This window comes from Rhinatrema bivittatum, chromosome 4, assembly GCF_901001135.1.
Source record: "Rhinatrema bivittatum chromosome 4, aRhiBiv1.1, whole genome shotgun sequence".
Lineage (NCBI taxonomy): Eukaryota > Metazoa > Chordata > Amphibia > Gymnophiona > Rhinatrematidae > Rhinatrema > Rhinatrema bivittatum.
Window position 1 is genome coordinate 329,373,381 of NC_042618.1, and position 72,089 is coordinate 329,445,469.

The following is a 72,089-nucleotide window of genomic DNA, read 5'->3' on the forward strand; positions in this document are numbered from 1 at the left end:
TGCTGGAGAAGTCTTCCTGCAGAGCAGGAGCACTGAACACAGTGTTCCTCCTGCTTGCATGGCTGCTGCCGCGATCTCCCCAGCCACAACATGCCGCTTCCCTAGGCGCGCGTGTGGCCAATCCTGCCCTTCTTAAATGGCTGGTGGTGGGAAACTGCGGCCCGGCGCCCATTGATGACATCACCACCCTAGGATTACTTTAGTCTGGTGCCAGCTTCCAGCCCTTGCCTTGGCAATGGGTCGACTCCTTTAGGAGTAGCAGATTGCCTGCATTCCTGGTTCCTAAACCCTGATCCTCACATCCTGGCTCTTTCTGCTGTACGTGTTCCTGAGTTCCTGTTCCAGGTTCCCCAGCAGTTCTGTTGGTTTCCTGCGTTCTTGTCTTTCTGGTCATTCTCTCCGTCGTCTGACTCCAGCGTCCTATCTTACGTCTGTGGTCTTCATCCTCCTCGTCTTCCCTTTGGATTGATATTCTGACTTTGACTCTGGATTGGACTCTGACCTTATGCTTTGCCACCTGCCTCTGACCATGGCCTGTATACCTACATTGCTTAATCATCTCTTGACCCCTGGCTGTTCCTCCGCTGATCCTTCAGCATGATGGCCGCAGCATTCCCGACTGCCTGGACTTCCACCACCGCAGAGTCTCCCCACCTAAGACCAGCCGGCCCTGGCGCCTGAGGACTCAACCTAAGGGGAATGTGGGCTGGTATTGGTGAAGCTCCAGTTGGGCCTCTGCTTCACCAGCTCTGCCTGCTGATGGTGGGGACCTGTGGGGCTCCTCCCCACAGGTAGTGCAACTCCCCCTCGGCCCAGGGGCCCAGCATCACAACAGATAGGTACAGGGGACCTCTGAGGGAATGATGTAAATTGTATAGATGAATAAGTTGAGTAGGCTAGATAGACCATACAGTCTTTTTCTACTGTCTTGTTTCTTATGAAGGTCATTGTGTGACTGGGTTCTGCAAACAGAATGTTAGGAATTATTAGGAAAGGAATGGTGAATAAAACAGAGAATGTCATAATGCCTCTGTATTTCTCCATGGTGAGACCGCACCTTAAGAACTGTGTGCAATTCTTGTTGCTGCATCTCAAAAAAAGATATAGTTGCACTGGAGAAAGTACAGAGAAGGGCAACCAAAATGATGAAGGGGCTGGAAAAGCTTCACCATGAGGAAAGGCTAAGGTGGTTAGGGCTGTTCAACTTGGAAAAAAATGGCTGAGGAGGATATGATGGAGGTCTACAGAATCATGACAAGTCTAGAATGGGTAAATGTGAATCAGTTATTTACTCTTTCAGATAATAGAAGGACTAGGGGCCACTCCATGAAGTTAGCAAGTAGAACATTTAAAACAATCAGAGAATATTTTTTTTCACACAACACACAATTAAGCTCTGGAATTCATTGCCAGAGGATGTGGTTAAGGTAGTTAGCTTAGGAAAAGTTTGAATAAATTTGTGGAGGAAAAGTCCATAAACTGCTATTAGTCAAGTTGACTTAGTGAATAGCCATTACCATGCAATGCAAAATATTTTAGCTTATAGATACTAAAGAATTGTCCTGAGAGGGTGTGCAAGTTAACACACAAAAAATAAATATCATGCTTCCTATCTCAGAAAATCCTTTGTGCTAATTGGCTCAAAGTGAAAGAACTGGTTGGCATGGGGGACTTGTTTTATCCCTAATCTCTCTGTAATGACAATTGGTTTCCAAGGGAGAGGGACCATCCAAGTCCCTCTCCTCTTCTGTTCGTTAGCACCGTTACTTCCCCTGAAAGCTATCTAGGAGGGGGACAGTGTTGGCTAATAGACACCCTCCTGATGGCCATTGGACATACATTCCTGCAACACCCCAAGGAAAATTTCCCCAAATTTCCCTCCAAATCTCCACAACATGAAGCAACTCTAGTATGAAGCTCTGACTCAACAACCTCCCTACTCCCACCCCTCCGGCATGGTAAGCTTTCCTTCTGGAGGGGTAAGTGAGAAGTTGAAGATGTTGGAGTTTTATGTGGGGGAGGGGTGCTTCGTGATGAAGGGCTAGAGGAGGATAAAGGGGGCTCAGGGTAACAGATCTTTCTCGAGGAACTGAGATGGATATCTATTGGCTTTTGGTGGAGGGGAGTGATGGTGCTGGGGGTACGGCAGATTTTCAATGAGGGGCTTTAGGGGAAGAGAAAATCCCCCATGCTAGCACGCCCTTTCACTTTCGGCCAGTAAGTACAAGATATTTCCAGAGGCTGCTAGACATTTTGAGATCTTAGCATGCATGGTAAAGATTTAAGACTCGCTCCGAGGCAGGTATTACATTTTCAGCATTAAGTGAGCACACAGCAAATAGCATGTACAGGATAGCATTCTATCTATGCTATTTCCTGCACATACATAAAGGCCTCCTTTTTTTTAATGCCTTTTACAATACAAAGGAAAATGTAGAGAAACAAATGTTATCATGAACTCATAGAAATATAGTATTAATGCACATCGACTAACATTTATCTGTAAATTAAGAAGAAATTCTCAAGAAGAGAAGAACAACATAAGCAGTTAAAGGCAATCTGAGGAGAAACTCCCCTTAAACAACTGAAAACAAAGATTGCACCTAGATTATTTTTACTTTGCATAAAGGCCTCTTTTGCATGTGATGTCTCTGCATTTACAAACACATATTGGCTAATGTCTTCTGACCACAGTTTAGCATGCATGTAAAATTATTGCACAGCATGTTATTTTTGGCGCATGTTAAACATCCATAGCCCCCATGACAAACTTTATTGCACAGGCCTCTTTATGTATAATGTTTTGCATAGCGACAATGGATGCTACATCCTGTTGTTTTTCTAAAATAATCTTCCTGGGTCCTGATTTAACACTCTAACATGGTTTAGCATGTCTGAAAATGAGACACACCACAAGCATAAATGAAATCTCTGCCCTCTGCCCGTCATGCTCACCATTAGCTGCGGCCTTTTATTCTGCCTTCTCCTATTAAGCACTGTCATCTGGATGCAGGGTAGAGCAGCATTTTAAATGGAGAAGGATGGAGATATGAATGGCACTGGCTCTCCTGAGAGAGGGGGAGCTCGGGGAAGCTGTCAGACAAGACTTTACAGAAATTAGGTTTGAGCAATGCTTCATTTTCATCTCTATTTAAGGTTTTATATTCTGTCACTTCCCTCCATGACAAAGTGTGATATTTCTGTTTGTGTCCGGGTTATTCGATTTCATATGTTTGGCTTTACCCGATGTAATAAGATATTTTCTTATGGCAGATCATTCTTAAAAAGGAGAAGCTATTTATCTAAAAGGGGTCAGGGGCTGGAGAGTATTTTAAACATTTCTCTCAAAATATCAGGTTGTCCTTCCGTTGGAAAATAAACTATTAAAGACAGTAGGAGAACATAAGGGTGATATTTGTGTGTACTGGTGACAAATTACATGATATAGCTGAGACAAATAAGTCTTAGACCCTGTTCGACCCTCAAATAGATCTGGCTTTCAATATAGCCATAATATGCAAATTAACCTGACCCTCAAATCAAATGGATACAAATATTTCTCATGAATATTCAAGGCGACTATCCTGAAACAAGAATTGTGTAAAGGTCTTGGGAGCCAAGTTTGGGCAACATGGTCTTTAAATAATTTACAAAGGGGCAGATTTTCAAACACTACGCGTGTGGGTACTTTTGTTCGCGCCACCGGCGCGAACAAAAGTACACCAGATTTTATAAGATACGCGCGTATCTTCTAAAATCCGGGGTCGGCGCGCGCAAGGGGGTGCACATTTGTGCAACCTGCGCGCGCTGAGCCCAGCGCGGCCTGACTGTTCCCTCCGAGGCCGCTCCGATTTCGGAGCGGCCTCGGAGGGAACTTTTCTTCACCCTCCCCCCACCCCCCCCAGCCCTATTTAACCCCCCCTTACCTTTGTCGGCAAAGTTACGCTTGCTTTCAGCAGGCGTAACTTTGCGCGCGTCGCTGGCAGCCCCGCTCCGTCCTCTGGTCCCGGGGGCATGGTCCGGAGGCCTCGACCACACCCCCGGGCCGGCGCCACGCCCACGGGCCCGCCCCCGAAACGCCGCGGCATGCCCCCTCCCTCCACGTTTCAAAAGCCCCGGGACTTACGCACGTCCCGGGGCTTTACGCGCGCCGGTGGCCTATGCAAAATAGGTGCGCCGGCGCGCGCAGGGGTTTTAAAATCCGCCCCTTAGGGGTAGATTTTCAAAAAACGCAAATAGGCGTACTTTTGCTGGCGCATCAGGCGCAAGCAAAAGTATACTGGATTTTAGTAGATACGCGCGGAGCCGCGCGTATCCACTAAAATCCTGGATCGGCGCGCGCAAGGCTATGAATTCTGTATAGCCGGTGCGCGCCGAGCCGCGCAGCCTACCCCCGTTCCCTCCAAGGCCGCTCTGAAATCGGAGCGGCCTTGGAGGGAATCCTCTAAAGCCCTCCCCTCACCTTCCCCTCCCTTCCTCTACCTAACCCACCCGCCCGGCCCTGTCTACACCCCCCCCTTACCTTTCTCCGGGGATTTACGCCTCCCGGAGGGAGAAGTAAATCCCCGCGCGCCAGCGGGCCGCTAGCGCGCCGGGATGCGTTCTGGGGGGGGGTCCGGAGGGCGCGGCCACGCCCCGGGCCGCCCCGGGCCGTAGCCACGCCCCCGGGCCCGCCCCTGAACGCTCCCGACACGCCCCGAAAACGCCGCGCGGTTCGGGCCCGCCCCCGACACGCCACCCGACACGCCCCCTCCGAAAACGCCGGGACTTACGCGAGTCCCGGGGCTCTGCGCGCGCCGGTAGGCCTATGTAAAATAGGCTTACCGGCGCGCAGGGCCCTGCTCGCCTAAATCCTCCCGGTTTTGGGCGGATTTAGGCGAGCAGGGCTCTTAAAATCCGCCCCTTAATGTTTACTTGTTCAAGTCCTTGTAGATTTCTATCATATCCCCCCTCAGTCATTTCTTCTCCAAACTGAACAGCCCTAACTTTAGCCTTTCCTCATAGGGCAGCCGTTCCATGCCCCTTATCATTTTGGTAGCCCTTCTTTGCACTTTTTCCAGTGCAGCTATATCCTTTTTGAGATGCGGTGACCAGAATTGCTCAGAGTATTCAATGTGCAGTCTCACCATGGAGCGATATAGAGGCATTATGACATCCTCCATTTTATTTTGCATTCCCTTCCTAATAATTCCTAACATTCTGTTTGCTTTTTTGATCGTCACAGCACACTGGGCAGTGCTTTCTGGAGCATAACCTAACAACAGTAAAACATTGCTTATCTATCCTGGCATCTACAATTGTGCTGACTCAGGGTCTGAGTGTATGAATGTGGTCTGAAGTGCTTTTTCTGGCAGATCCTATCAGGAAGAAAGCCTGCAGGATATTTATTTATTTATTTGAACAATTTGTAGCCCATTGATCCACAAATCTCAGCAGGTGATAGAGGATGCATACATAATTATAATCAATACAGACACACAAGACTAATACATATAGGGGTAGATTTTTAAAAAATGCGCGTTCGCGTACTTTTGTTGGCGCACCAGTCGCAAACAAAAGTACGCTGGATTTTAGTAGATACGCGCGTAGCCGCACGTATCTGCTAAAATCCAGGATCGGCGCGCGCAAGGCTGCCGATTTTGGGCAGCCGGCGCGCGCCGAGCCGCGCAGCCTGCCTCCGTTCCCTCCGAGGCCGCTCCGAAATCGGAGCCGGGCCGAAACCACGCCCCCGGGCCCGCCCCCGAAACGCCGCATCCTGCCCCCAAAACGCCGCATCGATCGGCCCCACCCCGATACGCCCCTGACACGCCCCCGACAAAAAACCCCGGGACTTACGCGAGTCCCGGGGCTCTGCGCGTGTCGGCAGGCCTATGGAAAATAGGCGCGCTGGCGCGCAAGACCCTGCTCACGTAAATCCGAGCGGATTTACACGAGCAGGGCTTTTAAAATCCGCCCCTAAGTGTAACAGTGGTATATAAATAATTTTAAATAAATAAATGTAAATTGGTTATTTACTCTCTCAGATAACAGAAGGACCAGGGGGCTCTCCATGAAGCTAGCAAGTAGCTCATTTAAAACAAATCGAAGAATATTCTTTTTCACTCAGCGCATAGTTAAGCTCTGGAATTCATTGCCAGAGGATGTAGTTACAGCAGTTAGTGTAACTGGGTTTAAAAAAGATTTGGATAAGTTCCTAGAGGATAAATCCATAAACTGCTATTATGGTAATTAATAAACAATAGCTTGTGATCTATCTAATGTTTGGGTACTTGCCAGGTACTTGTGACTTGGTTGGCCACTGTTGGAAACAGGATACTGGCCTTGATGGACCCTTGGTCTGACCAAGTATGGCATTTCTTATTTCTTATGTTATATTCTTATATTCTTAATATTTGTAATAATGTAGTACAAATACTTTTCTTACTATTATTAGAAAGGTGACTGAAGGTTCGGAATTCTTTCTGCGCGTGTAAATCCGGCCGGATTTATGCACGCAGGGCACTCGCGCGCCGGCACCGGGCCCGCCCCCGACACGCCCCCCTCGCCAAACCCCGGGACTTACGCGAGTCCCGGGGTCTGCGCGCGCCGGTAGGCCTATTGAACATAGGCGCACCGGTGAGCAGGGCTCTTAAAATCCGCCCCTTAATTTTTTAGTCAGATTTTTTTGAAATAATATTATGTATGTACCGTATTTTTCGCTCCATAAGACGCACTTTTTTTCCCCCAAAAGTGGGGGGAAAATGTATGTGCGTCTTATGGAGCAAATATAAAAAAAAAACCAAACAAAAATCTAACACCCCCCCCCCCCGACTCCCCCAAGACCTGCCGACTTAATTTCCTACAACCCCCCACCCTCCTGATCCCCCCACCCCCCCAGACCTGCCAAACGTCCCTGGTGGTCCAGCGGGGGTCCAGGAGCGGTCCGGGAACGATCTCCTGGGCGTGAGCTGTCGGCTGCCAGTAAACAAAATGGCGCCGACGGCCCTTTGCCCTCACTATGTCACTGGGACCGACCGCTGCTATTGGTCGGTCTCAGTGACATAGTGAGGGCAAAGGGCCGTCGGCGCCATTTTGATTACTGGCAGCCGACGGCCCAAGCCCAGGACACCGCTCCTGGACCCCCGCTGGACCACCAGGGACGTTTGGCAGGTCTTGGGGGGGTCAGGAGGGTGGGGGGTTGTAGGAAATTAAGTCGGCAGGTCTTGGGGGGGGGGGTCAGGAGGGTGGGGGGTTGTAGGAAATTAAGTCGGCAGGTCAGGAGGGTGGGGGGTTGTAGGAAATTAAGTCGGCAGGTCTTGGGGGAGTCAGGAGGGTGGGGGGTTGTAGGAAATTAAGTCGGCAGGTCTTGGGGGGGTCAGGAGGGTGGGGGGTTGTAGGAAATTAAGTCGGCAGGTCTTGGGGGGGTCAGGAGGGTGGGGGGTTGTAGGAAATTAAGTTGGCAGGTCTTGGGGGGTCAGGAGGGTGGGGGTTGTTAATTTAAAGGGTTGGGATGGGGGTTTTTTTGGGGGGGAGGGGTTCCCAGAGAAAGAAAATTTTTCTGATCTGGGGAGTGGACCGAAATGGCCCTCCCCAGACCCGAAAACAAAATGGGGAGAAAAAAAAAAGCTATGCACTCCCCTAATTTGCTCCATAAGACGCCCAGACGCAGAGCCGGTTTAGCACAATTTTTTTTTTTAATTTTCCCCATCTGAATCCTAGGTGCGTCTTATGGTCAGGTGCGTCTTATGGAGCGAAAAATACGGTATTTATTTTATTTCTTGGTTTTATTGTTTGTTTTTTTAGGAATGTTGATGGTTCTGTTTTTTTCATTGTTGCACTGCATAGAGTGTCTGACAGTTTCAGTTCAGATTTGCTACACATTTGTATTTCTACTTTATGGTGCCATTGGTCGGCCCCTGTGACATACTAAGGGCAAAGGCTATCGGCGCCATTTTGAATACTGGCAGCCGAAGGCCCGAGTGAAGGAGATCGCTTGCCAAAAGTCCCTGATGGTCCAGTGGGGGTCCTGGAGCGATCTCCTTCACTTGGGCCGTCGGCTGCCAGTATTCAAAATGGCACCGATAGCTTTTGCCCTTAGTATGTCACAGGGGCCGACCAATGGCACCATAAAGTAGAAAGAAATACAAATGTGCAGACAAAAACTGAACTGAAACTGCCAGACACTCTATGCAGTGCAACAATGAAAAAACAGAACCATCAACATTCCTAAAAAACAAACAAACAATAAAACCAAGAAATAAAATAAATACATATTATTTCAAAAAAATCTGACTAAAAAATTAAATAATTAAAAATTAATATACAAGTGTTTTTAACTGTCCCAAACACCATAAAAATATTTCAAAACAGCAGACACAGCAAATAACATCTGAAAAATAAAACTAAAAAGGATTTTAAAAATTCATGCTCTCCATACCTGGGAACCTTTGATTTCTAGTCAACCTGGGATTGTTGTGGAGTAGTGGGAGTGGGATGCACAAACCTTTCCTCTCTTACATACACCAACACACACACACACACACACACACACACACACACACACACACACACACACACACACACACACACACACACACACACACACACACACACACACACACACACACAGATATGCTCCCTCTCAGACAAACTTGCAGGCATCTCCAGCTCTTCTTTGGTTGGGATTTACCAGCAGCCCCAGGCCCTCATCTTTATTTCAGCTGCTGGCAGGTTGGAATCCACCTGCACTCTCCAATTTCTCTATCTCACACACATACCCATCCCAGGCAGCCTCCCATTCACACACACACATCCATCCCAGGCAGTCTCCCATTCACACACACACACACTACCCATCCCAGGCAGCCTCCCATTTACACACACACTCACACTCACACACACACACACACACACACACAAACACACACACACCCCCATCCCAGGCAGCCTCCCATTCACACACACACACACTACTCATCACAGGCAGCCTCCCATTTACACACACACACACACACACACACACACACACCTCTATCATAGGCAGCCTCCCATTCACACACACTCACCCATCACAGGCAGTCTTCCATTCACACACCCACCCATCTCAGACAGCCTCCCATTCACACACACACACACACCCATCTCAGGCAGTCTCCCATTCACACACACACACACACACACACACCTCTATCACAGGCAGCCTCCCATTCACACACACTCACCCATCACAGGCAGTCTTCCATTCACACACCCACCCATCTCAGACAGCCTCCCATTCACACACACACACACACAAACTCATTACCCATTCTCTCACACACACATACATACATTCATTCCTCCTTCGCTGCTGCTGCCTGCTTGTATCTTTTACTTTGTGGAGATCAGCCCTTCTGCAGTTCCTCTTTTTGTGTTGGCACCACGGTAATTCAAAACTTGAGGTGCTGGCACTTCCTGTATTCTCATCTCGCGAGAATACAGGAAGTTGTAGCACCGCGAATGTTCAATATTGCAGGGCCAGCACTAGAGGAGGAGCACTGGAGAAGGGCTTCCTCTCATGTAGCCTCCTCTTTTTCTGCTGCTGGTGGGATCAGGTCCACTGACGGCACCTCAGACCTCCTTCTGCCACCAGTGGGATTGGGTCCACCGGTGGCTCCACAGGCCTCCTCTTCTTCCTCTGCTGGTGGGGTTGGGTCCACTGGCGGCAGCATGGGCTTCTCCCTGCTCCTGACGCCGCCCCACCGGGTGTGCCACCCTATGCAATTGCACGGTTTGCACACCCAGTGGTGCCGGGCCTGTGGGGCAAGTGGACAGGAACACAGCTTAGCTCTCAGCTCTGTCTTTCCCTATAACCAGGAAGCTGTGGGAAAGAGGAGCTTCTTGCAAAAACTGGACTTTCAGTGTCCAGTCAGTACTTCTGACTGGACACTGTACAGTACAGCCAAAAACTTGGCTGTTTGGTCCAAAACCGGGCAGTTGACAACCCTAATCATCAGAGAGAAAGAGATAAGGAGATCTGAGCCCATCTTCTGACATCTGGAGGTTTGGGTCTTACCTAGTGTCTGCCACCCTAGGGACACTGACACCAGGTATTAGAAATAAGGAACTAAGGAAAGAGTTATCTTTGGATTGTTTGTTTTTGAGTGATCAGTTGGAGAATTTGGCTGTGAACATCTCACCAGAGTTTCTAGTATTAAGAGTCAGAGAAGCTCTAAAGCGAGGACATCCTAAATGTGAGTACTGTGGAGAAAGAAAACCTCAAGGAATTGAAACATTATTTGTTGGCACTCACCCTTGTGAGCCTAGGGCCCTGGAGGTTGAGTCCTCCTTCCCGCTGGATAGAACCCCGGCACCCCAAAGCCTGTAGTGGACTGAGTGGATTCAGAGTGGAGAAAGACAGAGTGTTGGGAGACAAGTGACCTTAGGGACAACAGTGTGCCCCCTGCATTCCAGGAGGTCCTTGAAGAAGGGGTTACACCTAAAGTAAGAGCCAGAAATGTAAACTTTGTTCTGGCTGCCACTAGAAGCCAATGCAACTGATGCAACATAGGACTGCACTAGCTCTTCTTGGGCTTCCTGTCACCAACCTTGCTGCTACATCTGCAAAATCTGGAGTTTATGGATGCATTTGGAAGGCAGAGGCAGGCCCACACACAATGTGTTACAATAATCGATGAAGCTAATTACTAAGAGTTGCATCACTGATCTCCAAGTCTGCTGGTCCAAATTTGATCTCAACTGCTTCATCAATCTGAGTTCAGAAAATGCCCTGCATATAATCATGTTACTATGTGCCTCCAATGTCAGGTTGGTATCTACATTTTTTTACTTCCGCTGCCACCATCCACCACTGGAAATGAACACCAAGCTTGTACATCCACATTTCCAAACATGATTTAAATTTGTGATTGTTGACTACCAATTTACTTTTCCAAAGCCATTCAGCTACAGCTACCAGACAGATATTCAGCTGCTCCATGGTCAAATTAGGATCTTGTCCCAGGGGAGTAATTATTTGGACATCATTGGTATACATATAGATGACAAGGCCAATCTTTATGAGCTATCTAAGGAGATATATAAAAATGTTAAAAAGTAAAGGAAAGAGAAAAGTGCCCTGCTGCACTCCACTGTCTGAACTTCTGGAGGGTAGAAGTAGCATCCTTTGTCCTTGTTGTATAAATATGGGCTGATAAAATAGCGTGAAAGCATTTAATAACCTCCTCGGCCAGGCTCAGCTTTCTATACCTATCAAGCAAAATCATGTGATTAACCAAGTCAAATGCACTCGACAGGTCCTATAACACAATCAGTGATGGAACTTTATGAAGCAGACAGGTTAGGATATCATCCATTACTGCAATCATTGTAGACTTGGACAAAATCCAACTTGATTAAAGTCAAAGCCATCAGTTTTATCCAAAAAGGATGCAAATTGTAACATAACTTTTTAAATCAATTTTTGCAAGATAGGGAATATTTGCAATTGCTTGCTAGTTGCAGCACAGAGTCAAATCCATATAGGACTTTTTATTTATCTATTTATTTATTTATTTATTTGTATGGTTATTTATTTATCTAAGAATATTAAAAATGAGTGTGATGATTGATTTCTTCAAATAGACAGGAAGAAAACCCTGGACCAATGAGGCATTTACTACAATTAGCAACCAACCCAATACAGTACATCATTTCACAATAAAGAAAGGACATGGATCCAAACACAAGCAGGTTGCACGCCACATTCCTGAAATGGCTTTCAAATCTAGAATGGACAGGGACTGACATTTATCCAAAATCTCCTCACAGTTAATCTGCATCCTTCCTTTTGATAAAGCACCCCCACTGTCCATCCTGCCTTCGTGGGGAGTAACTGTATCCAGACCAGGTCTCATGGCAGTCTACTGTTCAACCCGGTTATCCATACCTGTACAGCTTAGTTCCCGCTATAAGTTCTGAATCTTGTGCTCAAAGAAAGGAAGCAAACTGCTCTGCATTAAGAATGTCAGAAGGAATAGCCCCCACCTTGTTAGGTTTACCTTACTGTTTATTGATTATCTTGAACAGCTCTCTTGGCTCATTGTTGGTTTTAGCAATCAATTTTATTGCAATTATCTGGGCTCTGGAGATATAGTTATAAAGGAGTGCCACTTTTAGTCTTAGAAAAGTGTCCTTGGCCTTTACAAGCATGCAGAATGTGGCTTCAGCTGGTCATGAATGCACTCAATGTAGTTAGAGGTCTCATCAGACCCTGCCTATTGAGGAAGTCAGTGTGCTAAAGAGGGGCACCAATCCCCATTGGGAGTGGTAAAGTAGCAGTATAAAAAACTCTACTTCCACGGGAATAGGTTGAGTGAGGAGCTGAGTGTGGATTGTTGAGAGACATAAGGAGTAGGATTCTAAGCCCTAGAGTCCTAAGGGATGTTTAGAGCCATCTCTCACTGTTGGGCTCCATAGAACCTGTCTCTTAAAAGAGGTCCCAAGAAGACTGTGTGGATGAGAAAAAGTCCATGATGAAAGATCATGGGAGTTCCAGAAGAGATAGAGAGAGTGGTTCTGAAGAGTTTGGTGGACAAGTGTACTGGGAGGAGCCAGGAGAAAGGGGATCCTGGCTAGGAAGGATCACCAGAGTCAGTGCCTGATTCAGCTAAAATCAGTCTGAGACTCATAGCTGGAAACTCTCAGGATTTCACCCTGATAGTTAGGGAATTTGCATCAGTTGCAGGGTTTCAGAGGAAACAATAGGAATCTCAAGGCCTCTCTGTGTACAGTTCAGCTACTCTCCTTCCTCAGTAAACTTGCAAAGAACAGGAGAAGTGGGTCAAGCCTGGAGTAGACACTGCAAGCAGTATGTGGGGAGAAACTGGTGAGGGGGCTGCAATATACACAAGACTCAGTCTGCAGCTTGATTCCAGGACTTGGGACTCACTCAGCTAAAGGTAGAGTGAGGATGCCTAAGACATGGAGCTGTGACTCATAGGGGAAGGGAGCAAAGAGGCTGTTGGGGTCAGGGAGAAAGGAAGGGGAAGTATGCTGGGATCATCGCTGGAAAGGGGAAAAGTGATGGTGGTGGGCGGAAGGAAGAAAGAGAAACTGTGGAGATAGGGGAGGAAGAGAGAAAACTGGGGGGAGGGGAGTGAGTGGAAAAGAGAAAGCTGAGACATATTATTCCATTCCTAACCCCCCCTCACCATCTGCTAATCAATAGCAATATCAGGGAGACCACAACTCAGAAGTTCCCAGTTATACTCACAGGAGAATGAGAGGAAGAGAAAAGGACATTGGCAAAATATATTTCATTTACCAAACAGGTACTGGGAGAGGGCCAGGGTGGAGGGTTCCTTCTCAAAAGAGCTGACCTGTTTGAGGGAGAGGTAGAAAGAGAATATGATGTTTGTTTTTTTGTGCTGGGGAATTTTGTTACAGTATTGGTGCACTATCCCATGTTTGCTGATTTTTGGACTTGTGTTTTGTCACTAGGTTTTTTTGAGTAAAGGCTTTATTTTGAACAACAGCTTGGTAGTACAGAGTAGTTTTTGGTGTGACTGACTGGAGGTGTGCAGAAGAGCCCCCCCCCCCCCCCCCCGAGGCAAAACCCTAAGGGCCTTGAAAATCTGTTTTCCTTCCCCTGTGCGGGAACTCTGGGACGGTCATAAGGCCTTGCATGGTCCATGGCCCTCCCCGTGTGCCCTAGAGTAAAAGAACTGACTGGGACAGGAGCTGAAAGTCAAAATCTCTGGGTTTTGCACAAAGTTGCCCTTCCCATGGAAATTTTGTTAAGAAAAGCGTACAGCCCACTTCTGAAGCCAGCATCATCCCGTGGCCAGCTGAGGTTATAACTCCATCATTCCATTTTAGGTGCTAGAGAAGAAGGAGGCAGCCCAAGCCACCACTGCTTTCCTCCTCTTCCTGCTGGCTCTGATTAATGACAGCAGTGATGGGGTGCCTGAGTTCCCAAGGAGGGACTAGCTGAGGGGGGGGGAGGTATTTGAGAGGGGATGATTAGCTGGGGAAGGGATTTGAGGGGGGATCATTTGGAGGGAGTAGTTTGAGAAGGGGGTATCTGCTCTGTGAATGTGTAAAGGGGGAAGAATTTGAGAAGGCAATCAGCAGGGGGATGAGAGACTTGGGTGGGAAGAAATAAAAGTTTTTATTTCGTTTTTCCTGAGTTTTGTTTCGTCCAATGTTTATTGGGTGAAACAAGGCCGGGTCCTGATGCCGGAACCTTATCTCAGAACCAGGCCTGAGGCCTAGCTCAGCCTGGAGGCTGGGTCCTGAACCCAGTTCTCAGGCCTCGGAGGTCTTCTGTCTTCTTTCTTCATCTGTGAAATGACGCCGTCCGCTTGGGAGACACCAGCTTCCTCTCCAGCAGAGGGTGCCATTTTGATGTAAAGCAGCACAATTAGGCTGTTGGCGCTTAATTAATCCCATCTCTTAATTAACCCAGGTGCTTTCTCTCAAGCAAATTGTATCATATCACAGATAAAGAAAGAAGGCAGAAGACAGAAGACCTCTGAGGCCTGGGTCTGACCCTCTGGGCTGAGCCCCAGCCTCGGGCCTCCATTCCTGGTTGTGGTGTCAGGCCTGGGCCTGGGACCCAGTCTAGACCATAGCCCAGGTGTCCGGACTCAGCCTCCAGGTAAGTTTTTTCTGTTTTTGGGTTTTGGTCAAGGCCCTGGTGTTGGGCCTGGGCCTTGGCCGAGACCCTGGCGTTGCACTCAGGCCTAGGCCGTGGCCTAGGCCTGAGTGAGATCCCTGTATTGTGCTCGGACATAGGCCAAGGCCCTTACTTTGGGCCTCGGCCTATTCCCTAGGTGAGGCCCCGACTTTGGGCCTAGGCCTGATGGATTCATTTTGATTTCAAAATGAAACGTAAAAACCAAGGACCTTTCATTGTATTTTCAAATGTTTCGCTTAGATAATGAAATGAAAAAGGAAATTTTGTCTAATTTCCCATTTCATTTCCTCTGAATGCTCATCCCTATGAGAGAGAGCCCATAAAGCCCCCCCTTGCTAATCTACACTAATCTCAGGATGAGCAGAGCTCAAAAGATTACAAAGCATGAGGGAAGGGAAGAGGGGGCTGCTAGAAAGGATAAGTGGATAATCAAGTGAAAATAAATGAATAAGTACAATACTGCTATTGCTCTCTGGAGTGGAGGAGTAGTCTAGTGGTTAGAGCAGCAGGCTGTGAGCCAAAAAAATCAGCATTTAAATCCCACTGCAGCTCCTTGTGACTTTGGGTAAGTCACTTGACTCTTCATTGCTTCAGGTAAAAACTTAGATTATAAACCCTTTGTCGATGGAGAAATACCTACAGTACCTGAATATAATCTGCTTCAGAGGTGGATTGGCCTACTGAGGCTTCGGGCTTCCCCTAGTGGGCCGGTCACTCCAATCACATATATTTTTTTTAAGCTTCCCAGCCAAAGAAAAGGAGAGGGGCTGTAGAAGCAGTGTGGCTTCTTTCTACCTCACTTCGGGGAGTGAGGAGTTGCATTCTCATTCAAAATCCAGCAAAGAGAAGGCCCAGAAAATCCAGCAAAGAGAAGGCCCAGAAAAAATGTGTATGTGTGTATGCTTATGTGTGTGAAAGATAGACTGAATGTGTGAGAGAGAGTGCGCCTGGGTGTGTATGTCAGAGAGAGAGCGCCTGGTTGTGTATGTGAGAGAGAGCCTGTGTGTATGTATGAGACAGTCTGCTTGTGTGTGTGAGAGACTATGTAAATATGAAAGAGCAAGAGAGCCTGCATGTCTGTGAGAGTGAGAGCCTGTGTATGTGACAGCCTAAATGTGAGTGAGAGAGAGCCTCTATATGTGGCAGCATGTGTGTGAGCGGGAGGAGAAAGGTTAAAGATTGTGAGGCCCCCTTCCCCCAATCCATAACAATCTGTGGGTGACTGGAAATCAAAATCCCAGGTATGGAGAGCTGGAGATTTTAATCCTATTTTACATTTTGGGATGTTAGTTCATGTGTTTACTGTTTGAAATATTTGGTGTTTCTGAAATATTTGAAAAAATGTGAGTCATTCTAATTATTGCATGTTCATTGGCTGTTGCCTACTTGACATATTTATTCTTTTTATTAGTATGGTTTTAATATTATGAGTGATGTTTTATATCTCTTGACTTTATTACTTAATGTTTTGTGAGGAATTATGTTTTGGTTTTTCCCTTGCTGCACTGCATAATACATTCAGGGCCAGATCTTAAAAAATACGCGCGGGCGTAGATTTTTTCGCGCAACCTGGCGTGAACAAATCTACGATTATAAAATCCGGGGTTGGCGCGCGCAAGGGGGTACACACTTGCGCACCTTGCATGCGCCGAGCCCAAGGGGAGCCCTGATGGCTTTCCCCGTTCCCTCCAAGGCCGCTCCCTTGCCCTATCTAGCCCACCCCCCAGCCCTAACTAAATCCCCCCTACCTTTTGTTTCCAAAGTTACACCTGCCCAAGGCAGGCGTAATTTACGCGCACTGGCTCGCCATCCCTCGGCACAGGCCGCTGTGCCGGAGGATTTGGGACCGCCCCCAAACCGCTGCCACATCCCCGGCCCGCCCATTTTTGAAAGCCCCGGGACATACGCACATCCCGGGGCTTTTGCGCCCCACCGAGCCTATTCAAAATAGGCTCGGCGCGCGCAGGGGCAGATTTTCTCGGGTTATGCGCGTATCTTACATGCGTAGCCTTTGAAAATCTGCCCCTCAGGTTTGCTGTGCTTTCCAGAGCATATGTGTGAGTGAGAATGAGTGAGCCAGTGAGCATGTGTGTGAGCAAGAGGACTATTTAAATCAGTGAGCATGTATATGAGCAAGAGTGAGTCAGTGAACATGTATGTGAACCAGAGTTTGTAAGCCAGTCAGCATGTGTGCGAGAGAGAATATAAGGAAGTTTATGTAAGAAAGAACATGTATGTTAGGGTGTGTGTATAAAGTATATGAAAGTGAGGAGAAAGTTTGTGCATATCTCCTATCCCTGACTAATCCATGACAATCTCAGGGTGACTGGAGTCTAAAATTCCCAAGTATGAAGAGCAGGGGATTTTTTTAGCCTTAGTTTTAATTATTTGATGTTATTTGATGTGTCTGCTGTTTTGAAATATTTTATTGATGTTTGGAAAATTTTTAAAAAGTTATGTTTTTAATCATTGGATGCTCTATTCATCAGCTGTTTTGAAATATTTATTCTTTTTATGAGTATGGTTTTAGTGTTATGATTGATGGTTTATATATCTTGATTTTATTGTTCAATGTTTAATGAGGAATGGTGATGCTTTTGTATTTCCATTGTTGCACTGCATACGGAGTTTATCATGTTACAATTTCAAATTCAGCTTTTTTCTGCATGTTTCTAGTTATACTTTATTGTCTCTTTATTCTGTATTTGGTGAGGGTCTGTGTGTTCTGCATGTGTGACTCAGATAAAGTATTCTGTTAGCATGTAGTTTCTGTGTGAGGATCTATAATTTATTTATTTATTTATGTGTTTGTTTGTTTTTATATACCGACATTCATTACAAGATATCACATTGGTTTACAGAGAACAAGAGAAGATGTTTACATTGTAACAAGGTGGTATATAACTGGGAGTAGCATAGAGGTGGGGAAAATGTATTAATACAAGAATAACTTAGGGGTGGGCATGCTTGTTAATATGAGCTAAATTGCAGGAAGACCTTGTGAGATTGGAAAATTGGGCATCCAAATGGCAGATGAAATTTAATGTGGATAAGTGCAAGGTGATGCATATAGGGAAAAATAACCCATGCTATAATTACACAATGTTGGTTTCCATATTAGGTGCTACAACCCAAGAAAGAGATCTAGGTGTCATAGTGGATAATACATTGAAATCGTCGGTACAGTGTGCTGCGGCAGTCAAAAAGGAGAATGGAACAACTCCCCTATGAGGAAAGACTAAAGAGGTTAGGACTTTTCAGCTTGGAGAAGAGACGACTGAGGGGGGATATGAGAGGTGTTTAAAATCATGAGAGGTCTAGAACGGGTAGATGTGAATTGGTTATTTACTCTTTCGGATAGTAGAAAGACTAGGGGGCACTCCATGAAATTAGCATGGGGCACATTTAAAACTAATCGGAGAAAGTTCTTTTTTACTCAACGCACAATTAAACTCTGGAATTTGTTGCCAGAGGATATGGTTAGTGCAGTTAGTATAGCTGTGTTTAAAAAAGGATTGGATAAGTTCTTGGAGGAGAAGTCCATTACTTGCTATTAAGTTCACTTAGGGGCAGATTTTAAAAAGTTGCGCGAGCGCGTACTTTTGTTCGCGCAGCAGGCGCAAACAAAAGTACGCCTGATTTTATAAGATACGTGCATAGCCGCGCGTATCTTATAAAATCTGGGGTTGGCGCGCGCAAGGCTGCGCAAAATCGGCAGCCTGTGCACGCCGAGCCGCGCAGCCTGCCTCCGTTCCCTCCAAGGCCGCTCCGATTTCTGAATAATTGAAATAACTTAACAATTTGTGTTGAACAACAATTTCTGTATAATAAGACGTTTTTGTAAAAGATAAGTTGTTTAGGTTGTATAAAATAACTTAACAACAACTTTAGGTTTAGGTTGTATGAAATAATTTAACAATGACTTGAAAATAACTTAACAATTTGTGTTGAACAACAATTTCTGTGTAATAGGACATATTCGTATAAAATAAGTTGTTTAGGTTTTATAGAATAACATTTTTGTATAGAAAAACTTGACAATTGGTGTTAATTGCTGTTTCTGTAAAATGAGTCTTGAAGCGGGAATTGGAGACTTCGTGTTTGACTTGTGGGTTAGAGGGATTTTGGATCTGTATGTGGCTCATTGGAAGATCATTATTGGAGGAGGGTGGTAGGGAGTTGACATATGGTTGTGCTCAAGGAGTTGTGAAAGCTTTTTGAAAGAGCCATGTTTTTAATTTCTTTTTGAAGGTTTGTGTAGATGGTTCGATTCTTAGGTCTGTGGGGAGGTTGTTCCATAGGGGGGGTCCGGCCAGTGAGAATGTGCGCTCCCTGGTAGAACTGAGGTGAACTAGTTTGGGTGGGGGGATTGGGAGTCCAGTATTAGTGGATCGTAGGTTCCTTTGTGGTATCTGGAAGTGTAATGCAGCAGACATCCAGTTTATTTTGCTATTGTATAAAGATTTGTGGATGAGATAAGGTTTTATATTGTATTCTGTAGGGGATCAGCAGCCAGTGAAGGCCCTTGAAAATTGGAGTGATATGGTCTGTTTTTTGCTGCTGGTGAGTGCCCTTGCTGCTACATTCTGTAGGAGTTGTAACGGTCTTAGGGTGGATGTTGGTAGGCCTAGAAGGACTGTGTTGCAGTAATCTAGTTTTGGGAACAGGAGAGCTTGTAGTGCTGTTCTGAAGTCTTGAAGGTGTAGAAAAGGTTTGATTTTTTTTAGGATTTGTAGTTTGTAGAAACCTTCTTTTATTACGGTGTTGATGTATTTTTTGAAGTTTAGTTCAGTGTCTATTGTGATTCCTAGGTCTTTTGTGGTGATAACGATTTGGTGTTTGGTGAGGTATGTGAGATGGGGTCGGGTATAGGTGAGTTCTTATTGCATATGTAGAGTATTTCGGTTTTGTTGTGGTTGAGGGTGAGAGCTATTTGTGATAGAAGTTGCTGGATTGAAATCTGGTAGGTATACCAGTATTTTAGGGAGTTTTCGATGGTGTCTCTTATGGAAAGCAGGATTTGGACGTCATCGGCGTATATGTAGTAGGAGAGATCTAGGTTGGTTAGCAGTTTGCAGAGAGGTAAGAAGTAGATGTTGAAGAGTGTAGATGATAATGATGATCCTTGCAGGACTACATATGGAAGGGGTATTTCATAAGAATCAGTGTTGTTGAATCTTGCTTTGTAGGATCTGTTTGATAGATATGATGTGAACCATTTGATAGATATGATTTGAACCATTTGATAGTGGTGTCACATAGACCATTAAACCTGAATGTTTAGCTTAGCTTACTCTGTTTTGTTAATATCAGGTGCATTGGTGTTTTAGGGCCTGATGTAATATTTGCAGTGTTTCCTTTTCACAAGTAGGATTGTTATTGCTTGAGTGCTGGCAGTTAGTGCTGGGAAATTTACCATATTGTAATTCAGTTTACTGAAAGCTTTCTGAAGGCTGACATGCTTTATAATAATAATAATACCATATGGCTGCAGGTGTCTTTTTTGTAAAGTTTTCTGATTAGTGCCGTAGCAATGCATGTAAATAATATACATGTAAGTAATATTTTTATGTTAGACTACTGCATGCACTTTTTCATGTAAAATCTACTATGAATGCATATTTTTGTGGAAAGGTTGGGGCCAGGAGTGTGTGCAAAGCTGAAAAGTTCACCTATGACACCTAATACCCTTGCAGCAGCCCTGGCTCCACAAAGAAAAGCAGGATTCAGTCTGGAGCTGTGCTACTTTGGGTTAGTGGCTCTCCCCAGTCTTGGCCACTGGCCGGGGCTTAATTTTCTCTTTTTATAAGCTTAGGGAACAGTATGAGCCACTTCTGGTCCCCCTCTCCCCTGTAGGCAGAGCAAAGGTGTTGTACTTTGAACATTGAAGCGTGGGCCCTTGGTCGCTGAAAGAGATGACACCTCCCACAGGGCTCTGCCCTGTGGGGACTTGCAGTGATAGGCTAGCTCTAGGCAGAGATGGACACAGAGATATATCTTTATTGTACTGCAACGTAGATGGTAACCCGAGGATCAGGCGAGGATTCCAGCTAGGAGAGGAGAACCAGATGATAATGTTCCGTCTGTATGTAGCAGAGTGGAATGGCAGTTCCACAGTCTCACCAGGCCCACGGTGCAGGGTAGATCATAAGGCTATGGAGAGAGAGATGAGACAAAGCAAAGACAGAACTGGAGAGGCGGTACTCACTCGCACGTATCTCCCGGTACGCATGGAAGAGCTGGGCTGGTAAAATGGGACGGAGTGGGGAAAGGCCAGGGGCGGGTGCTGGCTAGGACAGCACATGCTGGCAGCCAGCCGGCATGTGGAACTTACTACTGCTCCATCGAGTAGGTAAGTTTGGAAACAAAAAACAAAATAGGGTAGATAGCTAGGTTTTAGGGGTAGGGGTGGAGAGGAGAAAAGCGAGGAAGGGTAGCTAGGGGGTTAGGAAAGTTCCCTCCCAGTCTGCTCCTTTATTCGAGCGGACTGGGAGGGAACTGGTGAAGGCCCAATCGCATCGCCTCGCGCTTTAAACAAAATTCCACCCCCTTGCACACGCGAATTAGCATTCACACGCATATGCGCGCACGGATATGAAACCGGGTTTTCATGTGCGCGCAGGTAGCTGATTTTATAACATGTGCCCATCAACGCCTACATTGGCACGCGCCTTTTAAAATTTACCCCATGTGAGTACATAAGCATCAGGACAACAACAGCATGTCAGAGAGCGTGTTTGTGTGTCTGTGTCAGGGAGACTGAGAAAGAGATCCACACCCATACACACTTTTTTGTGAGAGAGAGTGTATATGTGGGTAACAGGGTGGCCCTTATTTTTCAACTTTTGAAATTCTTTGCTCCCAACCCCTAATCTTGCTCCAATGTATGATAAAGTGCTCCTTGCCAAATTTCAGCTCAATTGAACTATTTTAAGGTGACCCCCAAAGGACTTAAAGTTTCAAATTTCACCGAAAATTAGTATTTCTTATTTAAAACGTTTGTATTTCATTTTCAAAACTGTTTGGGAAAATAATAGTCAAGCAAGAATTGAAAGACAATTTTATTTATAACTATTTTCTTCATACAGTTATTTACATGAAATAAAATTAGCCAAGATATTGAGCAAAAATTGAAACCAAATGAAAAATACATACTTTGTAAAATAACATTTAAAATGGAAATAATAACAATAAAAATATAATAAGTTACCAGATTTTAATGCTTCATTAGGCCAGCTTTGGTAGCATCTGGATACTTTTTTCTGGGTTTATTAACAATCTGCACAATGTGTTGCTTTTCTTTTTCGTTCTTGGTCAGAATGTTCTGATAATCTTGGATTAGCTTCACTCCTCTGTCAGCCACTTCGTTAACTACTACAATGCATTTCAATGTTTACAACCCACGTTGGAAATTGACATCATCTTTCCAAGTAGATAGGCAGTTTTTTTAGAAAATTTGGGGTAGATTTTAAAAGGTTGCGTGCAGGTGTACAAGCGTGCGCAAGTTATAAAATCCAGGGTCGGCGTGCGCAAGGGGGTACACAATTGTGCACCTTGTGCGTGCTGAGCCGCGCTGCCTTCCCACGTTCCCTCCCCCCTAGCCTGACCTTCCCACTCCTTCCCCTAACCGTCCCCCCCTAGCCCTACTCTAACCCCCCCGACCTTTATTTTACCTTTTGCGTCTGCCTCTGGGCAGGAGTAAGTTGCACGCACTGGCCAACTGTTGGCACGCGATCCTCAGCACCGTGGCAAATGGCCACGGTGCCAGGAGCCGCTGACCCCACCCCGCCCCTCCCCACCCCCTCCCAGCCCCTTTTTGCAAGCCCTGGGACTTACATGCGTTCTGGGGCTTTACACGCGTCGCCGGGCCTTTTTAAAATAGGCCTGGCACGCGTAAACTTTTTAAAATCCAGCCCTTTGTGTTTATTGAAAATTTTGAGAAGCACATCTTCGATTCTGCGGAAATAAAATCATAGAAGTGTTTTTCTTTTAAATGGTTGAGGTCTTCATTACTAAAAATGTATCATTTTATTTGATTTTCTGCATTGCTGTCTTTTGTAGTCATCATTATAGTAACCATTTTTTGCTTAATGTCTGGTGGAACTTCATCATCAAAGAATGTGAATGCTGCAGTTTCTGGTGATAGATACCATAAATGTTTGCACATTTTTTCACAGAAGCACTACTAATTTCTGGATCTATGTCCATATACTTGATTAATTTCAGTAAAAAATTGTAATCTAGATAAGGAGCTTTCAGAGCCAGTGGTGCCAGGAACCAGGCTCATAAATAAGAAAAATGCATGTTCTTCTGATTGACTCGTTCTCTTTTTTGGTCATTTTAAATTGATCTTGGAATAAAAATATTTTAAAGGCATAAATAGCCTTTGCCATCTACCAAGCGTGGCTCACATCTCCAGGAACGCAAAGCACAAACTCATTAATACGAGAACTTACTAAAATCTTAACAAATAGAACTGTAACTTGAAATCTGTGTCTGGACTTAGAAAACTGTCTTACTGGCTGAAAGCCTTGAATTGAACTGACTGAGAGTTGTTGAGTGATGCCACCTATATATTAGAGATGTGAAATGGAACCGGAATCAGTTCGGATTCCAGTTCCGATTCACATGTGGGTTTTTTTCCATTGGGCCCGATCGCGTTTTGTTTATCGGCTGCGCCCCAGCCGATAAACAAAAAACCCACCCCGACCCTTTAAAAGTAACCCCTTAGCTTCCCCCACCCTCCCGACCCCCCCAAAAACTTTTTACAGGTACCTGGTGGTCCAGTGGAGGTCCCGGGAACGATCTCCCACGATCTCCCGCTCTGGGCCGTCCTCCCGCTCCAGGGCCGTCGGCTGCCACTAATCAAAATGGCGCCGATGGCCCTTTGCCCTTACCATGTGACAGGGTATCCGTGCCATTGGCCGGCCCCTGTCACATGGTAGGAGCACTGGATGGCCGGCGCCATCTTGTGCTCCTACCATGTGACAGGGGCCGACCAATGGCACCGGTAGCCCCTGTGACATAGGGGCTACCAGTGCCATTGGTCAGCCCCTGTCACATGGTAGGAGCACAAGATGGCGCCAGCCATCCAGTGCTCCTACCATGTGACAGGATCCGGCCAATGGCACGGATACCCTGTCACATGGTAAGGGCAAAGGGCCATCGGCGCCATTTTGATTAGTGGCAGCCGACGGCTTGGGAGCCGGAGGATGGCCCAGAGTGGGAGATCGCTCCCGGGACCCCCACTGGACCACCAGGTACCTGTAAAAATGTTTTGGGGGGGGTCGGGAGGGTGGGGGAAGCTAAGGGGTTACTTTTAAAGGGTCGGGGTGGGTTTAGGGGTTTTTTTGTGTGCCGTTTTTCCCGCCCTCCCCCAAAATGATAAGGGAACCCCCACGATCAATATCGTGGGGTTTTCCTATCATTTTGGGGGAGCCCCTGATTTCTGACGATTTTGAAAATATCAATGATATTTTCAATCGTCCGAAGCCCGATTCACATCCCTACTATATATAGGCCTCAGAACTTTCTTGATGGTTGTAGAACCTTCTAGAAGGTTGTAGAACCTTCCACAACCTTCTATAAGCTTTCAGAAGCATCTTTTATTGCAAATTAAATTCTCTTTCAATCATATTCTATACTTCTTTTGAAAAAAAAGTATGATAAAAAAGATAAAAACTGTTTAATATGAAAATATTGATTTTGTTTAAGTCTGAAACTTCAGGGCCTTTGGGGGCATTTTAATATTATCTGATTGAGCTGAAATTTTACAGAGAGTACTTTTACACAGACTGGAACAATTTTGGGGGTTGGGAGATGAAAAATATTTCAGTTTACAAAATCATATACAACTAAGGGCCACCCTAGTGGGTAGCTTTCTCTCTGACAAAGACACAGACACACACACACACTCTCTCAGTGTGTGGGTGTGCCTTTGTGTCTGAGAAAGAGTATGTATCTTTGTATGTGTCAGTGTGATTGCAAATAAAGTTTCTGCAATCTAAAAATCTGGTTGTGACTGAGTGTGTGTGTGTGTGTCTGACACTGGCTGGCAGAGTCATTACTTGCAATTAGTTCAAGAGCCAGACCAGGAAACCAGGATATACTCTATAAGAGATATGAACAGATATGTAGGGGGTCCAACCAATTTCCATGGATGAAAAAGGGCTGCAGCTCTGCTCACCCCTGGTCTACATAGAAACATAGAAATGACGGCAGAAGAAGACCAAACGGTCCATCCAGTCTGCGCAGCAAGCTTTCACACTTATTTTTCTCATACTTATCTGTTACTCTGACCGCTGAGTTCAGGGCCCTATTGGTAAGTTTATGGTTCTAATTTCCTTCCACCCCCACCATTGATGTAGAGAGCAGTGCTGGATCTGCATCAAAGTGAAGTATCAAGTTTAATTGGTTTGGGGTAGTAACCGCCGCAATAAGCAAGCTACTCCCACGCTTATTTGTTTACCCAGCCTGTGCAATTCAGTCCTTGTTGGTTGTTGTCTGAATATAAATCCTCTTTTCTTCATTCCCCCTGCCGTTAAAGCAGTGAGCTGCGCTTGATATGTATTCAAAGTGAAGTATCAGGCTTAGCTGATTTGGGGTAGTAACCACCACAACAAGCAAGCTACTCTCATGCTTATTTGTTTAACCAGACTATGCAATTCAGACCTTGGTAGTTGTTGTCTGAATGTAAATCCTCTTGTCTTCATTCCCCCCTGCCGTTGAAGCAGAGACCTTGCTGGATATTCATTGAAAGTGAAGTATCAGGCTTATTTGGTTTGGGGTAGTAACCGCCACAACAAGCAAGCTACTCCCCCACTTATTTGTGAATGGCAAATCCTTTTTTCCACATTTCCTCTTGCCGTTGAAGCATAGAGCAATGTTGGAGTTGTATTAACCTTGTGTATGTTTGTTGAATAAGACTATTAATCACCAGGTAGTATCTGTCATTCCTGCAAGCCACCCCCATGCCTCTTCACTTGATTCACATCCTCTAGACTTATGGATCCGCAGTGTTTATCCCAAGCCCCTTTGAAATCCTTCACAGTTTTGGTCTTCACCACTTCCTCCAGAAGGGCGTTCCAGGCATCCACCACCCTCTCCGTGAAGAAATACTTCCTGACATTGGTTCTGAGTCTTCCTCCCTGAAGTTTTAAATCATGACCCCTGGCTCTGCTGATTTTTTTTCCATCGGAAAAGGTTTGTCGTTGACTTTGGATTATTAAAACCTTTCAGGTATCTGAAAGTCTGTATCATATCACCCCGTTCCTCCTTTCCTCCAGGGTATACATATTTAGATTCTTCAGTCTCGCCTCATAAGTCATTCGATGAAGACCATCCACCTTTTTGGTTGCCCTTCTCTGGACTGCCTCCATCCTGTCTCTGTCTCTTCAGAGATACGGTCTCCAGAACTGAGCACAGTACTCTAGGTGAGGCCTCACCAGGGATCTGTACAAGGGGATAATCACTTCCCTTTTCTTACTCGATATTCCTCTCTCTATGCAGCCCAGCTTTCTTCTGGCTGTAGCTATCGCCTTGCCACATTGTTTCACCTACTTCAGATCATTAGACACTATCACCCCAAGGTCTATCTCCTGCTCTGTGCACATCAGTCCTTCACCCCCCATCAAATACATTTCTTTCGGATTTCCACACCCCATATGCATGACTCTGCACTTCTTGGTATTGAATCTCAGCTGCCATATCTTCGACCACTCTTCCAGCTTCCTTAGATCCTGTCTCATTCTCTCCACTCCTTCTGGCGTGTCCACTCTGTTGCAGATCTTAGTATCATCCGCAAATAGACAAACCTTACCTTCTATCCCGTCCGTGATGTCGCTCACATAGATATTGAACAGGGCCAGTCCCAACACCGACCCTTGCAGCACTCCGCTCATCACCGCTCTCTCTTCCGAGTAAGTTCCTTTTACCTTCACACATTGTCTTCTGTCCTTCAACCAGTTTGCTATCCAGGCCACCAACTTGGCACTCGCTCCCAAGCTTCTCATTTTATTCACAAGCCTCCTGTGAGGGACTGTATCAAAAGCTTTCCTAAAATCCAAATAGATGACATCGAGCGCTCTTCCTCAATCCAATTCCTTAGTCACCCAATCAAAAAAGTTGATTGTAATGAGTGTCTGTGTATAAATATTCAATGACATTCTTAGCTCTTGAGAAACCCTTGCATCGAGGGCTGCACTGACTTTGAGGATTATAGAAGTATGGGGAAAGCAAAAGACTGTCAAAGGATCTGAGAGCAAAAATAGTTCAACTTTATAAATCAGGAAAAGAATATAAAAATATATCCAAAGATTTGAAAATGCCAATCAGTATTCTTCAAACTCTAATCAAGAAGTGTAAAATTATGGGTTTGGTTAATACCAAGACAGACCAAGGAAGATTTCAGACACAACTGCCAGGAAAATTTGTTGGGATGCAAAGAAAAACCCACAAGCAACTTCTACTGAAATATAGGCTTCTCTGAAACAAAGTGGTGTTGGTATTTCAGCACGCACAATAAGGAGATACTTGAACAAAAATGGGCTGCATAGTAGAGTTGCTAGAAAAAAGCCATTGTTGCACCAATGCCACAAAACAGCCCGTTTACAATACACTAAACAGCACCAAGAGAAGCCTCAAAATTTATAGAACATAATAATTTGGAGTGATGAGACCAAAATTCTACTTTATGATGACAACCATAAATGCTGTGTTTAGAGAGGAGTAAACACTATCCCTACCGTGAAGCATGGAGGTGGATCTCTTCTGTTTTGGGGGGGAGGGGCTGAGCTACAGCAACACAAGGAATTTAGTCAAAATTGTTGGCAGGATAAATGCAGCATCTTGTCAGAAAATATTGGAGGAGAATTTGCATTCATCAGCCAGGAAGCTCAGCACATGGTGGCGCACTTGGACTTTCCAACATGACAATGATCCGAAACAGAAGGCCAAGTCGACCCTTCAGTGACTGCAGCAGAAGAAAGTGAAGGTTCTGGAGTGGCCATCACAGTCTCCTGACCTCAGCATCATTGAGCCACTTTGGGGAGAACTCAAACGTGTAGTTCATGCTAGACAGCTTACTCGGTTATATTCAGCCCTTACCCGGCTAGAATACAGCTGGATAAAAAGGGGCAATTTTGAGGGCATTCCAGGGAGTGGCTGAGATATCCGGCTAACCTAGCCAAATATCGGATATATCCGACCAGGTTAGCTGGATAATTTAAACCTGCTTCAGAGCAGGTCTAACGTTATGCGGCTTTGTGTGGCCAGATAACTTGCTCCTTAACCGGATGTCTTGAAAAAATATCCAGCTAAATAGCGCTGTCATTACAAGGGAAAAGGAAAAAGCTTTCAAATATAGGGGCCTACCAGGCAATCTCCTCCCTCCCCTGCAGAATATCTTAAAAAGGTACTGTCAAGCCGTTCTCTTATCATCCCCCAAAAATGGTTTTGGGAGCAGAGGCTCCCTGTTCTGTTTTTTTTTTTTCTTTCTATTTTCATAAGCAACCTGCCCCCTCCCTTCGTTTTCTTCTCTCCCACCCTCCCGCTAATAAGAGAAATTGCTGTGGATACCCCTTCCCCCGACCCTCCCCATTCCCCCCCCCCCCCGTACATTCTTTTTGTTTGCTGGGAGCATGGGACCCTCTATCCTGCTCCTGGCACCTCCAGCGCTGCAAGCGTAAACTTACATTAAGCTTATGCTTCCAGTGCAGCCTGTAGCCAAAACAGAAGGTGATCTAGAGGCTGCGCAGGAAGCGTAGCCACATACGTTTTTAAGTTATCTGGCTACATGTAGCTGGATACATTTTAGCAAGTATTTTCAGTGGGACCTTTATCCCGCTGAATATACAGGAAAAGTTATCTGGCTAACTTTAGCTGGATAGCTTGTCCACTAACCGCCCTACTGATTATGGGCCTCGATATTAAGAACTAATGGTATGAAAACTTTGAACAGGACCATTTTATTATTTCCTTTATTGCTGTGATTTGTTTAATGATTGCGCTATCCTGTGATGCATAAAATAGTTTAATTTGAAGCACATTAAAAATTATAGATGTATTTTGTCCGATCACTCATGTTTCCTTAAAATGCTACACATCATACAAATTCTGCCAGGGGTTTTGTAAACTTATGAGCACAATTCTATGTGCATGCCATGCCCTCTGCCACTTCATGTGGCTGTTATGAAATGGTCTTACTGGAAGTTTAAGGGATGGCATCTGAAGAGGAAGCTTTTGCAATAGTGATAGCAGAGAAGGTAGCAGAGGCGGCACCTGGAAAGATAGCAGCAGCAGGAACATTTGAGATGCTTTTAAATTTACATATGATGTACACTATATGCAAATTTATCTCATGCATATTCATTGCAGGCATCCTAAAAACCCGGCTGGCTGTGGACTTGCCAGGAAAGGTTTGGAAAACTCTACTGTAACAGATGTTAGCTGTCCCCTTGCTAGTCTACCAAGGCCATGCTTTATTAAAATAGATTGTAAACAGAATTGCCCATCTCTTCATCCTCCCAACTATTGCAGGAACTGTTTTTGGACAAGGTTTTTAGGAGCTGCCTGAACTTGTCCCTGTGAAACCACAATCTGCTTCCTGCTGTAACAATCTGCTCAATTTTTAGTTCCTTCTCATTTACGATGTAAAACACCATCTTGGCATGTGAATTTAAGAATGAAATGGATTTATTGTTTTTTCATTTTCTGACATGTACACAGCCCAGTTCAAGTTTGATGGATTTTTTGGATTTTCTCCAGATACATGTAAAAGCAAAAAAGGCTCTGTCTGGTCTTGAATTGGGAGCCAGCCCGGAAAAAGATAGAAGCCCTGTCTCCTGAACCACCATAAATCAGATTTTGCAAGGGAAGAGACCTGGTATGAAGCTTGATGCAAGCACCAGGAGCTCTGACCCTGAGGAACTGGATTGGATCCTTGTCTTTGAAAAGGGATCTCTGGAGCAAGACCTTGTTCTTGGTAACTTGAGGGTTGCTTAGCTGTTCTGGATAGAACCTGAATAAGAAAATCTGTGACCCTTGAAGTTAAGTTGAGGTGAAGTCATTGATCTGTGAATATGTGAATGTACAGTGTATGTGGAAGTGACCCTGGATATCCTGACCTTGGGCTGTGAACTGATTTTGGACTTGTTACTAGGGCCTGTGGACTGTCCCTGCTCCAGGCGTTGAAGGAGAAAGTAGTGTATTCTGAAATCTCTGAAGGTGGAGAAAGTGTATTCGCAGTTTCTGACAATCTTGCTGTTTAAGAATACATTCTATGTTAGATCTATAAGAGACAGCTGTGATTTAAATAACTCAAGCTAGGAACATGACAATTTGCCAGGAACTTACTACTCCACCTTCAGCTCTTGCAGCTTTGCTTTGATTTAAGAGATGTTTGAGGAATCAGACGTTCTGACTGCTTTTTCTGTTTTCTGCAAGGTCTCCTCTCCCTTCCTTTCACATCAGAACAGAAAAACGAGGGTGGGAGGCAACAACAGAAGGAAATGGGCTAGATTACGGAGCAGAGTGCATCTTCTTTTATCTGCTACAGCAGCGGTTCTCAACCTGTGTGTCGCCAAGCACACGCAGGTGTGTCGCCTCACTTCCCAGTCCCCCCCGCTGACCCTGCTGCTCTCCCTGCCCCAGGGAAATAGGAACTCATCCTCCGCCTGGGCTTAAAATGCTGATAACCCGGGCGGAACGCAGCAGGAGAGCTGGAGTCAGCGCCACCAGCATGGTCTCTTCTTTTTGCTCCCCCCCCCCGCGGCCTGGAAGAGGAAGTGGTATGCAGTGGCTACGTGCACGGGGGGGAAAAGAGACCATGCTAGTGTGTGCAGCATCGGCCCTAAGAAGAGAGGCGTGGCCTGAAGAAGAGCAGCGTGGCGCAGAGAAAAAGAGGAGCAATGTCAGCCTCTGTGGCCGATGGAACTCCTTTCTCGAGGCCGCAAGGGCTGGAAGTGGAGGAGGCTGCTGCAGTCGCTAGTTCGGTGGGGAGAGAAAGAGAGCACTAGTTCTGTGGGGGGGGGGGTGGAGAGAGTGAGTGAATGAGCAAGCATATGTGTTTGAGTTCCTGTGTGTGTGTGACAGCATGTATGTGTGATTGAAAACCTCTGGGGTAGATCTTAAAAAAATACGCGATCGCGTACTTTTGTTCACGCACCAGGTGCGAACAAAAGTATGCTGGATTTTATAAGATACGCGCATAACCACGTGTATCTTATAAAATCCGGGGTCGGCGCGCGCAAGGGGGTGCACATTTGTGCAACCTGCGCGCGCCGAGCCCAGCACGCACTGCCTGTTCCCTCCGAGGCCGCTTTGATTTCGGAGCGGCCTCGGAGGCAACTTTCCTTTGCCCTCCCCCCACCTTCCCCTCCCTTCCCCTACCTAACCCACACCCCCGGCCCTATCTAAACCCCCCCTACCTTTGCGTGCGCCGGCCGGCAGCCCCGCTCCATGTTCCGGTCCCAGGGGCTGGTCCGGAGGCCTCGACCACGCCCCCGGGCCGGCGCCACGCCCCCGGGCCCGCCCCCGAAACACTGCGGCATGCCCCCAAAATGCCGCGTCATTTCGGGAACGCCCCCTCCCCGCCCCCTCCCTGCCCCTTTTCCAAAGCCCCGGGACTTACGCGCGTCCCGGGGCTTTACACGCACCGGCGGCCTATGCAAAATAGGCCGCCGGTGCGCGTCAGGAGGCCCCCCCAAGCTGGCCAAAAGTTCCGGTTGGGTCCAACGGGGGTCCCGGAGCGGAGGCGCGAACACGTGACGTCCGCGTCACTCCGACGTGACGCCGACGTCACGTGCTCCTCGCAAAGGAAAACAGCGATGGCTTCCTGACTCCCCGCTGGACCACCAGGGAGTTTTGGTAAGTCTTGGGGGGGTCAGGAGGGTGGGGGTTTAAGTGTTTATTTAGGTTCAACGTATTCAACGTAGCTACGTTGAATAAGTTGAAAATGCGATGCGTTGCGCATCATCACTTTTTTTAAGTTAAAAAAAATAATAAGTTGCGTTTTACATATGCGTTCAAAACGAATGCACACCCCTAACCAACAGTACTTTAGCTTTAGGGGTGCCACTTCCAGTTTCTAGATGTTCTTTGTGTAATCATGATTCTGCTATATGGTTAACATGCTATACCTGTATATGTAATTCTGCTGTTTTCATATATATTTGGTACAGGTTGATAATGAAAGTGCTGTTCACTGAACATGGATAATTGTAAGATGTTTCGTCACTTGTCCTCGCAGAGTGTGATTACCTAAGACATTGGCAGTATTGTCAACAGTACAATACTACAATGTGTTAATAAACTGCACACAGCTTGAATAAGGGATCTTGATGTGTCTCTGCTCTCATTGTGTTTCTTTATTGTTAAGGGTTGCACATGAGTGAAGTAATGTTTATGTGGCTTTCATTCTCCTGTGTGACACAGCTGTGTACATTAAATGCCAACACTTCATATAGTGTGCATTTACAGGCTGGGTGTTGAAGGCAATGAAGGTGGAGTTTCAAGGAGGGTACAGTATAATTAATGTGAAAGGCTGGAAATGTCCAGTACAAGGGTATGTCACAATATACAAGTAATATTGTTCTACAACAAAGTAGTGTAGTTAATAGTGATTGCCAGTAAGAAGGCATGGTGTGTGTCACATTGTATTCTGATCTGTTTACATTGCCAGAGACAGTGTGACAATGAAGGTGCTTATAAAAATGGAAAAATTGATAGTGGTACTACATGGAAGGTTTTATTGTTGAAATATATTTTTTCAAAGCAAGCCATGTTTTCTGTCCATACCTTTTGGCCATGGGAGAATGCCATCTGACTTTTCCTATGAAAGTTGAATTAACAGCACATTAACTCCCTGTCTAAGATGCATCAGACAAAGAACATGGCGTGCTATGCAGATTCACATGGGTCTACAAAATACCCTTACACTGCATGTACTGCCTGTATCTGTTTATTTCCAAGAGATTGCTAGTTTATGACAAATAACTATGGGGTAGATTTTCAAAAAACGCGAATAGGCGTACTTTTGCTGGCGCATCAGGCTCAAGCAAAAGTACGCTGGATTTTAGTAGATACGCGCGGAGCCGCGCGTATCCACTAAAATCCTGGATCGGCGCGCGCAAGGCTATGGATTCTGTATAGCCGGCGCGCGCCGAGCCGCGCAGCCTACCCCCGTTCCCTCCAAGGCCGCTCCGAAATCAGAGCGGCCTTGGAGGGAATCCTCTAACGCCCTCCCCTCACCTTCCCCTCCCTTCCTCTACCTAACCCACCCGCCCGGCCCTGTCTACACCCCCCCTTACCTTTCTCCGGGGATTTACGCCTCCCGGAGGGAGAAGTAAATCCCCGCGCGCCAGCGGGCCTGTTGCGCGCCGGGACGCGACCTGGGGGCGGGTACGGAGGGCGCGGCCACGCCCCCGGACCGCCCCGGGCCGTAGCCACGCCCCGTACCCGCCCCCAAAACGCTGCCGACACGCCCCCTAAACGCCGCGACGACCGGGCCCGCCCCCGACAAGCCCCCCTTGGAGAACCCCGGGACTTACGCGAGTCCCGGGGCTCTGCGCGCGCCGGTAGGCCTATGTAAAATAGGCTCACCGGCGCGCAGGGCCCTGCTCGCCTAAATCCGCCCGGTTTTGGGCGGATTTAGGCGAGCAGGGCTCTGAAAATCCGCCCCTATGCTATTAGGCTGTTACACTATTTACAGGTCACTACATTGTACACATGCCGTTCTAATAGTTTTTAGGGCTTCAGTGTAGCACTGGTTGAATACCCTTAAGGGGAATTTAGTGTACACTCACAGCAGAAGCCAGATCAGTAGGCCTGAAAATGTTTTTGATACTATATGAAGCATTATGGCACTGGCCATCTTCATACGTCCTTGCTTTGGGATGTGTACAGTAGGTATAAGGGAAGCCTTAGTTGAAACATACTTAACACACCCACAAGGGAGGCCAGTACAGGCATGGGAGTCTGACTGTAGAGGTGACCACTCTGCTACTTGCCACCTCAGCAGATGCTGTTCCACACAGTACTGATGTAGTCCTGCTGTACACTTGTGGGATCACAACTTACTCTGTGTAAGAACACTCACTCCAAGCACAGCTAACTTGCACACAATGGTGGTATAATGTATTAAATAAAATACACTGATTTGTTAAAGGGGAGCCCCAGGCAGTCTCCCAAAGTATATTTTGGTACTTGTTGCATGACACCGTAACAATTAGCTATTTCATATGCCCCAATCAGAGCTGGTGTAGGCTGACTATGTGAGGCCAGCAAATAGGTGGTGGTGCAAAAGGTGTTGTGCTGTGGGGAATGCTATGGCCATACCATCTGATCAGAAATAATAGGGATGTGCAGAGGGAAAAGATATGTTGCTATTCGGTAATCGTTGCGCTGGGACCCAAATCCGTTGCATCTGTTTTCATAGGGGGAAACCCGATTCGTCCATTAGTTGCATTAGGTATTCGTTTTCCATTAAAGTTGGAAAAACAAAACAAAACCCCATCCCAACCCTTTAAATTTAATTAACTACAACCCTCCACCCTCCTGCCCCCCCCCAAAACTTGCCAAAAGTCCCTGGTGGTCCAGCGGGGGTCCTGGAGCGATCTCCTGCACTCGGGCTTTCGGCTGCCAGTATTCAAAATGGCGCCGATAGCCTTTGCCCTTTCTATGTCACAGGGGCTACCGGTGCCATTGGTCGGCCCCTATTACATGGTAGGAGCAATGGACGGCTGGCGCCATCTTGTGCCTGCAGGCTGTACCTTCTCCCCTCATGTCTCACTCTGGACCCAAACCTTATCCCTTAGCAATTTGGAATTTGCCTGATGTTAAATTAAAACATAATGTACTACAGTGATTCCCTTCCCTCTCTGCCCTTGCCTGTACCCCTTTCCTGGCCCTTTTTCTGCCCTTTCATTGCCCTGAGAAGCTGAAAGAGTAATTGTTGTGTGTGTGTGTGTGTGCAGCCTGTCAATTTGTTATTGCTCTTTAATGCATACACAAATACAGTATTTAGGCACTTCACTGTCAGGATCTAACATTTATGCAAATAAGGGACACCATCTCTCTTTTCCCCTGCCCCCCGCCCCCGCTTCCAGTCCTCAAAAATCTAGTTCTGGCCTATGGAAATGTTGGCAACCCTACCCGGGACAAGTGCGCTGCGTCAAATGTGCCTGTGACAAGTGTACCCAGGACTAGTGTACCTGGTTAAGTGTGCCTGGGAGGTGTGTCTGGGACAAGTGTTCTAGGGACAGGTGCACCTGAGATATGTGTCTCTGAGACATGAGTGCCGGAAACAAGTACCTCTGGACTAGTGTGCTAGGGAAAAGTGCACCTGGGCTAGGTGTGCCCAGAGCGAGTATGTCTAGGATAAGTGTGCCAGTGACAAGTGCGCCTGGAGCAAGTGTGCTCCAGTTAAGTGTGCCGAGGACAAGTGTGCCCAGGAAAATTGTGCCAGAGACATGAGCACCAGGGACAAGTGCATGCAGGACAAATGCTCCGGGGACAAGTGTGCCCAGGTCAAGTGTTCCCAGGACAAGGGTGCCCAGGACTAGTGTACCTGGTTAAGTGTGCCTGGGACAAGTGTATCTGAGACAAGTGCATTGGGGACCAGCACACCTGAGACATGTGCACCTGGGACAAGTGGTACTGGACACGTATGTACAGGAAAAGTGCACCTGGGCTAAGTGTGCCCAGGGCAAGAAAGCCCAGTACAAGTGTGCCTAGATTAAATGTGCCCAGGACAAGTGTGCACAGGAAAAGTGTGCTGTGACATGAGCACCAGGGACAAGTGCATACAGGACAAATGTTCTGGGGACAAGTATTCCCAGGTTAAGTGATCCCAGGACAAGTGAGCTGGGGCAGCTGTGATCTGGACAAGTGTGAGAGGGACCATTGTACCGAGGACTAGTGTATCAGGGACAAATGCACCCAGACAAGTGTGCTTCAGTTAACTGTGCCTAGGACAAGTGTGCCCAGGTTAAGTGTGCCCGGGACAAGTGCACTTGGGACAAATGTGCCAGAGACAAGTGCACTGGGGGCAAGTGCACCCAGGACAATTGTGCTGGGGACAACAGCACCTGGGACAAGTGCACTGGTGAAATGTGTGCCCAGGTAAAGAGTGCACCCAGGACAAATGCGCCTGGTAAAAGTGTGCCAGGGATAAGTGTGACCTGGAAAACTGCCTGGGACAAATGTGCTGGTGACAAGCATGCCTGGCATGTGTCCCTGGGACAAGCGCACCCAGCACAAGTTCGCTCGGGACAAGTGTGCCCAGGACAAATGTTCCTAGGATATGTGCACCTGAGACAAATGCGCCCAGGATAAGTGACCTGGTGAAAAATACTCCTGGGACAAGTGTGCTGGGGACAAGTGTGCTCAGGTTAAGTGTGTCTGGGACTGGTGCACCTGGGAAAAGTGTGCCAGGGACAACTGCACCATGACAAATGTGACCCGGTTAAATTTGCTCAGAATAAATGTGCCAGGAAAACCTGTGCCAGGGACACATGTGCTGGGGACTAGTGAGTTGGGGACAAATTTAACCGTGACAAGTGCACACAAATCAAGAATGCTCAGGACAAGTGTGCCTGGGATAGGTGTTCCAGGGAGAAGTGCTTCTTGGAAAAGTGTGCTGGGACAACAGCACCAGGGACAAGTGAGCTTGGGACAAGTGTGCCCAGGACAACTGCGCCCAGCACATATTTGGTGACAAGAATGCCTGGCAGAAGTGTGCCGGGGACAAGAGTGCTGGTGACAAGTGAGCCCAGGATAACTGCACCCGGGACAAGGGTGCCGAAGGCAAGTGTGCCTGAGACAACTGTTCCTCAGACAAGTGTACTGGTGACAAGTGCGTCCAGTTAAGTGTGCCCGGGACAAGTGTGCCCGGGACAAGTGTACCAGTGACAAGTATGCCCAGGACAAGTGTGTGGGAGATAAATGTGCCTGGGACATGTGTGTTGGGGACAACTGCATCCGGTTAAGTGTTCCCTTACAAGTGTGTCTGTGAAAAGTGTGCAAAGGAGAAGTGTATCTATAACAACTGTATAGGGACAAAAGTGCTTGGGACAAGGGTGCTCTGGTTAAGTGTGCCCAGGACAATTGTGCACAGGTTAAGGGCTAGATTTTAAAAGCCCTGTGCACGTAAATACAGGAGGATTTACGCGTGCAGGGCACTCGTGCGCCGGTGCGCCTATTTTGCATAGGCCGCCGGCGCGCGCAAAGCCCCGGGACGCGCGTAAGCCCCGGGGCTTCGTAAAAGGGGTGGGAGGGGGCGGGTCTGGGGGCGTGGCGACGGTTCAGGGGCGGGCTGGAAGGTCGGTCTTAAGTCTCCCGGCACTGCGGCTTGTGCCGGGGGAAACCGAGGCGGCGTGCGCAAGTTACGCCTGCTTCAAGCAGGCGTAACTTGCCCAACAAAGGTAGGGGGGGGGGATTTATGTAGGGCTGGGGGGTGGGGTAGATAGGGGAAGGGAGGGGAAGGTGGGGGGACGCGGAAGGAAAGTTCCCTCCGAGGCCGCTCCAATTTTGGAGCGGCCTCGGAGGGAACGGAGGCAGGCTGCGCGGCTCGGCGCGCGCAGGCTGCCGATTTTGCGCAGCCTTGCACGCACCGACCCCGGATTTTATAAGATACATGCGACTACGCGCGTATCTTATAAAATCCGGTGTACTTTTGTTCGCACCAGTGGGAAAAGACGGTTCAGGACAAGTGTGCTTCAGATAAGTGCACCGAGGTTATGTGTGTTGAGCACAAGTGTGCTAAAGACAAGTTCACCAGGGAGAAGTGTGCCAAGGACAAGTTTGCCTGGTAAAAGTGTGCCCAGGAGAAGTGTGACCAGGAAAAATGCACCCAGGAAAAGTGTCCTAGGGCCAAGTGTGCCTGGGTTAAGTGTGTCTTGGACAAGTGCAGCTGGGTCATGTGCACTGGGGACAAGTGTGCATGGGACTATTGTGCTCAGAACAAGTGTGCCCAGGATGTATGCTGGTGAAAAGTGTGCCTAAGTAAAATGTTCTGGTGACTAATTTCCCTAGTTATGTGTAACCAGGACAAGTGCATCCGGGAAATGTGTACAAGTAGCTGAGGAAGTGAAAAAAAGCTTTTATTTTATCTCTTGCTAAATCTAGTGCACTGTAGTGCGATATACTTCACTTTATCTTATAATGTACTTTCCAGATTTATGTAATGCTTATTCGGGTAGATTTTGAAAGGTCCGCGCGTGCGTCCATGTGCGCATGCTTCCCGGCACTCACAGACGTGCTGATTTTGTAACATGTGCGCGCCAGCGTGCGCATGTTATAAAATTGTTGGGCATCGCACACGTGCGCACCGGATTTTGTAATCCGCATGCTCATGTGCACACAGCACGCAAGGGGGGGGGGGGGTACAGTTTTTTGCTAATTTCGAGCGGGGTCGCTTCCCTGCCTTTCCCAGTTCCCTTCCAGTCTCCTCCAATTAAGGAGCGGACTGGGAGGGAACTTCCCTACCTCCTACCCTAACCTCCCTTCCCCTTCCCCTTCCCCTTCCTCTTCCTCTCTCCTCCCCAACCCCTAATTCCTACCTTTTTTCTTTTTTTTCCCAACTTACTTTAGGGCCCAACCTGAAGTAAGTTGTGTGCACTGGCAGCTGACCAGGGAGCGAGGCTTCAGGATAGCGATCAATGCCTCTGAGCTGGCCCGCCCCTCCCCACTCCTGGGACCGCCCCTTGCAGGAAGGCCGGCATGTATGCACGTACCGGCCTTTATGTGCGTGGCCGGGCCTTTTTGAAAATAGGCTCGGCTCATGCAAGGCCCTACCACGTGCGTAAATGTCGGATTTTCCGCGCAGGGGGGATTGAAAATTCGGCCATCTATGAACAAAGATAGACGCTGCTATTTAGATTCTAATAAGAATAAACAAAAAAATATAAACAAATTATTACTAGTTTGTACATGAGTAGAATTCTTGGCTCCATGGACAAGATAAAAGATAATTATAATGGGTAAAAAATAACTATAATAGCGTGTTATCCTTTCTTATTGTAATAAAAAGTATTGTGTTAGTCATTGCAATAAGGATCTAGGACATGCTGACCTGTTGATTCGTCAGGACCTAAAAACCTTTGGTATCTGAATAAAATGCAGAGATGTAACTGTAATTGGTTAAGATAAAATTATTTTCATGTTTTGCTTTATCATACTGAAAAATATAAGCTTGATTGTATGAATTGGATTTTAGGAACATATGCTGCGAGGATGTTCCTCGTGTAATGTATTACATTAATAAATGTGGTTACCTTGTACTACAAAAAGATTTGTTTATTTTTATTGTAGAGCAAGTTAGAGGAAATAATCTTTAAATCTCTACAAATATGATGCCTGAAACCCTAAATCCAACAAAGCATTTAAGGTCAGCCTGTTTTAATATTTTTTGTGACCACCTTATTATGCTTGCTTGGATATTTATGATTGATTTTCCCTCCACAGTATAATGTAGGTACGGGGATAAAAGGGAGGTAAAATAAGAATCTGATTTGTGTGGTCTGTTTGTAGTGGGTCCTATTATTGTCTTTTTTCCTTAAGGTGGAATCAATTCTTAAGATGGAGTCATTTCTTTTATTAAGTTTTGATCACCAGTAAGTATTTTCTTTTCTTGGTGGGGTTTTTTTAACTTGTTTTGTGCAGGTGTGACCGGTGTGATTTAATTTGCCCTCTGTCCTCTCACCTCCCTGCTGGCACTCTTTTCATGTGGTCTGGCTGATCCTTTTTGGTCTCCACTGTTCCACATGGGAGGTGTGTTTGGAATTTTGGGTTTTATGGGATTTTTATTTTAGCTGATTTCATTTTCTGGAATAAAGGGGTGTCAGCTGTAGATCAGCAGCCCCTTCATAATAGTTATCTTGTGACTTGAACTGAATTAAAAAAGAGGTTTGATTTGGTATGAAAGTATTTGAGAATCGCGGGCATTATACGAACTTGGTTTTGAAATGATGCACCATAATTTTACTAGATTTAGTTTTTGGTCAAGCTTAAAGCTTTGCAGAGAGCCATTTGAAGTCTGGCTCCTTTTCCTTATGTCTAAATGAACTGTTCAAAGTCCTGTTCTCAGGACAGGGGTTTTTAGAAGCTTTGAGAAAATTAAAAAAAAAAAAAAAATCTTATGACTACGGGACCACTTGAATTCTGGTTCCTAGAAGTAAGAATTTAAGATTGAGGTTAGATTCTTCTTTTGAAAAAGAGAAAAAACATAGTAACAAAGAATGCTTTTGTTTAAGAGGGGCCCGAAATGACAGGGAGTCAGAGAGATATTCACTTTGAAGTAAAATTTAAGACCCGCGCATGGGAGCATATGTGCGTGTCTTTTTTCCGGCACATGCACATGGACATGGGAATTTTATAAAATGCACGCTTATATGTGCGTATAATCGCACATGTTATAAAATTGGCTCTATGAGCGTACATGTGTGCACGATTTTATATTGACGTGTGCATCTGCATGCAGATGGCAACTCGAGCATGTAAGTGGGGGGGAATTTTAGTAACTATGGGGGTCATTTTCCAAGTGGCTCGCACGCGATAAGGGACGACTTCGGCCCCGGAAGAGGAGGAGTTGGGGCGTCACCGGGGCCGACTCCGTGAAGACGCCGTGGACGACGAAAAGGTAAGGGCCTTTTCGCGTCTGAGTTCGCGCCCAATAGCTACACCTTCTATGGTGGCACTATTGGGTGCGAAACCGGCTGCGATCGCACTGTGGCAGTGCGATCGCTGCCGGGTAGCGCAGGACCGCCCCCGGGTCAACCCCACGCCCCTCATTACCTAAAGTATCGCAGGCCTGCGATACTTTAGAAAATGAGGCCCTATGCATGCTGATGCAATTACCCGTTTCCCCAGTTTATTCACAGTTCAGCCCAGTAAAGGAGAGGACTTCCTAAACCCCCTAGCAACTTGCCTCCCTTTTACCCTGTTAGCCCTGAGCCTTAAAACCCCTCTGACTAGCCTAGTTTTTTTTGTTACATGACTTACTAGCCATCCAAAGCAGAAGTAAAGTTATGCAGTAGGGGACCCCAGCGAGTGCTTGTGTGCGTAAACACTGATGTGCAGACTTCATGGTGCAGTTTCATGTCCCACCCATGCCCCACCCATGCCCCGCCCAGATCATGCCTATGCCCTGCCCCTTTTGATGAAAAAATGTGTAAGTGCGTAGCAGGAGATATGTGTGTACCTGCGCGGGTTTAAAATTGGCGCAGTGTGCGCCACGCCGAGTTATGTGCATATTTCTCGGCTTTGGCATGCGTAGGGGTTTTAAAATCTACCAGTTTGGTTGGGCAAAGCCCATAAGGTGCATTGTGTGAGGGAGAGTTTGTGAGCTTGTGAAGCAAAAGAGATATGATGAGTGCGATTTTTTATTTAAAGTTGGAAGAAATCACTTCTCAGTGCCTTCCACAGCTTGACACACCCGCTAGTTATAAGTGGAATGACAATCAGGAATTGAATGAAATTTTTTTTCTTAATTGCTAAAAATGATGCAAATCTACAGTTCCCAGAGAATACAAGTTTTGACATAGAAAAGATTGAACATTTGAAGAAGGAATTAGAGAACACAGAAAATAAAGCTGCAGATAATGAATCAAAAGTATTAGATAATGGATTGCAAACGATAAATCAGAGAAAACAGAAATTAATTAAACCTGAATTGAAAACTAGGGAAGAAAATGCTACACAGACTGAGTTAAATGATTCAGATACAGGGATTTTTTTTTTATATTTAAGGGATCCTGAACCTCTCTGACTTTACAAATTGATCAATCTAAAATTAATCAGCGCACCAAGGAAAAATAATCTGAAAGGGAGATACAGGTTCTGGGCCCTGCAGTTATTGTCATAGAGCAGAACATTGGAAAAGAGAGTATCCTCTTAATAACTATTGTCCACCTCCTCCTCCTCCTCCTCTTTAGAAACATTCTGTGCGGTTCCCTCCAGCTCAGCTATGTGATTTCAAATACTAGAAACTATCAGAGATTTCTCATAATCTACTGATATGGTTACCGTGACAATATTTCGAAAGGTCATTTAATGCTTTAAGCTAAAAGGAGGGAAAATTGCTTACTATACCCATGGCTTTTGCGAAATGACATAGAACAGCTATTTTTATTGGCTATTTTTTTTATCTTACGTAATGCTCCAGTTTGTACTTTTTACATTTAAGCCATTTGAAATCCGTCTTTTGGATTCTGATCTTTTTGATTGCGGCCTTAGTTTTGGTTAAATCCCTTGTTTTTTATTTGCTCTCCCCATATATTGTTAACTGCTGATAGACTTTCCTTTATTTGTTAGGCTGTTAGAATATAGGCTAAGGGTCAGAGCCTCTTACCCCTGCTTATTTGTAAAGCTTAACTTATAAACCACATGATTTACAAGAATTTGATTCTATTTACATATATGGAATACAAAGTATAATTTGAATCAACTAGGCAGATGTTATATTAATAAACAAAATAGTGATTGAAGTGTAAACAAAAAATATTTTGATCTATTTACCTAAGTGGTAATAATAATATCCTTAGAGACTCCAGGTTTGCTTCTGCCTTAAGAACCACATTTGCAATATTTTTGGTTTATGTGTACTTCTGTTGATTTTGTGAAACTAACTCTGTGCCAGTGTCAATTTATGGGTGTGTTCAGCTGAACTAAGCTTGTGATGCATAAAAGATACAAAAGACAGGAGAAAGAATGAATAATAAGCTGCAATTTTCAAACTGACCAAGTGAGGGCTCCTGCTGTAATTACAGAGGTTAAGCGTAAAACTATCTTGTTCTAAAAACCCGTGCCAAATATTCTGTTGGTCGCTATGGGTGTATTATAACTCTTTTAAATCAAAGTATATGGTACCAACGTAACATGCAAAAGAATTTGTTCCGAAGAGTTTTAATTCATCTCCTAGTATAATGGAAATGTCATGATTGTTTATATCATCTTGTAAATATTGTTACGTTCTGGGGTTTGTCCTACTAACAGCAGAGCTGTCAAACTACGAATCTGTTATATTACCTTTGTTTCTCAAATACCTTTCCATGTCTGCATTTATAAAAATATTCAATGTTCTTTCTCTCTCTTGTGCTGCTAGTGTTAACTTTAAACATGAAACTAAGAATGCCTTTCCTTTGTACAAATATTTAAACTTATTCTTATCTCATAATTAAGTCAAATGGTGAAAGGAAAGCATATATACAAAACCTCTAGAGTTGCTATGACTCTTATCGATGGACTCTGAAATACTGTTTTTAAAACAATCTTGTTTCAGTGTTTAACGTTGCTCTCCTATGTCTATGTGTCCATATACAGATGCAATTTTTCCTTCCTTTTTGTATCAATTGGTTTAAAATATGTTTTTATATTCTATGCTTGGTAAAAAAAAAAGTAAACAGACTTCTTTTCTTTAAGATTTCACTTCTGTATCTGTTATTTTCTTATCTGTATTTACATATATGTTTATCTATAAACCACAAGGAAAAAAAACTTGTTATTTCTCTATATTATTTCCTTCCAATAGTTTGTGTCCCTCTAAATTTTCCTTTTCTCTTGGTGTTAAGAAGTTTAAGGAACATGTTTATACAGGAAACAAGCTGATAATAAATATTGCTCTTTGCTCTAGATTTATTAATCAAAATGCTTTGAGGGGCGGATTTTCAAAGGGTTACGCGCGTATGTTATGCGCATAACCCCGAAAACCTGTTCCTCCGCGCGCCAAGCCTATTTGGCATAGGCTCGGCGACGTGCGCAAGCCCCGGGACGTGCGTATATCCTGGGGCTTGAAAAAAGGGGTGGGGCGTGGGCGGTTCGGGGCGGGGCATGTGCATGGCCAGAGGCCTCCGAAGGCCTGCTAGGCTGGGGGATTGCGCACTGGCACTTGGCCGGTGCACGCAACCTACGCCTGCCCAGAGGCAGGCGCAACCTAAATAATAAAGGGGGGGGGGATTTAGGTAGGGCTGGAGGGCGGGTTAGATAGGGGAAGGGAGGGGAAGGTGTGTGTGGGGGGGGGGGGGGGCACAGGAAAGTTCCCGCCGAGGCCGGTCCGATTTCGGCGGGGAAAGCCATCAGGGCTGTCCTAGGGTTCGGCACGTGCAAGGTGCACAAGTGTGCACCCCCTTGCGCGTGCCGACCCCAGATTTTATAACATGCGCGTGGCTGCACGCACATGTTATAAAATCTGGCGTAGATTTGTGCGCGCCGGGTTGCACGCACAAATCTACGCCCGCGCGTATATTAGAAAATCTGGCCCTGAGTGTGTTTTTTAATTTTATTCCTAAGATATTGTGTTGTTTTTTTCTTTAGGTATTCAGATTTTACTTCTGTGTCTGTCTTCTAGATCTGTTTCTGGCTCAAGCTGTTACTATTAAGTTTAGATTAACTGTCTCTGCTTTATTTCCGGGCTTCCGAACTGTTCAAATTTATTTTCATTTCATAGTTTCAGTCATTACTGGCTAAAGCTGTGGTTAATATTCATAACTCTGAAATGCCTGCTTTTATAATGTTGTTATATCTAGGGAGTTTTCCTCTCTGTTTCCATTTGATTAACTTGGGCCAAAATGGCTGCTAAAGAAATACTTTATCTTATTTCTGAAATTCCTGGAATGCCAAAGGAAAAATTACAACTTGCTCACTGCATTATCAAGTATATAGTGTTATAAATTTATAATTCATTCTGAATTGTCATTGCCTTTCATTAATAATGTTAGGATTCTAACTCTGTTTTTTTATGAGATGATTTATGTTCTTGTACACTGAGTACATTTGAGAGAATTTATGATTTATAAAGCTCATTAACTAAAAAACTTTAAAAAGAAAGGAAATAAGAAAATGTACTCATAAAGTGTCCTCCATATGGGGTTGCTTTGCTTTTACATCCAATATAAAGTTTTTGCAAAACTAACAGGTTTAATTTTGTTCATTTTTTCTGGCACACGACAGGAGTAATGGATCTTGTAATAATAATGTAATATGTGATGTCATGTCTTCAAATTTTTTAACTCTGTCCACCCCCTTTATAAGAAGCTTATTATTCAAACTAATTTACACCAATCTAGTCTGAATATCCTGAGTTTATTTTTTACAAGGATTTTGAAAATGTTTTTTGAAATGTGTGGTATGTATCTTAAGGTGCTGCTTAGTGCTACATTTATATTTGAGAAACAATTTTCATAAGACAATTAGATTTATAAGGTCTGCGAGTATAGTTTAATTTGTTACCTTGCTTTCATCAGAATTTCAGAAAATGGTGCATTTCTCTTATTTTTCTCCTTGTTTCTGGATTCAGGGGAATTGTCTATAAATAATTAAATGAGGATTTTATAGAAAGGTTTTGTTGATTTTACTTATGAATTTATGAATACTGCAACATTTATCAATATGCAAATGTATATACCATATGATGTTTATTTCTATAGTTTAAAATGATAATTGATTGGAAAGATAATCTTTAATATTGTCTTCCCTGTGATGAAACCACTGAACTATAAAATGCCATCAGAATTGTTTAGGCTATTTATGGCCTTGCAAATAGAGAAAATAGAGATTCTATGTAAACAAAGTTATTTTCAAGCTCTTTCTTAGGACAAGAAAGGGTGATGGTGTTGGTGGTGGAGAGGTTAGTGCTATCTATGTGGTATTGTTCCCTTACTATTCCTCCTATACAAATGTTTAAGATTAATTCCATGTTTTCTATTAGCGTTCTGAAGGTTTGTTTTGTTTATCATTTCCCTGCTTTTAGATGATAGTTAATATTCATGTACTTGGAAACACTCCTTTATGAATAATTCTATGACATCTGAAAAGAAAAAATAGAAATGAAAAAGAAAAAGAACTTTCATTTTTGGATTAATGTATTTCTTCACAAAAAAAGAGCCTTTTGTTGTTTACTAAATTAGAAATTGTCATTTACCTGTTTTTCCAAAATTGATAAGATTTTAGCATTGCTGATTTATAAATGAGAGAATATTTCTAAATATTATTTCAATTTAGGATTTGTATGGTGAAACACTTTTTAGAAATCATTGTACAATATTGAATTAGGTTGAATTATGATCTAAAAGGTATTAATGTGCTTGAAACTGTCTCTAATTATTGTCATCCTAAATATGTATTTGTAATTTAGTATAGACTTGAACCTGACTCACTGAATTCACACTGACTGGATTAGTTCACTGTAACCATAAAAGAAAAAACTTAATGGAAAAAGTGTTTTATTCTAGCCAGAAGTACTTTAAATTAAGAAAGTTAATATGCACCCATTTCAAATGATTATTTGTTATCCTATGCCAATTTGTTTTCGTTAACATCGTATTACAAAGCACTAATATAAACTATTTTGAGACATCTCAACAGATTCATTGTTACGGTCGTGGACCCTTGGGCCGGCTGAGACGCTAGATGGAATACTGTGGGAACCCACAGGAAGTGTCACAGCCAGGAGGCAGCGCTGAAGAGATCCTGGAGAGGACTTCACCACTGGAAGCCCGAGGTCCCCCCGAGAGGAGCCCGTAGGGACCCAGGCCTCTTGGACTTAGGCGGGACCCTATGCAACCAAGGATCCAGGCAGCGTCCAGCGAGGTGGACGAAGAGGACGGCTGGGCCCAGGAGATGGAAGAGTCTTCAGCCTCAGAAGCCCGCGGCTCCCCTGGGAGGAGCCAGTGAGAGCCTGAGCCACTGGGACTTAGGAGAATCCTCGGGGCCTACGGATACCAGATACCTGAGGTGGTGGAAGAAGCTGAAGTCGGAGTCCAGGAATGAAGCCAGGTCAGAAGCCAGAAGTCAGAGAACCAAACCAAACCCAGGGGCGGAGGCTGAAGACAGAGTCGAGGGACGGAGCCGGGTCGGAAGCCAGGAATCAGAAGACGGATTCAGAAGCCAAGGGTCAAGCTGAAGCAGAGTCGTGGATGGAGCCGGGGTCGGAAGCCAGAAATCCGAAGACCGAGTAGAAGACTCAGGTCAAGCAGCAACTAGACAGTCTAAGGCAGAGGAACCTTGTTGCAAGGCGAGGTACAGCTGTGGCTGCCAGGTTTAAATAACCCTGCAGCATCTGACGTCATCAGAAGGGCTGTGCTGCGATTCCCATGCTGGCCCCTTTAAATACAGAGCCCCGGTGAGTTCCTAGGGGGTGGGGCCAGCTACGGGCCGTCGGCATTGTCTCCCTCTCGAGGGGAGTGCCGCGGTAGGCCGCGTTCCAGGCCTGGGCGGCCGCTGAGGATTTCCCGCGGCTGAACCGGGCAGCGTGGTAAGTGGAGGTCCCGGGGCACGGCCCAGGACCGTAACAGTACCCCCCTCCTTCGCCCCTTCCTGGAGGCCTGGGTTTACCGGGATGATCCAGATGGAAGCGATGAAGGAGGTTTTTAACCAGAATATGAGATGAAGGTTCCCAGGAATTCTCCTCCGGACCGTACCCCTCCCACGAGAGGAGGTACTCCCACCAGCGACGGTGGAACCGAACATCCAAGACCTCTTTCACGGTGTACATGACATCCGGGTCGGCAGTAGCGAAAGCGGGCTCGGGAGGCTTGGCATGAAATGCTGAGAGAACCACTGGTTTAAGCAGAGACACATGGAAAACATTGTGAATCCGCAGGGTAGACGGCAGTCGTAGCTGATAGGACACTGCCCCGTTGTGCTCTGCCACTGTGAAAGGACCAATGTAGTGGGGAGCCAGCCACATAGAGGGAATGAGTAACTGAATGTTTTTGGTACTTAACCATAACTTCTCTCCCGGGTGGAAGGTCGGAGCAGGTCGTCGTGACCTGTCTGCATACTCTTTGGCCTTGGAGGCTGTCCGACGAAGTATCTCTTGGGTGGAACGCCAGAGGTTGCGCAATTGTCGTGCCGTAAGTTGCGCTGCAGGTGAGGGTACTGTTAGCGGCAAAGGCAATGGAGGTCTAGGGCTCTTTCCGTAGACCAACCGAAAAGGGGACAGGTTAGTTGCAGAGTGTTTGTGGCGGTTATACGAAAACTCTGCCCAGGGTAACAAGGTGACCCAGTCATCTTGCAGATCTCTGACGAAGGCCCGGAGGAAGGCCTTTAGAGTTTGGTTGGTCCGTTTGGCATGGCCATTGGTCTGAGGGTGAAAGGCTGTTGTCAGGTCCAGTTGCACCCCGAACTTCCTGCAGAGAGACTTCCAATACTTCGCTATAAACTGGGGACCACGGTCTGAATTGATGTGCGAAGGGAGTCCATGTAGTCGGAAGATGTGCTGTGTGAAGAGACTAGCCAACTCTGGCGCTGAAGGCAATTTGGCGAGAGGCACGAAGTGGGCCATCTTCGAGAAACAGTCAACTGTGACCCAGACCACGGTCTTCCCATCAGAAACAGGCAAATCTACAATAAAATCTGTGGACAGGTGAGTCCGGGGTTCCGTGGGAATGGGTAGCAGCTGCAGAAGCCCCCAGGGGCGTCCGTGTAGGGGTTTCTGCCTGGCACAGGTAGGACATGACTGGACATAGAGATGTACGTCTTTTTTTGACCTGCAGCCACCAGTAGAACTCCGTCAGAAGCTCTAGGGCCCTGGCTGTCCCTGGATGCCCGGCACTCAGGGAATCATGGGCCCACGCTAAAACCCTTCTCCGGGAACGAGAGGGCACCACAGTCTTACCTGCGGGGCCCACTTCGGATGCGGCCAGAAGAACCTTGGCTGGGTCCAGAATGTACTGAGGCGGGTTGATGGTATCTTCTGTCTCCGTCGTGTGGGAGAGGGCATCCGCCCGGATGTTCTTGGATGCTGGGTCGGTACCGGAGGGAAAAATTGAAACGGCTGAAAAAGAGTGACCAGCGCGCCTGCCATGCATTAAGACGCTGGGCATGGCACAGATATTCCAGGTTTTTCTGGTCTGTGTAAACGATTACTGGATGCTGGGCCCCCTCCAACCACTGGTGCCATTCTTTGAAAGCCAATTTGATGGCCAGCAACTCCTTATCTCCGATGCCGTAGTTCCTCTCTGCAGGCGTGAACTTGCATGAGTAGTAGGAACACGGCAGGGATTTGCCTCCATTGGGCAATTGGCTTAGCACGGCCCCTACAGCTATGTCGGAGGCGTCGACCTCCACGATGAATGGACGTTGAGGGTCAGGGTGGCGAAGGCAGATGTCCTGGAGGAATGCAGTCTTCAAATCCTGAAAGGCCCATATGGCCGTTGCCGACCAATTATTGGCATTGGCCCCCTTCCTGGTGAGGGCCGTCAGCAGAGCCACCATCTGGGAATAATGGGGAATGAATTGCCAATAGAAATTGGCAAACCCGAGAAACCACTGGAGTGCTTTAATTCCCATCGGTTGAGGCCAATCTTTGATGGCTGCGAACTTCTCCGGGTCCATTCGGAACCCCGTGGAGGATGCAATATACCCAAGGAAGGGTAGTGATTCCTGCTCAAATTGGCATTTCTCAAGTTTTGCATATAGTCGATTCTCTCGTAATTTCCGCAGCACTTGGCGGACATCGTGACGGTGCGTCTCCAAGTCCTTGGAATATATTAGTACATCGTCAAGGTAGACAATTATGGAGGTATGTAACATCTCTCTTAGAACCTCATTCATGAGGTTTTGAAAAACTGCTGGGGCATTGCAAAGACCGAAGGGCATGACCAAGTATTTGTAGTGGCCATCCCTCGTGTTAAATGCGGTTTTCCATTCCTCGCCAGGGCGAATCCTCACCAGGTTGTAGGCCCCGCGGAGATCCAATTTTGTGAAGACCTTAGCCCCCTGGAGTCTATCCAGGAGTTCTGGGATCAAGGGCAGAGGGTACCAGTCATGGTGGGTAATGCTGTTCAGACCTCGGTAGGCTATGCAGTAGGGATGTGAATCGTTTTTTGACGATTTAAAATATCGTCCGATATATTTTAAATCGTCAAAAATCGTTAGGGCCACGATACAATAACAATTCCCCCGATTTATCGTCAAAAAATCGTAAATCGGGGGAAGGGGGAGGGGAAGGGGGAGGGCGGGAAAACCGGCACACTAAAACACCGTAAAACCCACCCCCGACCCTTTAAATTAAATCCCCCACCCTCCCGAACCCCCCAAAATGCCTTAAATTACTTGGGGGCCCAGCGGGGGTCCGGAACGGCCTCCTGAAATCGAATCGTGTTGTCTTCAGCCGGTGCCATTTTGCGCCGCCATTTTGCAAAATGGCGGCGCAAAATGGCGCCGGCCATAGACCAACACGATTCGACTGCAGGAGGTCGTTCCGGACCCCTGCTGGACTTTTGGCAAGTCTTGTGGGGGTCAGGAGGCCCCCCCCAAGCTGGCCAAAATTCCCTGGGGGTCCAGCGGGGGTCCAGGAGCGATCTCCTGCCGCGAATCATTTTTCCGTACGGAAAATGGCGCCGGCAGGAGATCGACTGCAGGAGGTCGTTCCGGACCCCCGCTGGACTTTTGGCTGGACTTTTGGCAAGTCTTGTGGGGGTCAGGAGCCCCCTCCCCAAGCTGGCCAAAAGTCCCTGGGGGCCGGGAGCGATCTGCAGATCCTGCAGTCGATCTCCTGCCGGCGCCATTTTCCGTACGGAAAAATGATTTGCGGCAGGAGATCGCTCCCGGACCCCCGCTGGACCCCCAGGGACTTTTGGCCAGCTTGGGGGGGCCTCCTGACCCCCACAAGACTTGCCAAAAGTCCAGCAGGGGTCCGGAACGACCTCCTGCAGTCGAATCGTGTTGGTCTATGGCCGGCGCCATTTTGCGCCGCCATTTTGCAAAATGGCGGCGCAAAATGGCACCGGCTGAAGACAACACGATTCGATTTCAGGAGGCCGTTCCGGACCCCCGCTGGGCCCCCAGGTAATTTAAGGCATTTTGGGGGGGTTCGGGAGGGTGGGGGATTTAATTTAAAGGGTCGGGGTGGGTTTTACGGTGTTTTAGTGTGCCGGCTCACGATTTTAACAATTTTCACGATACTTTAAACACCCAAACTGCAACAATACGATTCCCTCCCCCTCCCAGCCGAAATCGATCGTTAAGACGATCGAGGACACGATTCACATCTCTACTATGCAGGGTCGAAGGGAACCGTCCTTTTTGGCTACAAAGAAGAACCCCACTCCAGCCGGCGATTTGGAGGGTCAAATGGTTACATCTGGGAGAACCTCGGTCCAGGTTCTCCCAGATGTAAGCGGACATGGCTTACGTCTCCGGAAGGGACAACGGATATACCCTTCCTCGTGGCGATGAGGTACCCGGGAGCAAGTTGATTGCACAGTCGAAAGGGCGGTGCTTCGGGAGAATCTCAGCTCTTTCCTTGGAAAAGACGTTGAGGAAGTCCTGGTAGTGAAGTGGCAGTACCAAGGAAGCCGTTGGTAGAGGCACCGGTGGTTGAGGAACAGCGGCCAAACAGGATTCGAAGCACGATGGCCCCCAGGACGCCACCTGGAGAGTATCCCATGATATTACAGGAGAGTGCTTCCGCAGCCAAGGTAGCCCTAGAATGACCGGATGCATGGACTTCTCCAGGATGAAGAACGAAATCTCCTCCTCGTACAGAATAGCAGTGTGGAGCAAGAGAGGCCTGGTACGAGTGGCGATGGTCCCTGGAAGAAGTCTCCCCTGAATAGAAGACACATGGAGAGGGGGTCTTTGAGGTTCAACCCCAATCTGGAGTTGATGGACCAAGTCCTGGAGTATGAAGTTTCCCCTGGCTCCCGAATCAATGAGGGCTAGCGTTTCGAACTCTCCCTTGGGAAGGAGTAAGGTCACCGGGACAGTGCACAGGGAGGTAGAAGTGGTGTGACCTAGGGTTAGCTCCCCGACTGTCCCTAGGTCCAAGCATTTCCAGGACGTTCGCTACAACGGGCAAGGAAATGGCTCTTGCCAGCGCAATACAGGCAGAGGCCCAGGGACCGACATCTCCTCCTTTCTTCTTGAGAGATAGGGTCCTGGCCCACCTGCATGGGTTCGGGATCTTGAGCCCCCAGAGAGGCAGAAGGGGAGTGCCCGCTTCTGGAAAGTGTGGTCCGGGAGCTCCCAGGTCAGTGAGCAGACCTTCTCTCCCGGAACCGGCGTTGGATATGATGGTCCACGCGGCCCGCTAGATCAATGAGATCATTCAAGTTGTCCGGGAGATCTCTGGCCGCCAACTCATCCTGAAGATTTGGGGAGAGGCTTTCCAAAAAGATGCCGTGCAGGCTATCACTTCCCCAGTTCAATTTGGCGGCGAGAGTCTGAAAGTCCACAGCATGTTCAGCCAAAGTCCACTTACCCTGATGCAGCTGGAGCAGTTCAGATGCGGCAGTAGGTCTGCGGGAGGACTCATCGAAGACCCGCCGAAAGACAGTGATGAATTGTACCAAACTGTTCAGGCGGGAGTCCTGACACTCCCACAGGTTGAAGGTAGGGATGTGCATTCGTTTCATAGGTTTCATACGTTTCCTATACAAGCATGCAATAAGAAACGTATGAAACATATGAAATGAATGCACATCTAATTGACATGTAATGGGAAACGTATGAAATGAATTAAACGAATGAAACAAATGCACATTCCTAGTTGGAGGCCCACGCCAAGGGTCTCCCGTCCAGCAGGGAGATAATATAGCTCGTCTTGACCCGGTCCGTCAGGAACTGAGCTGGAAGGAGATTAAATCGAATATAGCACTGGTTCAGGAACCCTCGGCAAAGCTTCATCTCCTGAAAACCGCGAGGGTGCTGGCATCTGTATGGGTGCTACTGAACCGGTATTGGTCTCAGCTCCAGATACCAGGGAACTGGAAGCAGTGGCTCCGCCAACGCGGTCAGCTAGTCCCTGCACTGTTGCCATCAGGGAGTAGAGGCAAGTTTGCTGCTGTTGTAGCTTCTGCGCAATACCCGGGATGGCTTTCAAACCTGCAGGATCCGCCGGGTCCTTGGCCTTGCAAACTGTTACGGTCGTGGACTCTTGGGCCGGCTGAGACAGTAGATGGAATATTGTGGGAACCGACAGGAAGTGTCACAGCCGGGATGCGGCGCTGAAGAGATCCCGGAGAGAACTTCACCATTGGAAGCCCGAGGTCCCCCCAGGAGGAGCCCGTAGAGACCTGGGCCTCTTGGACTTAGGCGGGACCCTATGCGACCAAGGATCCGGGCAGCGTCCGGTGAGGTGGACGAAGAGGACGGCTGGGCCCAGGAGACGGAAGAGTCTTCACCCTCGGAAGCCCGCGGTTCCCCTAGGAGGAGCCCGTGAGAGCCCGTGGGACTTAGGAGAATCCTCGGGGCCTATGGGTACCGGATACCTGAGGTGGTGGAAGAAGCCGAAGTCGGAGTCCAGGAATGAAGCCGGGTCATAAGCCGGAAGTCAGAGAACTAAACCAAAGCCAGGGGCGGAGGCTGAAGACAGAGTCGAGGGATGGAGCCGGGTTGGAAGCCAGGAATCAGAAGACGGATTCAGAAGCCAAGGGGGCGGGGCCAACCACCGGCCGTCGGCAGCATCTCCCTCTCGAGGGGAGCGCCGCGGTAGGCCGCATTCCAGGCCTGGGTGGCCGCTGAGGATCTCCCGCGGCCGGACCGGGCCGCGTGGTAAGTTGAGGTCCCGGGGCAGGGCCCGGGACCATAACATTCATATGATATTACCAAAGCTTCAGATCATAACTGATATGGTCCTGATACTGTACTAATCTGAATCCACATCTGAGCTCCTGGATCCAAATACTTTGCCTGTGAGAACACAGATGAAATTGCCCACCATTGGACTTTAATATAATTTGTTTTATATATTTTTGAAGGACATAAGAACATAAGAACATAAGAAAATGCCATACTGGGTCAGACCAAGAGTCCATCAAGCCCAGCATCCTGTTTCCAACAGTGGCCAATCCAGGCCATAAGAACCTGGCAAGTACCCAATCCAGGCCATAAGAACCTGGCAAGTACCCAAAAACATGTTACCATTGCTAATGGCAGTGACTATTCTGTAAGTGAACTTAATAGCAGGTAATGGACTTCTCCTCCAAGAACTTATCCAATCCTTTTTTAAACACAGCTATACTAACTGCACTAACCACATCCTCTGGCAACAAATTCCAGAGTTTAATTGTGCGTTGAGTAAAAAAGAACTTTCTCCGATTAGTTTTAAATGTGCCCCATTCTAACTTCAGGGAGTCCCCACTAGTCTTTCTACTATCCGAAAGAGTAAATTACCAATTCACATCTACCCGTTCTAGTCCTCTCATGATTTTAAACATCTCTATCATATCCCCCCCCCCCCTCAGTCGTCTCTTCTCCAAGCTGAAAAGTCCTAACCTCTTTAGTCTTTCCTCATAGGGGAGTTGTTCCATTCCCCTTATCATTTTGGTAGTCCTTCTCTGTACCTTCTCCATCGCAATTATATCTTTTTTGAGATGCGGCGACCAGAATTGTACACAGTATTTAAGGTGCGGTCTCACCATGGAGCGATACAGAGGCATTATGACATTTTCCGTTTTATTCACCATTCTCTTCCTAATAATTCCCAACATTCTGTTTGCTTTTTTGACTGCCGCAGCACACTGAACCGATGATTTCAATGTGTTACCCACTATGACACCTAGATCTCTTTCTTGGGTTGTGGCACCTAATATGGAACCCAACATTGTGTATTTATAGCATGGGTTATTTTTCCCTATATGCATCACCTTGCACTTATCCACATTAAATTTCATCTGCCATTTGGATGCCCAATTTTCCAGTCTCACAAGGTCTTCCTGCAATTTATCACAATCTGCTTGTGATTTAACTACTCTGTTTTTATAAAGAAAAACATTGTTATAAGAACATTGTTATAAAGAAAAAAATTGAATGAGCTCTCCTTTTAGGATTAAAGTACTTGACTTATTAATTAAAATAGTTGTGACATATCCTAATTAGGGCTGGTGCAAGGGGATTTGGCACCCTAGGTGAGCCTTCTCCCTTGCGCCGCCCCCCCCCCCCCCGTTGCGCCGCCACCCCCTGGTCTTGGCCCCGATTTCTACCTCATTCTCGATCACGCCCACTGACTGTGTAGTTTTCTGGGTCGCGAGCAGGTTGGGCACTGCTCGCGGCCCGCCAAATCTCCACTCCTCTTTGCCATCGCTTGCGGCCCCATATGACTCGCACCCAGTGGTGCACCAAGGGTCTCCGGTGCCCAGGGGCCAATGCATTTGTGTGCCTCTCCAGCATCCCCCCCCCTTAATCCTTTTTGTAGTAATGTTTCAGGTCACAGAAAATCAGTGGCATCTCTAAACAGAAGAATTTGGGGGGGGAAGCCAAAATGACATTTCTTCATCACACCCATCTCTATAGCATGGATCCTGCTTTAAAATTGGTTATAAAATAAAGTGTTAATAAAAAAGTCCAAAGGGTCTTCTGCGTAATTTAAAAAGCTGGCCAGTTTCACACTTCTAGTAAAACTACTATAAAATTATTTGATTGCCTCATTCAACTAATTCTATGTGGCTATGAGAATGAAGTCTGGAATATATAGGAAGGGACAGAATGTCAATATAAATCCTGCACCTCCAGTTCTGTAACTGTGCATCCACTGAAATTCCCCCAAACAATGGAGCTTGAATGTTTCCCTTACAGCTATTCATACTAAAAGATATTTTCAAATTCTGGTGTCACCTCACAGTAACAGCAGCACAAACACCTTTCACTGTCAGACACATTGTGAACTAACACAAAACCCTGCAAAAAAGATACTCAAAATCTATACTGCAATCCCATCATAACATAACAGGAATAACACCAAGGACTCAAACAACAATAACCCTACCTGTGAATAAGCAAGGGTAAATATTACACTGGGTCCTAGAATACCAATACACCACCTACTGAGGAAACAAAACAAACCCATTTGCTATAGATCCCTATACAGACACTACATGCTAGCAGAATCTCTCATCATGGTCACACACACAGAGCAGAAACAGACCCTCACCAAATACAGAATACAAAATAAAGGAGCACAAATTAGAAAAAACTGAAATGGAAACCCCAAGAAGCCAGACTCTGTGTATTAATAATGGAAAAACAGAACCACCATTCCTCATAAAACAATAAAATCAAGAAACATAAAACATCAGTTATAATAGTAAAACCATACTAATAAAAGAATATTTTAAAACTACTGATAAATAGAATTTCTATTAATTAAAATCATATACATTTTTTACAATTTCCCAAACACCAATAAAATATTTCAAAACAGCACATATATCAAATAACACCCAATAATTTATTTATTTATTTGAAGTTTTTATATACTGCATAAATGGATATAATATATCCATCTAGGCGGTTTACAAATGTTCAAACACATACATAATTTTAAAACAACGCAAACACTTTATACAAACAATGTTAAAAATAGGATGCATATACAAGTGATTTAGATATTATTGTAAATGAAAAGCTTGAATGAATAAATGAGTTTTTAGTAGTTTTTTGAATTCTTTACGATTAGAAGTTAAACGGATACAGTCTGGTAAAGAATTCCACAATATTGGACCAGCAACTGAGAAAACTCATTTACGGGTTAATGACAGACTAACAGATTTCACAGAAGGAACTTCCAACATGCATTTGTCAATGGAGCTTAATTGTCGAGAAGGTTTGTAAATTCTTAAAAGGGAACATAGCCAGATCGAGTCAGTGTTGTATAGTAAATTATGTATAGTAGATAGAATTTTATAACTTATACGGTGTGATATAGGAAGCCAATGTAATTGCTGTAAAATAGGAGTGATATGTTCGTTTCGGGGGACATTATATAATAAGCGAGCAGTTGCATTTTGAACTAATTGTAATGGGTGGATTGTTGATTGAGGCAAACCAAGATATAGTGCATTACAGTAATCTAAAGAAGACAGAATTAGTGTTTGTGTAATCATGCGAAAATCATTTGGAAGGCGTAATGGTTTTAATTTCTTTAGCATTTGGATTTTGAAGAAGGATTTTTTTTACTGTTTCTGATATGTTATTTGTCATTGCTAATTTGGAGTCAAGAATGACTCCTAGGTTTTTTGCGTGTGTTTTTATGGGGATGATTTGATTCTCAAAGGTAAAAACTGAAGGAGGTTTATGGATTGAATCTGGTATGGTAGATAGATAAATTAACTCTGTTTTGTTTGTATTTAGTTTTAATCTGTTGTGAGAGAGCCAAGTTTTTATTGTAGAAAGATATAAATTTAGTAAAGAAAAGGTTTTGGACCAAGAATCGGTAAAAGGTATTGTAAACTGAATATCATCAGCATATATTTTAAAATTCAAATTGAGACCGTCTAACAGACGGCATAAGGACAATAAATATAAATTGAATAAAAGGGCCGAGAGGGCTGATCCTTGAGGTACTCCTGTTGAAGTGGAGTACTAATCTGAATAATGTTTATTTATCATAACCTTTTGTTGACGATTTGTTATAAAGGAGAGAAACCATTGTAAAGGAGGACCAGAAATGCCTATTTGAGACAAATTGGTAATGAGGATGTCATGATTTATTGTATCAAATGCAGCGGATATATCGATTAATACAAGTAAATAGTTTGTGTTAGAATCAAAACCTCGAATTGTAGTATCAAAAGAGGATATGAGTAGTGATTTGGTGCTATGGCCCTTTCGAAAGCCCCTGCTGTCCATGCATGGAAGCTCTTGATTTCCAGTCACCCTGATATTGTCGAGGATTAGGAGGTTATCCTCTCTCTCTCACACATACTCACATGTCCATTCTCTCTCACACATACACTGTCACATACATACACATTCATGCTCTTATACCCACCATAACCTCTCGTTCTCACAGACACTGACACACTCTCAGGTGTAAGACACTCTTTCCCCCAACACACACTCCCCCCCCACACACTCTTACACCCCTGGATTTTCTCATAAACACTCATGCTCTCACTCTCACTGGCTCCCTCACATACACACAAACACACACACCCAGGCAAGCTCCCAATAATTCTCACACTGACCCCCAGGCAGACTCCAATTCATTTTCACACCACTCAATCCCCATCCCCCAGGCATGCACCCATTCATTCTCACACACACAGACCCCCAGGCAGGCACCAATTCATTCACACATACACACATGCATTACACACAGGCAGGCACCTATTCTCACACATACAAACCCCAGGAAGACACCCATTCATTCTCATACACAGACACACCCTCAGGCAGGCACCCATGCATTCACACACATACACCCCCAGGCAGACTCCCATTCATACACATGCACACACTAAAGGCAGACCCCCTCTCTTTCTTTTGCCAGCAACCTCAGAGCCTCTCTCATTCCTCTGCTGCCACTGTCACTGCTGCTGCGTGGCTATTGGGGAGGCACTGATTGCTGCTACTGGCACTGAAGCCCATTCTGCTGCCTCCTCTCTGCAGGCCCAGTGGGCTTCCACTTCCTCCATGCTGATCTCCTACATTGTGAGATCCGCATAGAGAAAGTGCTACTCTTGCACATTCCCAAAGATTACATGTGCCAATCAGTAAAAAGTAATTTTTTTTTTTTTACTTTGCTGTCTGATCTTAGTTTTCTAATCGGTTGGTCACAGGATTTTTTTTCCACCTTTCCTTTCTTATTTTTTTTGCCAATTCCTTTTATATTGTCTTTTTTTCTATTTCTTTTCTCTCCATCTGTCTTCTTCCCTCAAAATCACAGTTCTCATTCTCACATGCTTTCTCTCTCTCTCTCACACACACACACACAGGCTCTCACTCTCACATGCTGTCTGACTCACACACACAGGCTCTCTCTCACTCCCACATGCTGTCTTGCTCAAGCACAGGCTCTCACTGTCACATGCTCTCTCTCATACAATCATTCATACACACAGTCTCTCACTGGCACATGCTGTCTGACTCACACACACAGGCTCTCTCTCACTCCCATATGCTGTCTTGCTGAAGCACAGGCTCTCACTGTCACATGCTGTCTCTCTCTTACACACACACACAGAGGCTCTCACATGCTGTCTCTGCAAACATTCAGGTCCTCATTCCCACACACAGTCTCTCAACTCACTCTCACACACAATCTCTCAACTCATCTCATACACGCGCGCACACACATCCTCAGCCTCTCTCTCACCTCTGGGCCTCCTCTTCGCGGGTTGCCGCAGGATGGGCTCTGCAGCGGCCCTGGTCTTCTCGGGCCGCCCGCAATGTGGGATTCGCGGCGGCCCGTAAGCGCTGCTTCTCTTCTGCACGCGGCTGATGCTCCTCCTCCTTCCGGCACGTGGCTGATGCTCCTCCCTCTTCCTGCTCGCGCGGCTCCAGCAACATTTTTCTTCTGGGGCCGCGGGGGCAGGAAGGAGGAGGAGTATTTGCAGGCTTAGAGCGACCTTTTTTTTTGGGTCGTGGTGACGTGAGGTCCATCACGCCCTGCCGATCTTCGGCGGCCGTATGAGCCTTCTTATCGGCCACCAGCGGCTGGGTGCCCCCTAATGCTAGGTGCCCTAGGCGATCGCCTAGTTTGCCTAGTGCTTCCACCAGCCCTGATCCTAATGATATCAGATGTATTACACCCCAATTTTTCTAAATGTTTGTAGCTAGAATTAATCATACATAAATATTTCTTGGATTGTTGTAAATTTAAAGAATCAGAATTACAAATGATTTATAGTTTCATGTATTCTTGTTGCAATTTCCTATTTTAATTACTGGCATGTTGATATCCAAAATATAGAATTCCGAAATTGTTTTTGGTCTGGTTTCATAGTGAAGGTTTCCCAAACTGGTCTTAATAGACATGATTTTTGTTTAACACATTTAATTATTAAAATTATTTAGGTTTTTGAAATGTTTTTATTTTTCTGATTTTATTCTTTGTCTATCACTGTGTAATCAATCTCTGCCATAAATCCACTTCAGTATGATTTCTGCAATAATGACTTTGCATTACCTGATACAAACTCTTGGCAAACACTTATCCAGTGCTGGAATATTATGCTATGAATAGGCCTCAAAGTAAGTGCAAGGCCTTATCTGATTCTATACTGAGGTGTCTCTCATTCCATGATGGGTAAAATTCCTAGACTACCTATAGCTCCATAGGTTAGGCATGCTTAGGATCAACCTAAAGCACAGTGAGTGACCAGTGGTTTTGTGAGACAAATGCTGCACTCTATGCCAATCTGAATGCTAGGGAAGGTTTAGGTCAGCCATCATAGTTGGTGATTCAATTATTAGGAATGTAAACAGCTGGTGGCTGGTGGGCTTGAGAATCACCTGGTAACATGCCTACCTGGTGTGAAACTGGCAGACCTCACGTGTCACAGATAGGATTTTAGACAGCGTTAGGAGGAGCTGGCTGTCGTGGTACATGTGGGCACCAACGACATAGGAAAATGTGGGAGGGAGGTTCTGGAAGCCAAATTTAGGTAAAAAGCTGAAATCCAGAACCTCCAGGGTAGCATTCTCTGAAATGCTCCCTGTTCCATGCACAAGTCCCCAGAGGCAGGCAGAGCTGTGGAGTCTCAATGCATAGATGAGATGATGGTGCAGGGAAGAGAGATTCAGTTTTGTATAGAACTAGGGAACCTTTTGAGGAAAAGGGAGTCTTTTCAGAAGGGATGGGCTCCACCTTAACCAGGGTGGAACCCGGCTGCCAGTACTAAACTTTAAAACGGAGATAGAGCAGCTTTTAAACTAGAACAAAGGGGAAAGCCGACAGTCACTCAGCACACATGGTTTGGAGAGAGGTATCTTGAAAGGATACTAATGAAGCATTAGAGTTAGGACATCCCAACAGAGAGGTTCCAATTATAAGAAAAGTAGTCAAAGAGCCTATAATTAAAAACTCACCTGAGCTAAAAGATTCCAATTTATCCCTGTCAACTGAAAAGCAGAATGTAAATACAAACAAAAAACACACTTTGAAATGTTTGTATGCTAATGCCAGAAGTCTAAGAAGTAAGATCGTAGAATTAGAGTGTATAGTAGTGAATGATGACATAGACTTAATTAGTTACCAGTTGTGGACCCCTAGGCCGAGGGGGGAGTTGGTGCTGGCTATGGGGAGGAGCCCCACAGGCCCCCTCCATTGGCTGGCGAGACCAGAAAGGAGCAGAGCCTCAGATTGAGCCCTTGAATGTCGGGGCCGGCTGGACTTACGTGGGGCTGAGGGCAGTGGTGAAGCTCGGGGTCCATAGTACAGGCTTGGGTCTTGGCAGGTGGCGAAACCCGTGGTCCAGGTACAGGAGTGGGTCTAAGTTTGAAACAGGTCAAGTACAGAGAAACACAGGAACAGGAACCTCCAGGAAACAGAAGCAGGAGCTAGAAGCCAAGGCAAGGTCTTGCCTTAAATAGAAAAAATGAGCTGATTGTTAGAAAAGAGGGCCATGGCAATTTCCTGCCATGGTCCCTTTAAGTACCTGGAAGCGGAGCGGGCCCCTGTCACATGGAGGGAGCACTGGATGGCCGGCACCATCTTTAAAAATGGCGCCGGCCATCCAGTGCTCCTACCATGTGACAGGGGCCGGCCAATGGCACTGATACTCTGTCACATGGTAAGGGCAAAGGGCCATCGGCGCCATTTTGATTAGTGGCAGCCGACGGCCCGGGAGCGGGAGATTGCTCCTGGGACCCCCACTGGACCACCAGGTACCTGTAAAATGTTTTTGGGGGGTCAAGAGGGTAGGGGAAGCAAAGGGATTAGTTTTAAAGGGTCGGGGTGGGTTTAGGGGTTATTTTTGTGTGCCGTTTTTCCTGCCCTCCCCCAAAATGATGAGAACCCCCACGATCAATATCATGGGGTTTTGCTATCGTTTCGGGGGAGTCCCCGATTTCTGACAATTTTGAAAATATTGATGAAATTTTCAATCGTCCGAAGCCCGATTCACATCCCTAATCCATAATACTAATCTTAACCCTAAGGCTAACCCTAACCCTAACCCTAAGTCTAACCCTAACCCTAAGTGTGTCTGGGACAAGTGTAAGCAGGTTAAGTGTGCCTGGGACTAGGGTATCTGGGACAAGTGAGCCCAGCATAAGAGTTTCTGGGAGAAATATGCCCAGGACAATTGTACTAGTGAGAAATGCTCCTGGGACAAGTGCACAGGGGACAGGTTTGCCCAGGTTAAGTGTGTCCGAGACATGTGTGCCCTGGTTATTTGTCCAGGAACACATGTCCATACCTATAGTGTACATGGGACATGTGAGCCCAGAACAAGTGTGTGACTAAAAACTCACACTTGTTAAATGTGCCCAAGAGAAATATGCCCTGGTTAAGTAAACCTGTTAGGATTTGTAAGTATGTGGACCCTTTGACTGAGGCGAGAGGTAGAGCCACCCAGGGGGAGGAGCTCCACTGAGCCTCACCGTTGGGAGGCGGAGCCTCGGCTGCAGGATGGGATACAGCAGCGGGTAGAATGAGAGCGAGAGTGACCCCTGGAGGCAGGCCACGGAGCAGCAGCACAGCTGCTGACATCAGACTCAGCTCGAGAACTGGAGTAGACAAATAGTAATGGCACTACCCGAGGAGCGGGGGTTCCAGTAGAAGTACAGTCACTAAAGTTCACTGGGTCTGTAGAGATGGTATATGAGAGGGTCCCTCAGTGGGAGGTCACAATAGTGGTCTGCCGAGCGGGGTACACTGGAGAGAATTCCCACATAGGAAATAACACAGGAACCGCAGCATAGTACTCACAGCGAGTGAAGGCAGTAGCAGGTCCGGAGAAGTCTCAGGGACGAGGCAGGTAGGAATCTGTGTGAAGGCCCTCCAAGGAGCGGATAGCCGAGAGACGCGATAGGGCCCCCGAGGAGCGGGTACCCGATAGTCTCCAACACGAAAGTAGGAACCCGATCAGCATTGCAGAGAGAGTAGATACTTGTAGCAAGTGAACTCGTTGCCAAGTCATTGTCTGCCTGGGCTGGTGAGCTTAAGTATCCAGGTTGAGGGATGTCATCTGGTGGGGACGCCCCCGAGGTTCCCGCCATGATGTGGTTAAAGCAGGTCGGGGAGCGTGTGTGCGCGTGCCTAGGGAACCCAGCGGGTAAGAAGGAGGTCAGCGGCATCCATGCCGCTTGAGGAGGCCCGAGAATGGAAGGTGGAAGGCTGGTAGTAGCTGGCAGAGGCTGCGAGTTCCCCTAAAGGAGCTAAGGCAGCAAACAAAGAGGTAAGCAACAGTGGCCGCAGCTGCCTGTGGCCATGGAGTGTAACAGTACCCCCCTTCTTAGGGCCCCTCCCCGGGTGTTTGGGTTTCCTAAGATGAGCCATATGAAACTGCCTGATTAATTCTTTGTCGAGAATATTAGCTGCGGGCTTCCAGCTGTTTTCCTCTGGTCCAAAGCCTTCCCACGCTATTAGGTATTCCCATTGTCTTCCTCTTTTCCGTATATCCAGGACATCCTGTACTTGATAAGTGATATCCTCTTCTGATGCCAGAGGTTGAGGTTCAGGCGGCTTTTTGGAAAATTCTGACAAAATAAGAGCCTTAAGTAATGAGACATGGAAAGCGTTATGAATCTTGAGTGACGTGGGTAGGCATAGGCTGTATGTAACTGGACCCAGACGATGAAGTACAGGGAATGGTCCGATGTATCTGGGAGCAAAACGGGCAGAAGGTAGTTTTAGGCGAATGAATCGAGTACTAAACCATACTTTATCTCCTGGGCTGAATTGAGGAACTGCCCGATGATGGGTATCATAGCATTTCTTGGACTTTAGAGCAGCTTATTGACTAAGTCGTTTAGTGTCTTCCCAGACTTGATGCAACTCTTGAGCTGTGGCCTGTGCCGCAGGAGAGGCCACTGACAAGGGTAATGGAAGTGGAGCAGGGGCTGATGTCCGTATACCACTTGGAACGTAGAAGACCCAGTAGAAGCAGAGAGGTGAGAATTGAGGGCAAACTCAGCCCAAGGTAATACTCAGACCCGCCGTTTTGTCTTGAGTTGACGTAGGCCCAAAGAAACTGCTTCAGAGTCTGATTAGTCCTTTCTATCTGACCATTGGCCTGCGAGTGGTAAGCTGACGTGAGATCCAATGTGATGTCAAATTTCTTACATAAGGCCCTCCAGAACCTGGCCGTAAATTGCACTCCCTGGTCGGAGAGTATATACCTCTGAAGTCCGTGGAGTCGGAATATGTGGCAGATGAACAATCTTGCCGGTTCCGGGGCAGAAGGGAGACCAGGTAGAGCCACAAAGAGAGCCATTTTTGAGAACCGGTCCACCATGACCCAAATAGTATTATTGCCGTTGGACGTAGGAAGATCCACTATAAAATCAGTGGCAATGTGTGTCCATGGTTTGCTGGGTGTGGGCAGTGGTTGCAAGAGACCCCAGGGTCGGCCCATCGGCGGCTTCTGACGAGCACAGGTGGGACACGACTCCACGTAGGCTTGGGAGTCCTTCCTCATAGTTGGCCACCAACAGAACCTCTGAAGTGACAGGGTTCTGGCTTGGCCAAGATGACCCGCTAACAGGGAATTGTGCGCCCATCGAAGGATTTTTCTTCAAAGTGGACGGGGAACCACTGTCTTCTCAGGTGGTACGGTGAATGTGATTGAAAGAAGCACCTTGTCCGTATTCATGATGTGATGCGGAACATCCAGAAAGTCCTCGGTGGTGAAGGACCGAGAAAGAGCGTCGGCTCAGGTATTCTTATCAGCAGGCCGGCACCGTAGTACAAAATTGAACCGAGTAAAAAAGAGAAACCAGCGGGCTTGTCGGTGATTAAGGTGTTGCGCCTGGTGCAGATACTCTAGGTTCTTGTGGTCTGTATATACAGTGACCTGGTGCTGTGCCCCTTCGAGCCAAGGGTGCCATTCTTCGAAGGCGAGTTTTATTGTCAATAGTTCTTTGTCCCCTATTCCATAGTTGCGTTCCACAGGGGAGAAGCTGTGAGAGAAGAAAGAACAGGGATGTAAAGTGTGGTTGGCAAAATGTTGGCTCCAACACCAACACCAAAACCGATGTCGACGTCGGATGCATCAACTTCAACGATGAAAGGTCATCTGGGATCTGGGTGGTGTAAGCATGGTTCTCTAAGGAATGCATCCTTAAGTTTCTGAAAGGCCAATATGGCCTCGGATGACCATTGCGAGGGTTAGCTCCCTTGCAGGTCAAGGCAGTGTGAGGGGCGGTCAATGTGGACTAGTGTGGAATGAATGACAGATAGTAGTTCGTAAATCCCAGGAATCTATGAAGTGCTTTGAGGCCTGTTGGTTGAGACCTAACAGATGCTCTTGGTCTTTTGGGGATCAATCTGGAAGCCTAGGCTCGAGACCACATAGCCGAGAAAAGGGACTGTCTCCTGTTCAAAGGAACATTTATCTAGCTTGGCGTTCAAGCTAGAGAAACAGTTCAAGCTGTTAGGTGCTGAAGAACTTTGAAAACATCTCAGCAATGATTCTGGAGGTCCCCTGAGAATACCAGGATGTCATCCAGATAGACTACTATGCACTGGTAGAACATGTCTGTGAACACCTCATTTAGCATGTTCTGCAACACCGCTGGGGTGCTACAAAGGCCAAAGGGCACAACCAGGTATTCGAAATGGCTGTCACGCGTGTTAAAAGCAGTCTTCCATTCATCGCCCTGGAGTATTCAGACCAAATTGTAGGCCCCTCTCAGGTCCAATTTGGAGAATATTTTGGCACCTTGGAGCCTATCAAACAGTTCTGAGATTAGTGGCAGAGGGTATCGGTCCTTCTGGGTGATTTTGTTTAAGCTGCGGTAATCTATACATGGCTGGAGGGAAGCGTCCTTTTTCCCTATGAAAAAGAATCCCGCTCCAGCAGGAGACTTAGAAGGCCGAATGAAACCTTTTGCCAGGTTCTCTTGTATGTAGTCCGACATCGCCTTGGTTTCTATTAACAAAAGTGGGTACACCCTTCCATGAAGTGGTTCAGAATTCGGGAGCAAGTTTATAGCATAATCAAAGGAGCGGTGAGGTGGCAACGTGTCCACAGCTTTTTTTGAGAATACATCTGCGTAGGTGGAGTATTGTAGCGGGAGACCCAGGAGAGACATCGTGGTACTTAAAAAGGTAGGGGCGACACGACCTCCAGGCAGTTTTTATGACAGGAGGAGCCCCATTGGGAAAGTTGCATGGTGTCCCAGTCAAATTATGGAGAATGGAGGTTCAACCACGGTAGCCTGAGAACCACCGGGTGAATGGCCTTGTCTAGTACCAGGAAGGAGATGGTCTCCGTGTGCATGGATCTGGTACGAAGTCAGATCGGAACTGTCGTACAAGTAACCTCGGTAGGCAACGGCTCACCGTGGATGGAGGAGAGCAGTAATGGTGTAGAGTGCATACCGTGGGGATCAAGAGATGCTCCACCAGCTGTCAGAGGATAAAATTACCACCAGCCCCGGAGTCCACTAAGGCTAGTGTGTGGAATTCCAGGTTACTTGAATTAATGGAAACAGGTAATGTCAATGGAGGAGAAGGAGATGTCATGCCTAGGAGAAGTCCTCTGGCAGAACCTAGGCCTGGAAATTTCTTGGACATAGTGGGCAGACGGGTACCGCATGTCCGGGTTGTCCACAGTACATGTATAGTCCTGATCGTAGGTGGTAATGTTTCTAATTTGAGGACAAGTGGCTGCACCCCATCTGCATAGGTTCTTCTTCATCAGCATCTTGTGGAACAGCAGTCTTCATAGATGGTACTGGATGGATACGAGGAGTGTCCGTAGCCACCCTCTTAGGTCCTCTGGTCTCATGGGAGCGTTCAGGAAGACGGCGGTCGATACGGCCTGTGAGGTCCACAAGGACATCCTGCGACTTGGGGAGTTCTCGAGCTGCTAGCTCATCTTGATGCATGGACTCAGCCCTTCGAGGAAGATGGCACATAGGCAGCCCAAATCCCAGTGCAGCTCAGACGCAAGGGTCCTGAACTCGATGATGAATCAGTAAGGTGTCTGATACCTTAATGCAGGTGCAGTAGAGTGGAGCTGGCGACGGTCTTATGAGCGGGGTTGTCAAAGACGGAGTAGATAAGGGCAAGGAAGCCCAGCAGATCTTGGAGAGATCTTGGAGAGATCTTGGAGCTCCCAGAGGGGTGACACCCAGGCCAACGCCCGTCCTTCCAGCAGAGATAGGATGTAAGTTGTTTTGGTAGCTACATCAGGGAAGAATGCAGGTTGAAAGGAGAAGTGCATGTTGCACTGGTTCAAGAATCCCCTACAGGACAAGGGGTCACCTGAAAAACGAAGTGGTGCTGCAAGGGCAAAGGTGGCTGGAATGGAGGCATCTGTGGAGTCGATCTCAGTCTGGCAGATGTTGAGGCCGTGTCCAGCCGGTTATTTAAGATATTTATGGTATTAGCCAAGTTCTCCAGAACTTTCTGCTGATCTGAAATTCGCTGGGCCAGGCCAGGGATGGCCTAGAGGGCCGAGAGCTGGGCTGGGTCCATGGGCTTGGCAATCTGTTAGGATTTGTAAGTATGTGGACTCTTTGACCGAGGCGAGAGGTGGAACCGCCTAGGGGGAGGAGCCCCACTGAGCCTCACCATCGGAATGCAGAGTCTCATCTGCGGGATGGGATACAGCAGTGGGTAGAATGAGAGAGAGAGAGAGTGCCCCTGGAGGCAGGCCTCGGAGCAGCAGCACAGCTGCTGACATCAGACTCAGCTCAGGAACTGGAGTAGGCAAATAGTAATGGCACTACCCGAGGAGCGGCGGTGTCGGTAGAAGTACAGTCACTAAAGTACACTGGGTCCGTAGAGATGGTATGTGAGAGGGTCCCTCGGTGGGAGGTCACGGTAGTGGTCTGCTGAGTGGGGTACACCGGTGAGGGTTACACTGGCGGTATGGGTTCCTCTTTGGAACCCTTACCGCGGGTAAGATGGCGGTCAGTGGCACCTATGCTGCTCGAGGAGACCTGAGAATGGATGGTGGAAGGCCGGTGGTATCTGGCAGAGTCCGCGAGTTCCCCTAAAGGAGCTAAGGCAGCAAACAAAGAGGTGAGCAACTGCGGCCGCAGCCGTCTGCGGACATGGAGCGTAACAGAACCTGGGACAAGTGTGCCTGGGGAACTGCATAAGGGAAAAGTGTGTCAGGGACAAGTGCTGTGGGGGCAAATGAATCTGGGCAAATGTTCCCAGGATAAGTTTGCCATTGACAAGTACATCCAGGTTAAGTGTGCCCATAACAAGTGTGGAGAGGACAAGAGTTCAGGGCACAAGTGCACCGGGGATGAGAGCACTGAGGACAACTACGACTAGGCAAAGTGCTCCTTTGCCCAGGTCAAGTGTGCTCAGGTGATATGTGCCTGGTACAAGTGTATCTGGAAAAATGTATTCCCAGGACAAGTGCACTGGGGATAAGTGTGTCTGGGATAAGTGCGCAGGGGGCAAATGCATCAGGGACAATTGCATCTGGGACAAGTGCATAGGGGAGAAATGCATCAGGGAGAAGTTTGTCCATGAGAATTATACCCAGGAGAAATGTGTTGGGGATAAGCATGTTTGGAGAAGTTTGCCCCAGTTAAGTGTGCTCATGACAACTGTATCCAGGACAAGTGCCCAGTTATGTGTGTTGGGAACAAGTGTGCCAAGGACAAATGTGCTGGCCACAAGTGTGTGTTTATTTTTAAAAGTCTGTAAGGCAGCTAGTAAGGCAGCTAGTAAGCAGTTAGTAAGCAGTAGGTAGTGTGTTTATCTTTAAAAGTCAATAAGGCAGCTAGTAAGCAGAAGGTAGTTTGTTTATTTTTAAAAGTCCGTAAGGCAGCTAGTAAGCAGAACTGAGTTTTGTATTTAAAACAAAACAAAACAAAACAAAACAAAACACAAAAAAGTAGCCAGAAGCTAGAAATAAGCTAGGAGCAGTATATACCTAAGTAAAAAGGTTGAAAAGTTCAGCTCAGTTACTCACCTTGGAAAGGTGTTGAGGTAGTGTGATTTGGTTTGAATAGGTACCAACATTTGTTAATCAAGAGAGCAGTGAGTCACTCTGGCTGACTAACTGAAGTTAGACTGATTGTAGACTGCTGGCTCTAACCTTTAAAAAGGAGATAGAGCAGCTTTTAAACTAGAACAAAGGGGAAAGCCGACAGTCACTCAGCAGTGCATGTTTTGGAGAGAGGTATCTTCAAAGGATATTAATGATGCATTAGAATTAGGGCATCCCGACAGTGAGGTTCCAATAATAAGAAAAGTAGTCGAAGTGCCTGTAACTAAAAACTCACCTGAGCTAAAAAATTCTAACTTATCCCTATCAATTAAAAAGCAGAATGAAAATACAAACAAAAAACAAACTTTGAAATGTTTGTATGCTAATGCCAGAAGTCTAAGAAGTAAGATGGGAGAATTAGAATGTATAGCAGTGAATGATGACATAGACTTAATTGGCATCTCAGAGACATGGTGGAAGGAAGACAACCAATGGGACAGTGCTATACCAGGGTACAAATTATATTGCAATGACAGAGAGGAGCGCCCGGGAGGCAGTGTGGTGCTTTATGTCCGGGATGGCATAGAGTCCAACAGGATAAACATCCTGCATGAGACTAAATGCACAATTGAATCTTTATGGGTAGAAATCCCTTGTGTGTCGGGGAAGACTATAGTGATAGGAGTATACTAACGTCCACCTGGTCAAGATGGTGAGACTGACAATGAAATGCTAAGAGAAATTAGGGAAGTTAACCAAATTGGTAGTGCGGTAATAATGGGAGACTTCAATTACCCCAATATTGATGGGTAAATGTATCATCGGGACACGCTAGACAGATAAAGTTCCTGGATGGAATAAATGATAGCTTTATGGAGCAATTGGTTCAGGAACTGATGAGAGAGGGAGCAATTTTAGATCTAATTCTCAGTGGAGAACAGGATTTGGTGAGAGAGGTAACGGTGGTGGGGCTGCTTGGCAATAGTGATCATAATATGATCAAATTTGATTTAATGACTGGAAGGGGGACAATAAGCAAATCCACGGCTCTCGTGCTAAACTTTCAAAAGGGAAACTTTGATAAAATGAGAAAAATAGTTAGAAAAAGACTGAAAGGAGCAGCTACAAAAGTAAAAAGTGTGCAAGAGGCATGGTCATTGTTAAAAAATCACAAACAATACCCCACAACACACCAAGTGTATTCCAGTTACCAAAACTGTGTCCAACAAATCAAAAAAGATGGTTTAACTGGTCTAAATTTACTAATATAATAATTAAGCCATCAAATGTTGTAGGCCCCTTACTCTTAGGGTCTGTGATCTACAACAGACTCAATTCTGGTATGGGGTCACTTTAATTTGTTTAAGTTGACTTTTATGCATTTTTTTAATATTTTTATATTTTTGAATAAAATGCTGACGAACCACAGATCTTACGCCAATTTTGGCTACAAATTCCACTGTAATTCAAGGAAGTCTATGACTGATAATCACAAACAGTTACTCATCTGTTCGTTGTCCTTGTCCTTGTTGTTCCTTGTCCTTGTCCCAACGAACAGATGAGTAACTATATGGGTAGAGTGAAAATTGCCCCCAGTAGGACAGAGAAATAAGGACATTAACAAATTAAACCAAAGGAGGAAGGAACAGAGTCAAGAAACAGCTGACTCTGTTCAGCTGGGGGTGAGGGCGGGGTTAAAGATAGATAAGGAAAACTGGAAAATGTACAAGCAAGAACAAATAAAGTATTTCAGGCTATTTGAAATTTACCAGTCAAGGAAAGAAAAGGCAGCTAAGCATATTTATTTTGCAGGAAGGAAACTAGGATGTGATATAATCACTACTGACATGGAAATTTAAGACCTCTTGAACTTAATTAAATCGTCTACCCTACCATAGGAAAATGGTAGAGGATGCTCTACGATTCTAGAGAGCCTGAAACCACCACTAGCCTGTCTTTCCAGCTGCACACGTAAATCGGAGCTTGCAGAAAAGGTTAACACTTTTGCTCTGAGGAGTTTGGAAAAAGGAGACATCTGTTCGGCAAGAATAGAAACAGTGACTCCACATTCTTAGGTCCATATTCAGTGCATTTATCACGCTAACTTAGCTTGTCAATTGCTAGTATTTGAAAATTCTGCTTATCTGACTGCCCCTCGCATAGTTGGATACATTTTTAGCCAGCTGAAAAACCTAACTAGTTATGTCAGGGGCAGTCCGAGGGCATTCCAGGGGGTGCAGCATTGTTTGGCTAAGTTATCTGTTTATAAAATGTATAACTCACCTGTCAAACATTCCTATTTAGCTAAGGTAGCCAGATCATTTTAGTTCAACCAAAGAACAATCCTAAAGTTAGCCTGTTAAACATATCCAGCTAACTTAAAGATAGCTGGGTATATTCAGTGGCATGTCCATGCCAATGAATATCTCAGATATGTTACCTAGATAAGTTTTTCCAGCTAAATTTCCTAGTCAGCCACCGGCTGAATCTGGACCTCATTGTATTTTTCTCTCTTTTGTAAATATTCTACCTCAACAATAAATGCAAAATGTGTGTGGAGAGCCTTTTAACAGCAACTCTGTATTCCCTGTCATCAAGGTGACAAGGATCAATGTGTGGAGAGAGATGAAGAAATGGCAGAAATATTAAACAAATACTTCAGTTTGGTGTTCACTAAAGAAGACCATGGAGAAGGACCATCACTAGTTAACAAGACTGTGGATGGGAGTGGAGTGGACAAAACTCCATTTACAGAAGAGAATGTATGGGAAGAGCTAGGAAAATTGAAAGTGGACCAAGCCAAGGGGCCCAAGGAGATACATCCCAGGATACCAAAGGAGCTCAGAGATGTGCTGGCGTCCACTGAAGGACCTGTTCAATAGATCCCTGGAAACGGGAGTGGTACTGAGTAACTGGAGAAGAGCGGTGGTGGTCCCATTTCACAAGAGTGGGAGCAGAGAGGAGACTGGAACTACAGGCCTGTTAGCCTCACCTTGGTGATGGGAAAATTAATGGAGACTCTGTACAAAAAAGGATAGTGAACTATCTACAATCTGGTGGGTTGCTTGATCCGAGGCAGCATGAATTCATCAGGGGAAGGTCCTGACTGAAGAATCTGATTGATTCTTTTGATTGGGTGACTAGAGAATTGGATCAGGTAAGAGCGCTCAATGTGATTTTCTTGGATTTTTGTAAAGCTTTTGATACGGTTCCACAAAGAAGAATCATGAATAAAATGAGAAGTTTGGGACTGAGCGCCAAGGTGGTGGCATGGATTAGAAACTGGTTGACAGAAAGAAGACAGCATGTGATGGTAAATGGAACCTGCTCTGAAGAGAAAACAGTGTTAAGTGGAGTGCTGCAGGGATCAGTGTTAGGACCCGTTCTGTTCAATATGTTTGTGAGCAAATTTTGCGAAAGCAATACAAGGTAAAGGTTATCTATTTCCAGATGATACTAAGTTCTGCAACAGAGTGGACATGCCAGAAGGAGTAGAGAGAATGAGACGTGATTTAAGGAAGCTTGAACAGTGGTTGGAGATATGGCAGCTGGGTTTCAATGCCAAGAAGTGCAGAGACATGCATCTGGGGTGTGGTAATCCAAAAGAGCTGTATGTGATGGGGGGTGAAGGGCTGTTGTGCATGGAGCAAGAG